Source organism: Juglans regia, chromosome 10 (genome assembly GCF_001411555.2).
Source record: "Juglans regia cultivar Chandler chromosome 10, Walnut 2.0, whole genome shotgun sequence".
Lineage (NCBI taxonomy): Eukaryota > Viridiplantae > Streptophyta > Magnoliopsida > Fagales > Juglandaceae > Juglans > Juglans regia.
In genome coordinates, this window is record NC_049910.1 from 31,691,772 (window position 1) to 31,763,860 (window position 72,089).

Below are 72,089 nucleotides of genomic sequence, written 5' to 3' on the forward strand. Positions count from 1 at the left end.
AGTCAAGTTCTCATGGGTAGGACTCGGGTCATGTCCACTTATGAGAAATAATTTTTTGCATTGGTTTCAGCAGTGCAAAATTGGAGGCCCTACTTGCTAGGACAGTGTTTTGTGATTAAGACTGAGCAGCATAGATTGGAATACTTGTTGGATCAGAAGGTGGCAACCCTCTCCAGCAAAAATGGCTCACTAAGTTGTTGGGGTACAATTTTGTGGTTGGGTACAAGAAGGGTGAATAAGAGTGTTCTCTAACTCTAATATCATTTCCCTTCATAGACTGGTTTGAGGAATTGAAGACAATCTAGGATGGTGATGACAAAGTACATGCATTAGCATCCCAATTTAAGGGTCAGCAATTAGGCTCTGACTTTTCTATGAATGGAGACTTTTTGTTTTACGAAAACAGACTTTACATCCCAAACCAATAAAATTTTAAAAATAAGTTGTTGGGATTCATGCATAGCAGCCCATGGGGAGGTCACGCGAGGTTTGATAAAACCATTCACAAGGTCAAGAGGGAGTTTTATTGGCTCGGTTTGAAAAAAAAGATGTCAAACAGTTCATTAGGAACTGTGATGTATGCCAAAGGGTAAAAATAGACAACACCCTCCCTAGTGGACTTTTACAACCTCTTTTTAAACCAAACCAGCCCTGGACTTATATCACAATGGATTTCATGGAGAGTCTTCCTAATTCCAATGGGTTCAACAACTTATGGGTCGTGGTTGATATATTGACTAAATACAATCACCTTATGCCCCTCAAACACCCATATCCAACTAAAATAGCGGCTGAATCATTTCTAAGTCCCATCTTCAAGCACCATGGCCTACCCCTATCTATTGTTTCAGATTGTGACACTGACAGCACCTTCCCCAGTAAATTCTGGCCGGAACTGTTCATTCTACAAGGAGTCCAGATAAGCATGAGCATGACTTACCACCCCCAAACGGATATGCAAACCGAGTTAGTCAACAAGACCATAGAGAACTACTTGAGATGCTTCACCAATGACCGCCCTAAGAACTGGTCCCAGTGGATTCCTCTTGTTGAGTGGTGGTACAATTCCACTCAACACCTATCCACTAAACTAACCCCATTTGAAGCTTTGTACAGGTACCCACCACCCTGTATCCTAAATTATGTGCCTGGCACAGCTCACTTGGAGGCAGTGGAGGCCTCCTTGAAGACCAGGGACCATATTTCTATGTTACTAAAATACAACCTATAGCATGCCCAAGAGAGAATGAATAAGTATTTTGATCTAAGGAGAAAAGAATAGAACTTCGAGATTGGAGACTGTGTTTACTTGAGGCTCCAGCCATATTGGCAGATCTCAATCGAGCACCTCTGCAACCTTAAGTTCACTCTAAGGTATTTCAGTCCCTACCAGATCTTACAAAGGGTTGGTTTCGTAGCCTATAGGTTAGATCTATTCCCTACCTCATGGATCCATCCTACTTTTCACGTGTCACAACTGAAAAAGAAACTGGAATCTAAAGTTATTGTGGTTCCATCGCTGTCGCCTGTCGACCAACCAGGAATTTCGAAGCTAATTTTGAACCACAGTCAATTGAAGCTCAGTAATCGCCCAAATGTTGAGGTATTGGTTCGGTGGCAAGGTCAAAGTGATGAGGAAGCCACTTGGGAGGAATTTTTGAAGCTGAAGAAAGCCTATCCTCACCTTGAAGGGGTGGGACTGTAACATGCTGGTCGTAGAAGGTAAAGAGAGATCTGAGGAAGTGTTCGTGCGACAGAAAGAATACGAGTTTTTGAGTTGAGATGTACTTCTGTCGGGATTGGTGCTTGTTGTTGGGGAAGGAAGAGTTACAAAGGAGATTCAGGCTTGGCATGGGCTAATTAGCCAACGGGCCTCTATGGGCCTCATCCCTCTTTTAACGAACCTTGGGCCTTGGCCCATAACTTTGAGTACTAGCATACCAATTTCTCTTTAAGTCGGGCCCAGTTTGGGCCACCAGTATGTAAGAGTGACTTTTGCTCAATATCATCTATCGAAAAGATTAGAAATTTCCTATTTTCCCTCTCAAGTATCTTCTAGAGGTACTCACCCTCGAAGTGAGATTTGCAAAATACACTAGTTTACTTTACATATCTGTTACATAAGATCAATTTATGGCTCGAGCTCATTTTCCCCTTGCATCAACCATCTAAGCCCCACTTGAGTAGCTCCTGATGGATAAGGATACTATTGTTGTCATTCTAAGTAAAAAGTACTAACCTATGGGTCTCCAACCCATTTTGCATAGGATTGTTTTTCTAATTTTCTCAATTTTTAATTGACAGCACTTTTAGGTCCTATAATTATGTTCCAAATTTGAAGCAAACCAAGCCTTGTCTCTCTGGCAAGAGCTGGTTGTGACATCCCAAGGAAAGCTCAACTCTAGTAGGAAAAACATCCCTTAAAGTTCTTATCCGAGCTTGAGTGAGGGAGATAGATATATAAAGTAGAGCCTACAATATTTATTGTTGATTTGATACTTTGAGCAAATATTTATACAAGCATCAATAAATACTATAAAACCCACTTTATGTGTATTTTACTGTCACTTGAGGAAACATTGATCCACTATTATATATGGTGACCCTTGAGTGGTTACGGGAGCATTTATGCCCATGGGAATCTTCTTTTTCTGGATGGGTAGCTGCGAGCAGCTTGCTTTACTTCATAAGGTTGATGGACAATTCAACAGGCAAACTCAAATAAAACTAGAGATCAAACATTTTACAGGCAAAGAATTTCATTGGTAGACATGCTAAGATAAATATAAATGATTAAATCTACATTTTCTTATAAGGTTAAGCTTTTAGGATAAATAATGATTTCATATGGTATTAAAGCAGAGGTCCTGAGTTCGAACCCTAACTTTATACTCTATCTTATTTAATTAAATATTTCACGTGTTGGGTTTATTCACTGAGGAGGAGTCTAGCCCACAAGTGAGGGGAGTGTTAAAATCTACATATTCCTATTAATTTAAGCTTTTGAAACAAGTGTTGATTTCACAAACTCAACAAAGACTCATCTAGGGGTGGGCAGAGGGGCCCCGCACCCCGCTGACCCACCTCGTTCACCCCGCACCCACCCATGCGGGGCGGGGGTTTTGTCCCGCTCTCTCAGTCTCTCTCGCTTGATCTATTCTCTCTCTCTGTCTCGCACGACTGCACGAGCAGCACCATCGGGACTCCAGTTACTCCACCGTCGTTGACTCGAATTTATATTGAAACTTCGCATCCGCTGCCACTCAAAGGTAAGAAATCTAAAACCCTAGATTTTATTTTTTTTAGTTTTGGATTGGGGATTGGAGGAAGGATGGGTTGAATCGGAGATGGAGGATGGGAATAATTGTGAATTTGTGTGCTGTGGAGAAATTTGTGCATGTGTTTGATTAGCTGTGTGTTTGTTTGTTTTTTATTTTTTGTTTTTTGTATTTCACTATTTCTGGCCTCTGGGTGTTCGGATTTGGAACCCTAAATCGATTTAGGATTACAATCTGAAATCCATTCTTGAAATTTAGGGCTAAAATTTCAATTTAGTGGTTTCAATTGAAACCCCTAAATTTTAGAGTTTTGGATTGAACCCCCTAAATCAATCGGATTGAACCCCTAAATTGGTTTAGGGGTTCAATCCGAAACCCTAAATTGAGTTAGGGGTTTCACTTAATTTTCAATTTAGGGGTTTCAATTGAAACCCCTAAATTTTAGGGTTTCAGATTGAACCCCTAAATTTAAAATTAAGGGGTTCAATCCAAAACCTATAAATTGTGTTGGTTTTGCACTTTGCCTTGTTTTTTCATGTGTGGTGTATTATTATGATTTCTTATGTCGTGTGTTGATTGATTTTATAATTTTTTATTGTGTTGTGGAATCAGGAATGTCTTCTCAAAGGGATTTCATTGATAGCTCTCCTACCCCTACCAGTACCCCTGCCCCAGAACATAACCCTACTCCAACCCCTGAGAGTGGGAATACACCTTGCCCCACCTCTAAGCTTACACAAAGCAATAAACCTGTTTCCGTAGTTTGGTCTCATTTTATCAAACTAGAGGGTAGTGACCCCAATAACCCCCAAGCTAAATGTAATTATTGTGGAAAAATATATGAATGTCACTATAGAAAATATGGTACATCCCAGTTAAAGGTCTATCTAGAGGAATAATGCAAGAAGAGTCCAATATTAAGATCCTTAGTGGAGATGAGTCAATATAGACTAGAAATTGGACTGAAAAAAAAATGGCGGATGAGAGTAGTGGGGGTCCAACGTTGAAAGGGTATACAAAGTATAATGCCGATGAGTGTAGAATGAAGTTAGCTCGTATGGTTATCATAAATGAGCTACATTTTCAGTTTGTGGATGAGAGAGGGTTTCAATATGTTTTGAGGGGCCAATTAGTGGGTTTAGTAGTTTGCCTCATTACCAATACTTGGACTTCTGTCAAAAATTTTAATTATGTCTTTGATTGTTCATTTCATTAATTCTGATTGGATTCTTTGTAAAAAGATTATTAAGTTTTGTCAAATAAATGATCACAAGGGTGAGTCGATTGGGAAGGCCTTAGAGGCCTCATTAAAGGAGTGGAGGTTGGCACGAGTTTTGACAGTTTCGGTTGACAATGCCTCGTCTAATGATGTCGCCTTGGGATATCTGAAGACCTATCCTAGAGAGGCAAATAAGACATTATTGGGTAGTGAATATTTGCATGTTAGATGTTCTGCACATATCTTGAATCTAATAGTGACTGAGGGGTTGAAAGATGTCGATGACGCAGTTGTACGAGTTAGACTGGCTGTGAAATTTGTGAGGTCTCCTCCTTCTAGATTGGAGAAATTCAAGATTGCTACGAATATTGTGGGCATAACATCAAAGAAGGGTCTTTGTACTGGTGTTCCTACCAGATGAAACTCAACATTCTTGATGTTAGAGGCGGCCCAAGAATATAAGGGAGCCTTTCAATTATTGGGTAATGAAGACATTCAATATGTCAAATACTTTGATGAGCATGAGCGTTTAGGAAGGCCTAATGATGATGATTGGGAGGTAGTTGCTACTTTTGTTAATTTTCTCGGACTTTTTTACGATGTTACGTTGAAGTTATCTGCTTATTTGCACCCTACATCACATGAATTTTGTCAACAAATATGTAGGGTGAAAGAAGAATTAGACGACATGTGTAGGGGTTCCAATCTAAGGATGAAGGGATGGCATTGACCATGAGGGTCAAATATGACAAGTATCGGAGAGATTTGACTAGACTAAATATTTTGTCATATGTGACTGTTATTCTTGATTCTCGTCTAAAAATTTTAGGCATGTTATATGGTTCGGGAGTTGTGCATGATAAGGCATGGACTGATCTTATTGGTGAGATGGCCCGTGATACCCTTTATAAATTTTATGATGAGTTTAATGTAATTAAGGGTGGTGCTGCATCTACTACACCTACACCTACACCTACCCCAACACCTCCTCTAGACACAGGAGCAAAAAAGAAGCGTAGATTGGCATGGACTAAGATCCTCGTACATAATCTCACACTAGTCCATCAATCTACAGAGGTGGTTTCAGAGTTAGACAATTATTTGTCAGGAGATCTTATTCAAGATGATGATTTTGACATATTAGGATGGTGGAAGACAGCATCAAAGATTATTGTAGCAACACATGAGACGACTCAGACGATGTATACCTCCACTGCAATATCAATATGTGCTCAAGATTCAAAAGACTACCCATCCGGCCGCCCCAAATGTCACAGTCAAAGACCCAAACAACTTTCCTCTTTTTTTAAATTATTAATTTATTATAATATTGAAATTTGAATCAGATGTACGTATTATGTATTTGATTTGTAATTTTGTAATGTTGATACAATGTCCCTTGGACACTTTTTTCTTTGTAATTTTGTAATTGTTTAGACTTTCCATTTTATTTTTGTAATAGCTTAGTTATTATAATTATTTATTAGTTTATTAAGTAGTAGACTTGTAGTCTATACTAGTACTTCGTTAGAGTCTTAATTATATAAAATTGTATATGTATATATTATTTTTATTCATGTAACTTTTTTCTCTTTTAAACTTTTTTTTTTTTAAAAAAAAAAATTCTATTTTTATGGGCTCAAAATGGCCCAGAAGCTGGCCCATTTCAGCAGTTTTTGGGCCAAAAATGGCCTAGAAACCTCTTTTGGGCCTTTGGCCTAGTAGGGTGCAGGGGGCGGACGAAGGACCCCCTCCACCCGCACCCCGTTATCCGGGATCAGGTCCCCCATCCTGCATTTCGGGGGCAGGGGGTAGGGTCGAAAATCGCCACCCCGCCTCGTAGGGGGGCAGGTAGCACCTCAGCAGTTTCTGGGCCAAAAATGGCCTAGAAACCTCTTTTGGGCCTTTGGCCTAGTAGGGTGCAGGGGGGCGGACGAAGGACCCCCTCCACCCGCACCCCGTTTTCCGGGACCAGGTCCCCCATCCTGCATTCTGGGGGCGGGGGATAGGGTTGAAAATCGCCACCCCGTCTCGTAGGGGGCAGGTAGCACCCCTAAACTCATCTGAAGTCCCTAATTTCAACAATGATGTCATTGGCAGTAGATGCTAAAATGATTTCTTTAATAGGTCATGATGCTTTGGTTTAAGATCCTCTACAATTCTTTTATCTGAACACTTTCTATACTTCAGAAAAAGAGAGAGAGAGTGGTTGTGGATCCCACGACATGAAATGCGGCCTATAATTAGTGTGTAAATACAAGATTTTGGCTAGGACTAGGTGACTAGATGGATAAAGATTATTTGATGTTTTTGTAAGTTGGATGAATCTAAAACACTTTGATTTTATCTATAAACATTTGAAGTGTATCTAGAAGTTATTAGATAATATTTTAGATAAGTCAAGAGTGTAGGTATCTGAATTTCAAGGAGTCTGAAATTATCCTGAGAAGAGTTTGAATGGAAACTACATCTGCTAAGAAGACTTAGCGACAGGTGTCAACAACTGCTTCAGCAAAGGTTTTTACAAAAGAGTCCTTTTGTCAACAAAATCCTTCTATGACTCAAACTCTTAATAGACTCATTCCATCAGCAGAGTTCTGCTATAGTTAAAACTCTGACCAGATTATTTATGATGAGGATTTCAACTGGATGAATACTTAGTGTTGGACTTGGAGACATTGGATGGAGGTTTGAGTAATTGAGAATTTTCTAGTGTTTTCTCTCTTTCTCTCTCTCTCTTTGAGTGCATCCATACTCCATGTTTGAGATTGATTGAGTGATTTAGCTACTTGAGTTCCAATAGAGAAGTCAACATTTGAAGATCATCAGAGGTTCTGGCTATTACTATGGTAGAGGCAAACGAGACGTTTGTCGAGTAAAATAAGAGAGTAAATTAGCAAAGATTTTATAATTAAGACTTACTTCTACATAATTTTCAAATGAATAAAATTGGTTTTTCTGGATATAATTGCCTTGTAGGGTTTTACTTTTAAAGCGTTCTTTAAAAGGTTTCCCTTCATAATCAAATTTGGTGTATTGCACTTTATTACTTTATGTATTTAATTGATTATCAAATTATTTCATTATTGATCATTAACAAATTTGTTGATTGAATTAGTAGAACGTGATAATACAATACAGGAGTACTTGGGTAATTTCAGTGTGGACCACAACATTAATTGCAATAGAGTTCCACATGTTGTGTCTATCTTTCTCCTAATTATAGAAAGAGCATGGGAGGAAAATCAGAGTCGTTTTGCTTGCCAGGAGATCATTTAAGTTAGATGCAATAACAGAAACACATCAAAGAAAGAATGGCTTTGAAAGTGACTGTCAAAGCATTGTATGAATGTACAAAGATGCTGAAAGGGAACACAATGAGGTTGTAGAAACATTGCATGCTACACTGGAATGCTTCATTAATGACTTAAGAAGCGTTCATCTCTGTCTACACCACTCAACCTTTACTGGACTCTTGTACATGGGTGGTTAAAGGAAGTGTCTGAAAGGATGCAGGGTACAACTGAACTTCCTAATTGTTAAGGAAGTGTCTGAAGGATGCAGGTAATAAAAACCACTAACCGGCTGGAAGTGTTGTGTACTTACTTTCTGATCTATGAGATGCAGTTGACATCCTTCAAGAAGAGCATTGGCCTGTTCTACAAATATTCCTGATTCTTTCACGTTGTGCTGCCACTGGTAGAAAGGATTATGAAGGCACAAACTACAGAGATTGAGAAAACTGACACCCAAGTGTTTTCTGTGTACATTTCCATTGCATCGGTAAAAGAAAATCGAGTGCGGTTTTCAGCCCAATTTCGGAGGCGATCTGCCTCTGCTGCATATAATGCCCTTCCCTGCAATATGGTCAAAATCAGCTTTTACTAGATCGCAGACATAATTAGCTTAAAGAAATAAGTAGTTTTCACAATTGCCCAAACTAAAAACTGTACTGATAAATATTCAGCTAAAAGTCCAAAAAGTTCAATAGGATATTACCCTCTTTAATATAAGAATGCAAAGCTAACATATCTCTATGCACTATTTATGTGTCATGTCATATGACACATCATTTCTATTTAAAAAGTCACATCAACACGTCGTGGTGGATTATATGGCAACTCACAAATTGCAGATGGTCCCTATCTGCCTAGTGTGGTGTGTTTGGAGAAAACAAATGATAGAATTCTTTAGGAACACATGAGAAGATCCTCTGGATGTTAGACTAAACCCATAGTGGAGCACTTGAGCTGCAGCAGTGTAATGCATTCACGAAGTAATGAAGATTACCTGAGCATCAAACCAGCGACCCTGTCGAAGCCATGCGGTGACTAAAGCAAGCAAGATCCTAGGAGGAGTCAAGTAATTTATTGCCTTCCCTGTTCCCTTTACGACCCTCATCCTCGGAACTAAAGTTCTAGCAACTGTTTCGGGAAGCTCACAGATTATGTTAAACATCTGCTTATTCTGCACACTCGAGCCACTGCAAACCATAGAAAGCCATAGACGGTATATAAGGTAAGCGCAATATCTACAGATGGAAGAGCAGAAGCAACCTTTGAATCTAAAATTAAGTATACAAATTTAATTAGAAAATAGACGTGGATACAAGAAAACGTTGAGGCCTGTTAGGATGACATCAGAGAGGAAACTGAAAGGAATTATAAGCATTGCAAAAGGTAGGGATGCTTCTTGTGCACCTCAGGAGCAGATCTGTAAGAACCATGCCTGGAGATGCTGTGTGCACCCCAACTTTGGATCGCTTGCACTCTTTCAAAAGGGATGCTTGAAGCTGCCGAAGACCACACTTTGTTGACCCATAACTGCAAGTCAAAGGACATAAACTAATGAATATCAACACCAACCATGAAAACTTGAAATAGTTTAACTTCCACAAGCTCACTACAGAATAAGCTCAGTTCTGAGTGTAATAAAATACGAAAGAACTTACACAGCTGTAAGAGGGGTACTAGATCCCCCAGAGCCTGCACCATCCATGTTGAAAATGTGGCCCCCCTTATCCTGGTTCTTCATCACTTGTGTGGCTTCTCGAGTGCACAGAAGAGAGCCAACCAGATTTGTTGAGACAATCTAGCATCAGTTGGAGAGAGACAAGGAAAATCAATTAAAGCTCTAAGGTAAAACACCTCTTACCAGAATGGGTAAACTATTGTGACTGTTGGTAGGAAAACTAGGCAAACTATACAAGATATCTCAATAAGAAGTTTGAACCATAACATAAGAGGCAAGCAAATGATCCGTGTCTTCTTCCACTCACACACAAGCATCCGTGTGCACCCTTGGGAGTTGGGGGTTAAAGATAATTCTCAACATTAATTCATGTATAGCAGTTTAAAGCTTGGCTAACAACTAGTCATTCAAACAACGAAAACTAGCAATGTTTAAAATCAAGTCCTCTATCATTAAAGAGGCGATTCAATACCATAGCTCCTATTACTTTCAAAGAGCTAGCTAGGTTACTGAAAGGAGATCCTGTTCACTTAAATACAGCTACATAATACAGGAGAAAGTGAAACTTCTCAAATACCAGAACTTTTGTTTTTTTATAGGTAATACCAGAACCTATTAAAAAAATTCCTAACCAATTCATATATGAATACCTGTTTAATATCTTCATCAGAAAACTGCAGCAATGGTCTAAAACCTTTATTTGTGCCAGCATTGTTTATCTGCCGAATAGTACAAGTACAAATTGGAATATATAAGTAATTGATGGAACGGTACACAGTACAAGAAATGCCACATTACATAAAAGAATCTACTTAACAAGGAATATACAGGAATTGTGCTGGCATATGATAAAGACAAGGACATATGATAGGCAGTATTGTCAGAGGCAATAATGAAAGATAGGCAGTATTATCAAATCATCATCACCAATTCCACAAAATGCAGGAACCTTATCATAATAAGATGTCCATATCCAATTAATTGGCTTCTCATAACTGTAGTTTGTAGTTCAATGAAAAACAAAGTATCATTTCATATCACTTTTCATCTCATTCAAGTCTGGCATCATGACTACACAGGAGATGGTTCCAAAAGCATAAGAGTTTTGAGACAGAATAAAGATAACCATCTGACAATTGAGAGCCAAAACTCTAATGCCATGAGAAGTTTCAGTGTTTTAAGGTTTGAACCAACAATCTTTTGCAAAACCAACAATAAAATGGAAGTATAACTAGTGACGTGAAATGAAAATGCATAATATTAATAAAATGCTACTGTTACATCTGTCTTCTGCAACAATAGCTGCTAGTGACTGGTTAGCAACAAGAATCAATTGAAAAAGGTAACTTACTCACCCAAATGTTGATTGAACCCAGTTCATGGAGTGCAAATTTTGCCAATTTCTGAACATCATCGGGTTCACAAACATTACATGCAATGCCTACCACTTTTGCATGTTGCAGCCTTCTCCTGGACGAGTCACTTGCTGTGGCCATGCATTCCTTAAGGTTCTCCTCAAGCTCTTTGATAGTCATATCGACAGACTCAGGGCTGCCATCACAAGATCCATGAATGGAAGTGGCCTTTGTTAGTGATAACAGTGTTGGAATTAAAGGTGCATTATATAATAAAACCAATATCCTAGTTCTGAATACCACCTGCGAGAAGCAACAACCACGCGATCTCCTGAAAGAAGAAATTCACGAGCAAGAGCTTTTCCCAGTCCCCTTGTGCTGTACCAGACATTTAAAACATACAAAATTATAGACTTGTTACTTTTTCATCAGTGATAAGCAACTGGTAGCCCATCTGGCCAAATTGTAATCACACCACCCTATTATATTGTCCCAAGCCACAGGATCAGGTGATTTAAAAGTTGGGAGAAGGAAACGTCTACTCATACATTTTGAAGCATTAACACCAGATCAAATATAACATAGGTTTCAATCTCTAACTTCTTGACAAAGGAATACAATGACAAAAGTTCATGATAACGCGTCATTGTTGAGCCATACCCCTCCACACCAACATCAAGTGCACAAATGAATGGCATATAAGGACAAGCTTTGGGAAGTGACCGGGTAAGGCATTAAGCATTTATTATAGGATACTCCATTTAATCAAGCCCAGGGAGGGGGAGAGAGAGAGAGAGAGAGAGAGATTACCTTCCAGTTATGACAACATTACGTGGACCAGCACGACAATGTTCCTCTAGAACCATATTAGCTCCTATCATGGTTCCAGTAACAATTCCCCCAAGCCAGCTATACCAAATCAAAGTGTCCATCTGACTGTCTCCACCTTCACAAAATTACACAAAACTCAATTCTTATATATGGAGCATCTACAGATGTTCACCTTATATTAACGCATGCATTCATGTTCGCTAACCTGACAACTGAAATCCAATTGCAAGTATTGCTCCCGTGCTCATCATGGTTACCATATACCTTCCAATTTGGATAGCAACCTACGAGAGAGGGGGGTGGTGGTGGGAGGGTTAGTATTAGAGTTGAACATATAATCCCCATCGGCCACCAAGGAAAGGGCATATAACTAATTCATCAGCAAATAAAATCACTGATTGACCAAAAGCTTAATAAATAAATAAAGCAGTAAGTTTTACTTTAATTTTTTGGCAGCCGATATTATTTCTTCACCTCATCTACGGCTTGATTTTTTTTCTATTTTTTTTTTTTTCCCAAGCACGTGTACGCTTTGATGCTATGCAAAACCAGTTAACAACAAAAAATAACATTCTGATTCTTAAGGTTTTTGTTCCCAATAATGTAAAGTTTACCTTCAGTAAGTCCAGTCTCTTTTTAATTATTACCGCCAGAACTGAGAAAAGTTTCTCAAAACTCACGAATTCTATTTAATTATTAGTAAAACAGAAACGATCTTTCGAGTCATGTGCGTTTTGTTGTTCAAAAGGCTGAATAGCGGAGCAAAGAAAAACATTAACGTTAGGCGCCATTAAGTGGGAAAGTTTCGTTTTCCAAGTCGCAAGTAATGAAGTTTCAGGACTTGAAGTTTGCTATTCTTAACATTTTCATAGCAACCAACAGACTGGAAACTCAATCTAAAATAAAAACTCGGAAAATTGCCAAATAAGAGAAGAATTTTAAAAAACAAAGATACCATAAAGCGTATATAACTTACCAAGGAGAGCACCTTCTCCACCTTGGCCACAGCCGTGTTATACTCATCACCATCACGAGCCAAACCAAAACCACCCAAAATAGTAGTCTTGAAAGATTTCCAAAACCCAGTTCCGGTTTCGAGCTTACCCTCACTTTCCTTCAAACTCCGACACTTTCTAGCGCTTTTCACCACCCCCTCTTTCTCCTTATCAACTTCTCCCTCCTCCCTCCTAAAAGATCGGCACTGTTTCGAACACATCCCATTACCCGGACCGGATTGTCGCAACCCGTACAGGCATAAACCCGGTCGGAGCACGACGGGTTGACAACTCCTGTGGTGGTGCTTGAAGCAGTGCTCGAAGCTTTGTGGGAAAACGTGAAGCCTAGTTACTGTGGCCATGGCTACTGTAAACTGAAAATAATCGATCGATATTTCATATAAGAGCAAGCGTTCCGATATTTTCTGGGGTGTCTTTGATATTTATTATGTATTGTACAAAAGGCTTTCCTTTTTCTTGCGATAAAATTAGAAAAAAAAAAAACAACAATAATGATAAAATATCTGTGAGAGAGAGAGAGATTCGGAGGAGATCTGGAGGAAGGAGACGACGAGAGGACTGTGATGACCACACGTTAAAGCAACCTCATCACTATGTGGAATGACTGACACGTAGCATTCTGGTACGGTCGGGTGATCGGGAAGTGACGTTTCCTCTGGTTTAGAATTTTTTTGGAGAGAAAATTATTGCAGGAGTTGGCTTGATACTTTCGAAACTTGTTACAGTCAAATGCTGTCGTGAAAAAGAATTTGACAGCGATTAGTAGTAATTTTATAAAATTAAATTGATGTTTAATAAAATGAAATGTTCACATGGTTTAATTATAAAATGAATTATGAAAAAGTTGTAATTGTATTATATAGTAATATGCTTTTTCTTTCATCCCAATCTAATTAACTAATTAATAAAATTAATTAATAGGATATTTACTTATCGGGTTCCTAATGAATAAAACTTAAAAATGATTTAACCACATAAATTTTATAACAATATGAATTTATAAATTTATGTAATTTAATATTATAAGTTAAATTTTAAAATTATTTTTATTATAAAATAAATATAATTTATCGTATAAAATTATATTAATTTATTTTTATAAAATTTTTTAGTTGCGTTGATTACTGAGCCTGATGTGATTTTAATATGGTGTATTAGTTTTCTTGTTAAAAGAATCAATCTCATACATTACTCACGACAGAGGAGATTGTTAGCCTCGGTATTAAACTTTAAATTAAGACACTCTTTTAATATTGAAATTAAGGAAAGATAAATGATTTAGTCGTAAATAAATTATATAAAAATAAATTCATAAATTAATATAATTTAATGTAATAGGTTAGATTGTAAAATTATTTTTATATAATTAAATTGTAAAAACAAATTTTATTGTATAAACTCATAAAATAGATCTAACATGAGACATAAAATCATGTTAATTTGTGAGTTTATTTTTATGTAGTCTTTTTATGAGTATAGTACTTCTAATTCATCAATTTTTTTATGGTAACTTTGAAATACGATGTGTTATCCACGTGTAATAAAAAAATTAGGGTCTGGCTTGCCTTTGTTTAAAAAATGACAGGATATCTCGTGTTATAAAATCCAATGGCTATTGTTGCTTGTTGGCAAGCAAAACCTCTTAATTTTTTTATCTTTTATTTAATTTTCCTCCACTGTGGCTACCCATGTTGAGAATAAACTACCACCTTAATTTTAAGAGCCACCTGTTGATTTTTTTTTTTTTTTTTGATTAATTTTTTTCAAATTTTTACTACAAATAAATTTTAAAGAGACCAACAACAATGTCTTGTTTTTATTATATTATTTACGTGTTGATATATAAATATATTATTTATTATAAATATTAATATATATACATAAATGTCCTCCGCGTTGGCACTAGCTTGTAAAAATATAAATATTAAAAACAAAAAATATTATTGATTATAAATATTAAAAAAGAAAGAATTTTTCTAATAAATATTAAAAACAAAAATTTTTGTCCTCCACGCGGGCACTTACAATAACTTTACTCTCGTATATGTCTAAAATTCTCATCTCATCTCATCATTACATTTTTTTTAAATCTCCATATAAAATATAATAAACAATTCAATTTTTTCAAATTCCAATACACATTTTTCAAATCTCAAAACAATAATAATATTATAACATAATATTTTAAACTTCAAAACAAAACACAAAATTCTCATCTCACCCTCCAAACCTGCCTTTAGTACAATATTTCATCAACTATAATTTTCTCAACATGAAATAAAAAAATAAAATTGTTTATATTTATCCATTAAACACGTTAGTAATTAAAAAAAAAAACTGTCTATTTATCCATTAAACATAATAACTAGTATCAAAGATATTTATATTTTTTGTATTTAATATTTATAATAAATCATATATTTATATACAAACACATAAATATTATAAAAATTTCAAAAACATTTTCATTGGTATCTTTAAATGTTGGACTTTTAGACAGAATTGTGGTTTGATTTGACCAAAATGGGTGCCACGCGGGCTTCCCACAGTGGAGGAAAATTAAAGAGAAAAAATTAAGGGATTTGGCTTTCAAACAAGCAACGATAGCCATTGGATTTTATAACAGGAGATGTATGTTGTTATTGCAACAAGAGATAAGTCAAACACAAAAAACTAAAACAATAAGGGTAAAAAAAATTCAAACGCTATGAAAAAAACTTAAGAAAAAATTAAGTAATACTTTTTTTCAAGCAATTTTGTATCAAATTTTTAATGTTTAAAAAATCTAATCTTAAATTAATAAAAATTAAAAACTAGAGATGGTAGATAATGCAAAATGAATGTAATCATAATTTCCCAAACACACAACTTGAGTTCCGATCTTCAATAATATTGGCATATAATATATACTATATATCTTTCTTAAAATGGTCATAACACTACAAGAAAAAAGAGTTTTTTAAGTGCTGAAAATCGACGCAAACACATTCCAAAATCGCTAGTTGAAACTTATAATCATATATCTAATGTTTTCTTGGAAACTTTGTTTTTTTTTTTGTTGGGATTACGTACCTCAATCCTAATCAAATACATTTGAGACCCAAAAGCTTGAAATACTATATATCTCATTTATCTTAAAAGAGGCTATGTTGATATGAATAGTGAGATCAATAGTAATGAATAATGTTATTTTTTTATGCTTTTTAATTCCTTCTTCGTTTATTTTTGGTTTGAAGAGAGAGTGAGAGAGAGAGATAGTTGCCGTGAGAAATGAGTTATCCCAGGAGAGAGAGCTGCGGCGCGTGGAGGAGATTGGTGGTGGCTGGGTTGATCGCTGGCATGAGGGGGACTCGCCGGTGGTGGCGGTGAAGCTGGGTGGCCGCGTACTGTGGCGCAGTTAGAGAGAAATGGAAAAAACTCATTTCGATTGGGTTACCGTAGGGGAGAGATCGGTGGTGGTGGTTGCTGGGTTGGTCGTCGGCGTGAGGGGGACTCACTGGTGGTGGAAGTGAGTCTGGGTGGCGCGTACGGCGGCGCAACTAGAGAGAAATGGGAAAAACTCATTTCGGTTGAGTTACTGCAAGGGAGAGAGAGGGTTGCGCATGGGGGGGATCGGAGGTGGCTGGGTTGGTCGTCGGCGTGAGGGGGACTCGCCTGTAGTGGCGGTGAGGCTTACCGGCGCACGGCGGCGCTGGGCTGGGCTAAAGGAGGATGGGGCGTAGAGGAAGAATCGGGCCATAGGAGAGAGAAAGAAAGTGAGAAAAAAAATCACTATAATATTTATCACTATTATATATAAAAATTAAATAAAATCATTAAAATATTTATCACTATTATGTAAAAAATAGATTCTTTAAAGTGGATCTCAAATATACCAAAATTTTTTAAAGATATTATGCATATTTTACACACTTTAAAATTATATAAATAATTTCTCTTGTTAAAATTTAGAGATATAATTATAAGACTATAATATTTATCACTATAATAAATATTTTCTTTTGTTAAAATTTATATATAAATAATTTCTTTTATTAAAACACTGATTTAAACTAATTTAAAATTTAAATAATTAACATATAAATAACATATCATACATAAACTATCAAATTTAATTTATAAAATACTAATCTTCCATCATTAAATAAATGATGAAATTTTACTAAATATTTTTAAGAAATTAAAAACATATAAATAATTAGAGTTTTAACATAATTTAAATATGATAATATTTTTAATTAACTAAATTAGGAAAACGTGCGTGGGGAATAAGAGAGATGGAGAAATGAAAAGTGGGAGAAAATGTTAGTTTTTGGGTTTTAAATCTCAACCCTTCATTTTAAATTTGTAAATTTAATCAAATGGTAAAAGTTTACATATTGATTTAAACTAACATAAAATAGATAATTGAAATATAAATATTATAGCATACACTTAAAATCAACTTTAATTTATAAAATATTAATTTTTCATCATTAAATAAATGATAAAAGTTTACTGAACATTTTTAAGAAAAAAAAACTATCTAATTAATTTGAATTTTTAATATAATTTAAATTTCATAATAAATGATGAATATGAATAAATAGTAATTTCACTCTTATGTATTAGATTATTTTAATATTTGAAGTCACTTTATTTTTTTCTTCAATGTGGCAAACGTGTACCACTGCTATATATATATATATATATATATATATATATATATATATATATATATATTAATTGTTTTCAAAAGACAATATTGGAGGCCGTGTGGATACAGAAGAAGTTCATTCCCTTGTAGTCATGCATGCATGAGTACTGAAGTTTGATTACTAATCATAGCAAGCAACCTTTGCGTCCACGCACTGCAACGTACGTATATAAGTCTTTGAGAGATTATGTTACGTGTCAAAAATGAAACTTGATGAAGTTACATTGATTGTTGGCCGAAGATGATCACGTAAAGAAGAGGACTAGTGCATGGAGTTGCATGTTCGGAGGATTGTGGCGTTGTTGCGTGTACGTACAATTATCCTACTGCAAGCATACGTACGCTTTTGAGTTCTACACCCTGATCTTACTCTCACAATGATCACTAAGCACCGCGCGCACAATTACCACACGCACTCTCTCATCTCATCCCTTTGTGCACCGCCGCACAACCCACCAAGCACGGCACAATCTTGCCATCCTTTGTGCCGTTGCAGCCTAACCATGCTGCCCGGCCACCACCCATATCCTCCCTCCTATTCACTTTCAATCTCAAACCAAATGTAAATCTTGAATTTAATTTCTCTTAAGAGTTTCAAATATGATTAGTTTGTGATATGTATCATGGGTTATTCATGAATTTGGAGTTTTCTGTTTTCTTATTTGGATTGGGTTTTATTTTTGGAATGGGTGGCTCTTCTCCCCCTACTAAGGGCTCCTGCTAGTTGATTTTGGTTTTTTTTTTACTTGTATTTTTTTAACACTTTTAAATATATATTTTTTAAATTCACAATATTATTAAAAAATATTTACTTAATCATTAAGTTAAAAAAAAAAAAAAAACCAACCTTGCAGTAGCCCCAGCGGGAGCTACCAGCTACGAGAAGAGTAGCTTTTTCCTTTTGAAATTTCTATGCATGGGTGAAAGAATTGGAATTTCACTGGCGAAACACTTTTGTTAGAAGACACTGGACAAACGACTTGCAGTTTAAATATTTACTTAATCATTAAGTTAAAAAAAAAACCAACCCTGCAGTAGCCCCAGCTGGAGCTACCAGCTACGAGAAAAGTAGTTTTTTCCTTTTGAAATTTCTATGCATGGGTGAAAGAATTGGAATTTCACTGGCGAAACACTTTTGTTAGAAGACACTGGACAAACGACTTGCAGTTTAGACACTATGTAAATCTGCTACCGCATGTATTTAATTTCATTTCATGTGCATTTCCTTTGTATTTATATTTTACACATGTCATAAGGTTATTAGAACAAGTTGTTAGGCTGTTATATTCTTTGCTGTATATAATTTGTCCTCTACTTTAATGAACAGTACATAATTTGGGGGAAACCGATTGATCTTTCTTCTCCATCGATCTCTACTCCTCTGTTTTTTATTCTTGCCCAGAGCTCCATTTTTATGATTTGTTACATGGTATCAGCAGCTCTTGAGAAGCAATTCTAATGGAAAACGTAACTCCCCAAACCCCAACCCCTGAACCCCCACCGACATTTTCGAACCCTCATTTTCATCTACACTCGAATATCCTTCCCTCATATCTCAATCTCACTGATCCCTCAAACCCTTTCCGTCTTGATCATGGTGATAATTCGGCCATTACCCTCGTTCCTGAGCTTTTAACCACCGAAAATTATGCCACATGGTCTAGAGCCATGCGACGTGCTCTTTGAGCCAAAAATAAGCTTGGCTTCATTTCGGGTACCCTGTTAAAACCAACCTCCCCTACAAATCCATTACTTGATCGATGAGAAAGGTGCAACGATATGATTGTTTCTTGGATCCAAAACTCCATTAGTCCTTCTCTTAAATCATCTGTGGTCTTTGTTGATGATGCTAAGGAGATTTGGCAAGACTTGTCCGATCGTTTTTCCCAGCAAAACGGTCCACGAATTTTTCAGTTGAAGAAGGATTTAGCCAGTCTTCTTCAGGAACATGATTCTGTAAGTATCTATTATGGTAAGTTGAAATCACTCTGGGATGAGCTTTCCATTTACGATCCTTTTCCTATATGCACTTGTGGTATTTTGAAAACTCTTATGGATCGTCATCAGAGGGACTGTGTTCTTCAGTTTATGATGGGACTTAATGAGTCATATGCTCCCATCAGAGACCAAATTATGTTAATGGTTCCTCTTCCACATGTTACTAAGGTGTTTTCCCTCATACAACAGCAAGAACGACATTCTCAATTGACCTCTAATGTTTCTTCTACTCAGACCATGGCCCTTGCAGTTACGAAACCTTACCCTTCATCCAAATACCCTCCCAAACAAAACCCCAACTCCAAGAAGGATCGGCCATATTGCAATCACTGTAAGATTTCTAGCCACTCGATGGAAACCTGTTTTAAACTTGGCAATGTTGTTGCTCCAGTTTGCTCCACTGTAATCTTACTGGCCATTTTGTTGAGAAATGTTACAAATTAAATGGTTATCCACTCGACCATAAGTTACACGCCAAGCAGCATCCCCCTTCTATTATACTTGCCAATCAAACTTCATACTCTAATGTTCCTGGTGTGGACAATTCTACTGATGACCGGATTGGTTTGACCAAGCATCAATACCAGCAGTTGATGTCCTTGCTACAACCAAAGGATTCTTCAATAGCAGCCTCTATTCTCCACTCGGCATCACCATCCCATCCTCATTCCTCTTCTGTTCTTGCTTCACAAATGTCTGATATATATTCTTGTCTTTCCACACACACAGAGAGCACCTCAATTCATTGTTCCTCAAGTTGGATATTAGACACAAGTGCTTCAAACCATATGGTCTGCAGCAACACATTTTTTATAACCATTTCTTCCGCTGTTGCTTACTCTGTTAAGCTTCCAAATGGAAGTTTAGCTCCTGTAACACATATTGGTAATATTCAATTAACCAATACCATCATTTTAAGGGATGTTATTTGCGTCCCATCTTTCTCCTTTAATTTAATTTCTACAACTAAGTTGACGCATATCTTAACCTGTTGCTTGCTGTTTTTCTTTAAATACTGCTTTATACAGGACCTGCCTTCCTAGAAAACGATTGGGAAGGGTGAGCTCAAGCATGGTTTATACCATTTCATCTGTTCAAACATTTCTCCTTCAGCCCTTTCTTAATCTCTTTCAATCCACACACATTTTACTGCACACACCTCTATGATCAATAATGTTTAACCAATCTGACTTATGTCATTTTCGCTTAGGTCATTTATCAATTTCTAGGTTAAGAATGATTTCTGATCCAATTGTAAGCAAACATTTCACTGATGTTAATGAAAGTCCTTGTGTTATTTGTCCCCTTGCCAAGTTTCACAGATTATCTTTTCCAAATAGTGAGCATACTTCATCTAGGATTTTTGAATTAATCCATTGGGACTTATGGGGCCCAAATTCCACTATTGCATATGATGGCTCACGCTATTTCTTAACCATTGTGGATGATTTTTCTCGATCTACTTGGGTTTACTTACTTAATTCGAAACCAAAACTTACATTACTTCCTTTTATAATTTGGTGGAAACACAATTTGGACTCAAAATTAAAATATTAAGTGATAATGACGCTGAGTTTTGTATGACCAATTTTTTCAATGAAAAAAGGCATAATTCATCATAAGAGTTGTGTGCAAACTCCTCAACAAAATGACATTGTTGAAAGGAAGCATCAATACTTGCTAAATGTGGCTAGAGCTTTGCGGTTCCAATCTAATTTGCCTCTTACATACTGGAGTGACTGTATTTTAACAGCCACCTACATTATAAATCGGCTTCCCACTCCCATTTTACAAAATAAGACTCCATTTGATATTCTTTTTCATAAGAAACCCCAATATGCCCATATGAAGGTTTTTGGCTCTTTATACTTTGCAGCCACCCTCTTACATGCTAGAAAAAAATTTGATCCTAGAGGTCGTAGGTGTGTTTTTCTAGGCTACCCTTTTGGCACCAAAGGATACAAATTATTGGATCTATCCTCACACCCCATTTTCATTTCAAGAGATGTACATTTTCATGAGTCCATTTTCCCTTTCCACCAAACATCACAACTTTCATCCACTTCTCATTCACAGTCATCTTTATCTGTTTTTCACCCCCACTCTTATACACCCATTTCTGACCCGCCTCCCACAGCCACTCTTTTCACATCTTCTCCTCTACATCCCGCACATTCTACATCATCTCATACTCTAATCCCATCCCCACCACTGCCTACTAAATCCTCAAATTCACCCACCCCTCCTAATCATTCCCTACATGCACCTAGGAGGTCTACCAGAATTTGAACATCTCCACAGTATCTCAAGGACTATCATTGTTCTCAAATCATGCTTAATCTCCCTGCACAATCAGTTTCCATGGATGCACCTGCTATTAGTGGTAAGTTTTTTCCCTTAAATAATTGCTTATCTTATCATAAATTCAGTCCCCATTTTCTAGCTTTTACTACTTCTATTTCTGTCCAAACTGAGCCCCACTCTTACAAACAAGTTTTGAAGGATCCTGGTTGATGTAAGGCTATGGAAGCTGAGATTGAAGCACTGGAAAATAACCAGACCTGGACACTCACTGAATTACCCCATGGAAAAGAAGCCATTAATTGTAAGTATATTTACAAAATTAAATTTAAGTTTGATGGAACTATTGAAAGACTTAAGGCTAGATTAGTAGCCAAATGATACACACAAATAGAGGGTATAGACTTCCATGAGACCTTATCCCCTATTGCTAAGCTCGTTACTGTGAGAGGTTTCCTTGCCATTGCTGCCATCAAAGGATGGCATTTGCATCATTTCAATGTGAACAATGCATTTCTTAATGGTGATTTGCATGAAGAAATTTACATGAAGAAACCACCCGAGTATACTAAGAGGCAGCCACACCATGTTTGTAAATTGCTTAAGAGCCTTTATAGCCTCAAACAAGCATCGAGACAATGGAATTTCAAGCTTACCTCATCTCTTCTTGAATATGGTTTTACCCAATCAAAAGCTGATTATAGCTTATTCACAAAGCAAGATTGTTCTTCTTTCATTGTCTTATTAGTGTATGTGGATGATATATTACTTGCTAGTGATTCTCAAGCTTCTATTGATTCCATTAGAACTTTCCTTCATCATAAGTTCAAAATTAAAGATCTTGGCTGCCTTTGATACTTTCTTGGCTTAGAGATTGCTAGATCATCCAAAGGCATTCACATTTCTCAAAGGAAGTATGCTTTAGATATTTTGGTAGATTCAGGAATGCTTGGTTGTACCCCACTTAAACTCCCTCTTCATCAAAACTTGAAACTCAGCAAAACAGAGGGAGTTCCACTCAAAGAACCATGCACTTATAGAAGATTGATTGGCCGGCTCTTATACTTGACTATCTCTCGGCCAAACTTATCTTTTGCTATGCAATTGTTAAGTCAATTCATGGATAAACCCTCCTCCAGTCATTTGGCAGCAGCTTACAAGGTTCTACGATACATTAAAGCAGCTCCTGGACAAGGGATTTTACTTTCTTCATGATCCACTTTTAAGCTTCGTGCATATTGTGACTCAGATTAGGCTTCTTGCTCGGATTCTCGTAGATCAACCACATGATATTATATCTTTCTTGGTAACTCCTTGGTTTCTTGGAAATCCAAGAAAGAAAATGTAGTTTCTAGATCTTCAGCTGAAGCTGAATATAGGTCTATGGACACTACTTGTTCTTTACTTTGGCTTCGGTATTTGCTTCAAGATCTTGGTATTTCACATACTCAAGCTGCTCTCCTACACTGTGACAATCAAGTTGCGCTTCACATTGCTGCCAACCCGGTATTCCATAAAAGGATCAAGCATATTGAGCTTGATTGCCACCTCATTCGAGATCAAATTCAAGCTGGGATTATCTTTACTACTCATGTGTCTTCTAATACGGCTGGCATTTTTACTAAAGCTTTACATTCTTATTTGCTGTACTCACATCTCTCCAAGATGGGAGTAGTCAATCTCTACTCTCCATCTTCCCCGGGGGGGGAGGGGGGGGGGGGGTTAGAAGACACTGGACAAACGACTTGCAGTTTAGACACTATGTAAATCTGCTACCGCATGTATTTAATTTCATTTCATGTGCATTTCCTTTGTATTTACATTTTACACATGTCATAAGGTTATTAGAACAAGTTGTTAGGTTGTTATATTCTATGTTGTATATAATTCATCCTCTACTATAATGAACAATACATAATTTTGGGGGAAACCGATTGATCCTTCTTCTCCATCGGTCTCTGCTCCTCTGTTTTTTATTCTTGCCCAGAGCTCCATTTTTCTAATCTGTTACAACTTTTGTATATTGATTTTAGATATAGGCTCTTGAAAGAGATTTTCTGCAAGTGCACATGATCAAATACTTCAAGGAAAAATTTCTTTAATCAGATAGCTCCACATTTGATTTATAGGATTTCATTCCATGACCATGGCCTAGAACTACCGTAAAGGAAAGTTAACATCATAGTTGGTGTTAGTGTATATATATGTATCTTAGATATTTATACCTAATATTCTTAAAATATTATGATAATATTTTTAGTTTCTAGTAATTATGTTAGGTTATAATCTTTCATTCGTCATTGTATTTCCTTATTTACTTTGGCCATATTCAACTATATATATGCCTACTTTGTATAGTTTTATACACACAAAAATGATACACATATGATTCACCAAAACTCTCTCTATTTCAACATGGCATCAGAGCCACCATCAACCTAGTGTCTATGATTTCTTTGTCCGTGCAAGTCGTCCTTTTTGGTGTTTCTTTCTTCCATACCAACACTTGGCTTCCTCTACACTTGACAGTGGTTTATCACTTGTTTACATTCGTTTCTAGCTTAGATTCTCATCAAATCAGATCATAAAGGGAGTCCTGAGAGTGGCATCTATGTATCAAGCAATTCTTGTTTTGCTGCCTTACGTGCCTCTACTTCAGTCAGCGCGTTTGACCACGCGCCACATGCACACGCCTCACCCAATCAAGCCTAGTCCAACCCAATTCAAGCCTAGTTTCGCCCAACCCAAGTAAGATTCTTCCATATTTTTTTTTATTTGGCCCACTTTGGTTCAAGCCCAGTGCAACTCAGCCCACTTGTTCCAGCCCCTTTGACAAGTTGATTGTTGACCTGTTTACCAACGATCATTGATTGTTTACCGTTGACTATTGACCATTTGAAAAAAAAAAAAAAAAAACTACAACATTATGCCTCACACCTCTCCCAACCTTGAGAGCATTGTTCGTTCTATTGATAATATTTTAGATGACTCTAATTATAATATGTGGACCTAAAATATGGAAGTAATTCTTAGATGATGAAAATTGTGGTTCTGTGTATCTAGTGATATTATTCCACCCAAGCAACAAGAAGGTGAGAGTCTTGATGTTGTTGCATGCCACCTTGAAGATTGGCATAGTGTTCACTACAAAATCTTGTCTTGGTTTATCAACACTTCTTTTCCATCCATCCATAGCTTGCTCCCCAAGCTTGGTAATGCTAAAACTTTTTGAGATTTTCTTGCTAAAAGATACAATTACACTCATGATGTTTCATTGCAGTTTCAGCTTGAGACTATAAGCTTTATCAGATGCATAAGGAATCAGGTAATCTATTGTTGATTTCTATTCTCAAATTAATTTTGGGAACAGTTGTCTGCTGCAGATCCTCAACTCAAATGTTCTGAGGATATGAGTTGTTTGCAACATATCATGATCGTCGTAAATTTATGCATTTTATGATGGCATTTCGTGAGGATTTTGAATCTACTCGAGCATCTCTCTTACATCGCACACTCATTCCCTCTCTTGAGGTTGTAGTTGTTGAACTCATCTTAGAAGAAAATCGTCGTTCAACCATAAAGATGCAAACTCTAGATTCAATTGTTGCTGCCATCCCTAAGACTACATTTGGGTCTTCCACAGCCTTAACAGTTGGATTTAAAAGAGTTAACACCATAGTTGGATTTTTTGAAATTACACTTTGTTTCGCATAGTCATTTTAAAAGAAAAAAAAAAGTAAGATATATTTGAAACTTATATAAAAAAAACTTTATTTTTCACGTTGAGCTTTACTTTTTTTAGAAAGTACAAAAAATATTTTGCGAGATTTAGGCTACGTTTAGATGTTGAAATGAGTTGAGTGAGTTGTAAATATTAATATTTTGTAGATCCTATTGAGATGAGTTGAACTTTTTTAGGTTGATTTGTGTTTAACTTTTTATATTGAAATATATGAAATAGGTTGAAATGAGTTTAAGTTTTTTATGAAAAATTAAAAAAATAGTAGATTCTATCAATAATTGATTTTAAATGAGTTGAGTTTAGTTTGATTCAACAACCAAACACAACCCACATCCTCATACCACATGTAAGATTACTCCTTTAAAAAATAGGTCAATCCAACAGCTATGGGATGGGGTTAGTGTTCTAAGTGCCAAATGAAGTACATTTCATTGCTTGGCAAAATCGCAAAAATTAATTTTCTAATGCTATGTCGGTGCTTCTAAAACTATAATCAAAGGAATAGCTAAAACTATAATCAATCAAAGGGCGAGAGTTGCACGATAAAACCAGGGGGACAGTCCCAGTTGTGGCAGTTTCGGACGTGAGAGTCGGACGCTGGGTGAGTTTCGGCTTCATTTCCGCATTGACCGCCAGTGACCGGAAACGACAATCCTCGAGAGAAAGGTAGAACAAAGAACATAAAGAAGAAGAAAACAAAGGAAAAGGGCGCAGCCTCTGCAATCTCTCTCCCCCGTTTTCTTCTTTCGCCTACTGGAGAGACATTAAGACCCAATTCATAGGGATGCAGAGGCCACAGGATCAACGGTCGAGATCTGCCAAGCCGACCACCATTCATGGCTGCGCCCAGTCCGGGGACCTTATTGGGGTTCAAAGGCTACTCCGAGACCGCCCTTCTCTTCTGAATGAAAGAAATCCCGTCGTAAAGATTTCGTTCTCTCTATTTATGTTAATTAAGTTTTTTTGGTTTTGCCCAAGATTTCAATTCTTTTTTTCACTTCCGTTTCCACAGTTGTTATTTCAAGGGTGTGAACTGTTTGTGTAAATTGAACGAACCGAACCCATTTGACCATATGATTGACTACCCTATAATTTTTATCCCCGCCACCCGGGGGGGGGGCTGAAGTCTCGCAATAAGCCAGAAAACTTAAAAAGCATTGTTTCGGTGGTACGTGCGTTTGGCGGGGTCTATATAGATATAATGTGGTTGAGTTTGTTGAGGAAACAAGCACCAAGTTGGTGGTTTAATGAGATCAAGGACTGAGATGGAGATGGATCTATTAGCTTGTACACAGTTGGGCTACATATGAATAATTTTCCTATGAGTGTGCATGGAGCCTTCATCTTTTTTATCTAATACAAAGTAATTCTTATTGAATTGTGCATTAGATAGGTAGTTTCAAGAAAAGGTTCCATAACGCGATGACGCAGACTTGGTTTAATTTGACCAGAGAAACTGTCAATGATATAGAGGTGGAAGAATGAGCATGCTCTAGAACAGTAGGATGAGCATAGAAAACATGCATAGTAAGTTCAGCAAATGATGGAGTGCAAACAACGGAAGTGGGAAGGAACCTGTTAGTAAAATGATAAAATGAGCTAGCATTTATTTTGTAATTAGATTTTTCTGTACTTGTATGTGTATCTGCTTCTAGTTTTAGAATTAAAATAAGTGAGATCTACGTTTTATTATATACATTAATGGATTCCTAAATCTACATGTTATATGGAGTTGTTTATTTATTATCTATGCACCTGTTTTGCTTGCCTGATTGCAGATGGCACAGACACCGCTTCATGTTTCTGCTGGTTATAACAGGGTTGAGATAGTCAAGTTTCTTCTTGATTGGGAAGGGACAGATAAGGTTGAGTTGGAAGCCAAGAACATGGTACGTATTTTTCCTTTGGCTAAAATGTGAATATAGATGTGGATATTCTTACAGTTATGACGCTTGGGGATTTGTTTAAGCTTGTGTTCGTGACTTATTGTGGTTTGCAGTATGGAGAAACTCCGCTGCACATGGCAACAAAGAATGGGTGCAATGATGCTGCACGCCTGCTTCTTGGTCGACGTGCTTTTATTGAAGCAAAAGCAAATGTGCTTTTCTTTGCCTTATTATCCGTTTTTTGAAGAGTTCAAATTAAAACTGGGATTTGAATTTTGATGATATGTTATGTTGTTGTGCTGTCTTATTAATGCAGAATGGAATGACACCTTTACATCTTGCTGTTTGGTACTCACTTCGAGCTGAAGACTGCTTGACTGTCAAAACATTGCTTGAATACAATGCTGATTGTAGTGCCAAGGATAATGTATGTGGACTGCAATTGATTGGCATAATCTCAGCTTAGTAAACGATTCTCCCTAGGTAAAGAATCATATTTGGTGTAACATTTGTATTGCAGGAGGGCATGACTCCTCTAAATCATCTCTCACAAGGCCCTGGAAGTGAAAAGTTGCGGGAACTCTTGCATTGGCATCTTGAAGAGCAGCAAAAGAGAAGAGCAATTGAAGCATGCAGTGAAACAAAATCTAAGATGGATGAACTTGAAAATGAAATGTCAAAGGTAGTAGGGTTGCATGAGCTTAAGATACAGCTCCGGAAATGGGCAAGGGGTATGCTTTTGGATGAGAGACGTAGGGCCCTTGGGCTGAAAGTTGGCTCAAGAAGACCCCCACATATGGCTTTCCTTGGCAATCCTGGAACAGGTAGTTGCTGGCAAGATTATTTCTGTCTCGTCACGATGGTTCTATATTTTCCTTCAACATTGGAAATCCGTTTGATCTTTTCTTGGTACTTGCTTTTTGCGTTTGGGGCACAATCTTTTTGTAAGTCACTAACATTGTTAAAAAATAAGGTGCTCTTTAGGCCTCATAATTTTATTATCTATAATCACTAGGTTGTCTATATATCTAACACCTCCTTGTAGGGTTAAGAATGCTACATTATAACATTAGGTAGCAATAGGTAAAAAGCGATCCATAAACATTAAAACCTCAAAACCAGTAACTTAACTATTCTCAAACTATAAGGCAGGATGTAACAAAGTTCAATAAACTGAAATTAAACAATATCCTTGATGTAAATATATCTTCTTGACCCAAAAACACTTTTGAGGAACACTTTCTAGAACTTGATTAAGCCATGGTCCCTCCCTACTGGTCTTGGCCTGCTAGCTCATCCCCATCTTCTTCACCTGGGACATTTTAAAACATAAAAAGTAACTGAGTTGAATACTTAATAAAAAAGGTTTTGAATTAGGATTTACGTTTGAAAAACATTATTAAATACAATTAAACATTTGCGCACATATAATAAAACATTTACATTTAAATAGTTACCTACATAATGACCAACACATTAACCCTTGGGTGCAAGATCATGCACCAGTTCCACAGCCCATTCACATAAGGGGTACCACATTCATGTTGGATGTGAACACCTCGGGCAGGCCACATCTCAACATCTTCAGTGTGGCTTGCACATCCGTCCATAGCATAGCTTTGGCACCAAGCATTATCATATGGCCAAAATAAACATTCAATAATGCATTCATTCACCATTTCTTTTCACATAACTTTCATGATATGAGCTTTTAAATAACACTCATCACATGAGAACAATCATGAATTTTCTATAAAAAAATATTGGCATAGCCTTCATAACATAAATATATTCATGACATAATAGATAGCACATGCATCAGGTTAAAGCATTTACAAAACCTCACTTTCATAACATATCATATGTACGGGTAAAGGTAGTATCATCATAGCATATAGCTTGAAACTCATTTGTGGGGTTTGACCTCTTACAACTCCAAAGTTTTCCCTCAATACTTAGGAGGTTTGAGTCACTGCAAGGGTGACTCATTGGGGTTAGAACTAAATTTAGTCCAAACAACAACCACCTTTTATGGTTATGGTGCTGCAGTTTCTCTGCAGTAGCCAACTCTCACCCTTAACTACATGTTTGACAATTATACAACCAATGAAATGCATCACTCATGGATTCTATGATCTATGTATGATGTGTTCATACCGACATATAAATCTTGTAAAACTTAAAGAAACCAGTTTATTTCATCCTAGGACAGCATGTATAAATTCTAACAGTCAATAAAAGCCTTAGGCCATTCTTGGTTTGAAATATTTTGAGAAAATTTGAGAATTTTTTTGAGAATGGGTTTTGGGAAAGGAGAGGGAAAATTTTGATTTTTTTAATTGGTAAATAAAATTTTATTGATCATAAGAATAGGCAAAGCCCAACTACACGGGTCATATACAAGAGCAACACCTAGGAGTGATGTTCTAGTGATAAAAGAAATTCATTAAAATCAATTACAATCAACCATTGGAACAAGGTGTTAAAAAATAAAGTTCTAAGTTCATCCAATGACCGGTCGCGATCTTCGAAGTTTCGCTTGTTCCTCTCCCTCCAAAGACACCACCATAAACATATCATAACCATCTTCCAAATTGCAGCAATCTGAGAAGTGCCTTGAAGACCTCTCCATGAAGCTAAGAGGTCAATTTGATTTTTGAAAAAAGTATGTGTTGTGTTGAAGTTTGTGAAAGTGAATAGGTACAGTTGTTTTAAGATTCTTTTTCTTTTGGAGTTTGTAAAAGTTGTATTTTTTTTTTTTTTTTGTGTGTTTAGATAATGATGGGATGAAAGGTTGAAATAGAAAAGTTGATTCAAAGATGTTTGACTTGGTTTTAAAAAAATATTGAATTTTTTTGTTAAACCGAACATGGCCTTACTTTTGCACTCAATCCATCATACATCTATCATGTGATCAGTTTTATAAAATAACCTCGCCTTAATATCCATGAAGTAGTAAGAAAATCAAGTGGCGAATCTGTCCGCTTGGGTTTCTTTGACTGTTTCAGTTTCTGCTTACTTTACCCTTAAATTTCTGTATATTGTCATAAGGGAATTGGAGATTATTTCGTTTAAAAGTGAAGGAAAAACTTTGTAGTGGCAGCAGCAAGGGAAGGACGGTTGCAGTCTAGGGTTTCAAATCTGAAGTTTCTGATCTGGACAAACACATGAAGGTCCCATTCAGCAGCTATTCCTTGATCAACTCATGAACAAGTGTTGAATTTTCTCACCTATGGGCGCAGCAGACTTAGACCTTGAGTTGTTGATGGAAAATTAGGGGAGTGGCTGCAAAAGGGATGGCAGACTTGAGAGTTGAGAGAAGAAAATGGGAACTTTCTAGCAGCCTAGCAGTGTTAATAAAGAAGCGACGCTGACCCTAGTTATTCCTAAGAGGGGTGGCAGACCTTGGGTTTCTAGAAGTCCTATTTTGCCTTAAGTGCAGTTAATGAAAACTTACAGCCTATAGGCACTCGACAGAAATTGTTTTTAGGGCTTCTAGGAAGTCTGAAATTAGGTAAGTTTTCCTATTTTACTCAGGACCTTGTAGTCTTAAATTGGAAAGTTTCCTGATTGCCTATCATAACTTTTCAACATTTAATGAAGTCAATCGGCACCTAAAGCAATTCATTTAAAACCTTAAAACAGTTAAACAACATCTGGAATTTGGGAAGTTAAGGCATAATTTGAAAATATCCGAAACAAAATTAGAAACCCTAGTTTCAAAATGCAAATCATTGCTTTTTTATTATGCTCATTTATTTCTTATATCCCAATAATATCTCTCAAGGGGTTTTAACTGCTGCATTGAGGAGTGAATGAAAATGAAAATTTGATATATACCATTGTCATTTTGCTATATGTGAATGCATCACATTGTTGTATCTTGTTGTATCAATTTGCAAAGCAAGGTTATTATTAATATCTTCTACAGGTAAGACTATGGTAGCTCGAATCCTTGGAAAACTACTCTATATGGTGGGAATTTTACCGACTGACAGAGTAACAGAGGTACAGCGGACCGACTTGGTTGGAGAATTCGTTGGTCATACTGGGCCAAAAACTAGGAGGAAGGTATATACTGGGCTTTCATCATCTTTGCTGTTAGGTTCTGCATCTCCCTCTCGCAGAGACAGGGCTTGTGTGCTTTACTGTATGTAACAAACTAACCATAGAATACTGTGCACAGATTAAAGAAGCAGAAGGAGGAATTCTTTTTGTTGATGAAGCATATCGACTGATACCTATGCAGAAGGCAGATGATAAGGACTATGGATTGGAAGCTTTAGAAGAGATTATGTCCGTCATGGACAGCGGAAAGGTGGTTGTCATATTTGCTGGGTATAGTGAACCAATGAAGCGTGTGATTGCTTCTAATGAAGGCTTCTGCAGACGGGTGACCAAGTTTTTCTCTTTTAATGACTTCAGTTCAGAAGAACTAGCCAAGATTCTCCATATCAAGATGAATAATCAAGCGGAAGATAGTTTGTTGTATGGATTTAAGTTACACCCTTCTTGCACTGAAGAAGCTGTGGCAGCACTGATACAGAGTGAAACAACGGAAAAGCAGCGCAAGGAGATGAATGGTGGTTTAGTGGATCCAACTCTAGTCAATGCTAGAGAGTATTTGGACCTTAGGCTAAGTTTTGACTGTATAGACACAGATGAACTTTGTACCATTACTTTAGAGGATTTAAAAGCTGGTCTACGGCTGATATCACTGTGAGACATGAGAATGGATATAGATTTAGTTAGGAAAAACTTGGCGACCATTCTTTTGCCAGCCTTTCTCATTTTATATCCTCTCTAATTGAAGTTGAAGAATTCCAATAACTGAGACAGGAATGGATAATTCAACTTGAAGAAATCCATTACCAGTCATTCTATCCATATGCCTTTCATCCTTTGAGGGAGGATGAGTTCCAACAATCTTTGATTTTTTTAGTTGGAAACTTCACTGTATCCGTCAATGGCGCTTGAGATGTTTTCTGGGCGGGGTTTTGTAGTAATTCATTGTATTGATATATTGATTTGGAGTGAGCAATAAATGTCGCATTCAGTATGTGATTATCTTTCTGTTATTTGATGGATGGCTAATTCTCCAACTTTGGATGCGCATTGTTCTGTTTTCACCCTTTCTCTTTTGGGTAAGTACTATTCTGTTATCTGAAGATTCTGGACAACAAGATATTGCATGCGTTCATTTACTTTTTTTTTTTTTTTTTTTTCATCAAACTTGCATTGAATTAAAAAGGAGAATACAGAAGGAGGTGGGGACCCTCACAAAAATCCCTTCGCAGAAATTGCAGTGCATACAATAGAAAATAAAATAAAAACGAGCGGTGAGATTAATAAATTGGACCCAAGCCTAGGAGACTGCAGCAATAATGGTTTTAAAATCTAATTATTAGATTTGTCGAGTTCAGTTGTGATCCGCATCCATGAAAGCAACATTGCAACTATCTGATCCGAAGTTGTTGACGAAGGTCTTTACATTATTTTTTTCTAGATTTTTTATTAGGGGAAGCTGTAACATAGTATGATAGTTAGAATCGGACAATCCGAGTCGTTAGTGGTCTTACAGAGGTACGTGTGGCAGAGCCGACATCTATGCTACACGCATCGATGCGGACGGAGCCTGGAAACTGGGGTCCGAAGGATCTAGAGATGGGAAAGAGGTGGGAAGAGTCCAGCTGTGCCACATGTGTGGTGGTAGGAGGTCGGAAAATGCGTTGGCACGTAGGAAAGCCACACGGTTTTGGTGGCGCATGCAAATCACGCGACCATCCTTTGGTGGCTCCTCCACCGGAGTTGTGAAGATCAGTGGCGTTCATTTACTTGTCTTCAACTAATTCATGTTCCACTTACATAGTCATATGTTCAGAAGAAAAAAGGGGAAATTAAAAATAGTCTTGGGCTTAATTCTTTGGGTCAGATAATTTATTTGAATTAAAGCATATGCCACAGCCATATTTTATTTTTCTGAAAAAAGAGGGTCAATTTATTTGAGTGATTAGTTCAGATGATTCTTTCTCCTGTACTATCATAATCCTGAGAGCCCTGATCTTTATCTTTTTCATTGCATTGCCCGTTTAACTATCATTTTGATAATAATCAAATGGAATTTAACAATTAAAATATAAAAAATAGAAATAAAAATAAAAATATTCATCCTCCAAAAGCAATTCTTCAAAGTAACGCGACTTTTGGCGTGCAAGCAAGATCCAACTAATTTTAACATTAATCTATTAAAAGTTGGTATTGAGAGTTGAATTGAAACAAATCAGTCCAAATTGAAGAAGAAGATATACAAAAAGAAAAGAATTTTGAAATTTCCGATTTTTTGTCTTAGTTTAGGGCATAAGAAAAGGAAAAATAGACTCATCGTGCATAAATTATGTTTTTTGTTTTAAGTTTTTTCATATTTAGTGATTTGATACGTGTTAAATGGACACTCGTTTAAGCCATAAATATATCAAATCAATTAAAATAATAAAACTTAAGATAAAGTATAATAATATTTTCAAAAAGTGAGTGGTATAATATTTGTTATTATTTATAAAATTAAATTTTAATATATATATTTATAAGATTTTGAATACAAATCTTATGGAATTTAGTTAACAGAGACATTTAAAAAGACATGAAATGTATACATATAAAGTTTTAAAGTGTTCAAATTTTATATATATATTTTTTTAAAAAAATAAAATTTATTATTAAAAAATTATTATTTTTTATATAAATCTTAAATTTATCTATTTTTTTTTAAATTATATCATACTCGTACTTTTTATAACTACAAATATCATCGTCGTTGGTAATAATTTTCTTTCGTAGAAAATGAAAATGTATATCTATAAGTAATGATATTCATCATCTTATAACGTAATATTAGTTAATTAGAAATTATTTATTATAATTTATTTATAAATTTATTATTTAATATTTTATTATAAAAAAATAAGGAGACGATGAAAAATAATAATAATAATGAACAGATTTTTTCTGTATCTATTATCTACCTACTTTCAACCCACAAGGCATAACTAATGGTTCGTACAAGAATGACGTAGGATGGGGGAAACAGAAAACATATAGATTTGTGGTAGGAAAACTAGATTAACTGCAAAACCAGAAGCAGGGCCTAGCTGGAAAATCTCCCGTTTTCTGGTTATCCAGATACGCACAACTTTCTCTCTCTCTCTCTCTCTCTTGAGAGAAGAATGGTCGCAAGCTCTTTGTCAATCCTCTCTTCCACATCTTCATTTCCATCTAATTCCAGCTCGCATCCATCTTCCGCTTCCACTTCCACTAGACCCAGACCCTTCTACACCTCCAAACGCAGCCTTAATTTGTCCAAACCCCTTAACTTCGCAATCCCCAGGGCCTCTTTGAAACAATCAATCGAAGATGGTTCGACGGAGCAGTTTTTGCAGAACAATTCGATTGCTGACTTCATGAGGTTCAAGAGGGGTGTTGATGGAGGCTGCGCGGAGTTGCAGACTGCTGTGGTCAGGTACAGGAAGAGGTTTCCCTGGTCTCTTTTGCGGCCTTTTCTTCAGGTACAAGCTCGGTTTCTTATTCACTTCAAGTGGGTATGCATGTTTCTTATTTGCGGTTGTTTCATTGTCGATTCTTGTTCTTTTGGCGGTGTAGGTCGATTTGGTTTCGACGATTCACATTGCAGATAAAGAGTATGTCTACTCTATAGAGTTTCAATTACTTTTTTTATTACATTTATTTTTTCTTATCTTGATTGAATCACTGATAAGCCATGCATTTTCTTTCTTTGTTTTAATGTATGCCACTGGTTCTAGGTGTTATGAATTGGGCTTTGGAAGTTTGTATAGAAAAGCGTCTAAAAAATAGGATGGTAGCGGCATAGTGATGAATTCTTATAATGAAAGATTGGTTGATCGTGAACATGGAGTATAAATGAGGGAGAAAGAATAGGTATTGTGGAACTTGAATTATCTACAAGTAGTGGAGACAAAGTTTTCTTTTAGAAGCCGAGGGAGCAACCGATACACGTGATTGTCAAAATAGTCAGTAGCATAGCGACCCTTGTCTAGAAAACTTCTACCCTGAACATATGGAATGGAATTGTAAGCAGAAAATTGAAATCCAATCCCAAGGCCTTTACCATGTCAGATGTCTGTTGATCGAGATCAATGGTCTATTTCCAGATGCGTTGATACTCTCCCCCTCCCCCCTTTTTCTTATTAAATTCTAGTTGCAGTTACTGAGATGGGGAATTGTAGAGATATAAATTATAATTTAATACCTGTGACGTTTTCCTCCCTTCTTTTGTTTCTAATCATCAGGCACTTTGGTTGGGAGAAATTGAGAAAATGACATAAAAAGAGGCTGACACTCATCTGGATTAGTAAAGGTGAAATCTTGATAGTACTCGGCCAAAGTATAAGAAGGGGTGTTACAGAGTTTTCTGCAGTTAACCAAATTATTCAGTACTAATTTAAATATGTGGAAGATGATTTCTAATGTAGAATTTTGGTTTTATTTCTTTTATTCTTTAAAAAACCGACATTTGAGAACAAAGGGAAAAAAAAGCTGAAAGAAGATATTAAATCTGGATTGTTTCTCCTTAACATTATGTTTATCAAAAGGTGGAGCAAATAGCCTGAATAATCTGTTCAATGCTACAATCCTTTGTGCCTATATCCTTGTAAAAGTTGGCTTATGATTATCTCTCATCAGAAGAGAGGTGAAATTTGGGGGGGGTGTTGGGGACAAGGTGGGCTATACAAAAAGGGACATTAGATTCTTCCCATGAACTTAAGTTATAGTGGAGTTTCATTAGTTTGGGTAATCTGTTTTTGCCATTGCTTGAGAGTTGGGTGATATCCTTACTTGCCTTTTATAATTTTGATTCTACTGATTATTTGGCCTATTTTTCTTTACTTGTGACCTGATGTTCTGCAGTTATAGCTTTATGATTAAAATCTTGAGCTTAATTTGTGTTAAGTTCATAGGAAAGGTTTATAGATGTTTGAGGAAAGATGATATATTCTTGGCATGTTTGAGGCTTTGAGCCCTTTCTGCATTCTTTGTATTGCAACTCTCAAGAATTGTTTTACTTAATAAAGTATATTTTCCCAAATAATACCGCTTTTGATGATTTCGAGCCATATGTGCAGGTACTTTGCAACCCTACAGAAAGAACTTGAATCTTATGATTGTGTTCTCTATGAAATGGTGGCTAGCAGAGAAATTTTAGAGAATAGAAGGAACCCTACTCCTGAAAAAAGAGACAAAGGATCACGCTCGCGAGGTTTTAACATCTTGGGATGCATCCAGCGACAGATGGCTCGAGTTCTAATGCTTGATTTTCAATTGGACTGCCTTGATTACCAATCTGAGAATTGGTACCATGCAGATCTTGACTATGAAACCTTTAAATTACTTCAGGTCTGTTCTCTTTCCCGCTCAGCTTAAATTGTTCTGATATACAAGTGGTATTATTATGGAAGTCGACGAAGTGATTGACATTTTCTTGGTGTTAATGCTTTCCATTCTTCGGAAATTTTATCAGTGAGATAGGTAATCTAGAGATGCTTTGCTACTAGGTGGGGGTGGTATGCTTTTAAAGTATGGAAAGGGACTTGTCTCCTACTTGTATGTCATACAAAGCATTCTGCTGTTTGAAAGTTCAGCATGGTGGTTGTGTGGATGTGTCGTTTCTGTTGTGCTTGGTCAATAAACTTGCAGTGATGGCATTTTATATATTTGTAATATAGTTACAGTGTTTCTTCCCTAATGTGGTTTATAATTCAAGGTTCACTGCTACAATTGGAATGGTATTAATTCCTATTTATTATTTATCCATGTTGTGCCATCTGTTCTATGCATACAAGTTTTTTAATGCTTCAAACTCTTTTTTCTTTTTCTTTTTTTATTCTGGACTGAGACTTATTTATTTCAATCTCTATCCTTTTACCTGTAATAGGTATTGGTATTTATACTGATTTCATTTTCTCACTATCCGTTAAAAAATACCAATATCATACTGGTTGGTGCATGTTTTCAGTATCTCCGTAATATTATTTTTGAAATTTCAATTTACCATGAATCTTTTCCATTCTTTGGTTATGTATGGAAAGATAGAAATAAAATGACTACAATTTTGGGTATTCACTTAATTTTGTTAGTTAGGCATAGATTCACTGCTGTATTTATCAATTACCTGCAACTTCTAGATCTGACACTATCCACTCATTACTTTCCAGCTTGAAAAAGGTGAAAGCTTTTTCACTTTTGCAAGAGACATGACCCTTAGATCAACAAAAGCTTTGGTGCAGCCTGCTTCAATTCCAGGAGACCTTGATCCTTGGCGATCCAAGCTTCTATGGGCTTCACGTGTGCTTCCTATGCCACTTGTGGGCCTTCTCATCATTGGAAGTGTTTGTGATGTGGGGAACCAGGCATCAGAATTTCCTGAACTGGAAGCCTTGTCTAGGCTTGACTTTGGGGCTGCAATGAAGGTCTTCTTGGCAAAGAGACTGACGTCTGAGTAAGTATCTGCACCCACCCTTCTATCATTTCTCTGTTTTAGATGTTTGATGTAATGCCCAACTGGTATGTAACTTTTAGATGTTATATTATTATTATTATCATCAAGTGCTTTCTCACGTATTACACAAAACTATTTGTTAATTAGCAAGTCCAATGGAGAAAGTATAATGCATCGATCTACAATCTTTGCATTTGAACCACTAATTATACCTGCTGTCACCTGCTCCAAATGACTTGGCAAACTCCCCTAGATTGTTTTTCTCCTTTCCATTGTACCTTTTTTTTCCAGAAAAAAGAAAAAAAAGTGTTGCATTGGCACAGTTGCAAAGAAAAGGGAACCACATATGGGCCCTCTAGCATAGGATGGGGTGGTTGGTGCAGTCGCATTATATTTGGGAAAAATCCTGTTAATATGGGGCTCATAAATTTTTTTTTCCCCTTCATTTTTTTAAGGTTTACACAGGTGACGACAGATGTAGAAGAGAGTTCTGTCATCATTGGTGAAAGGAATAGAGCTGCGGTGGAGGCTCTTGGAAGAGCCATTGATGAGGGCCATAATAGAATTGCTATACTATATGGGGGTGGCCACATGCCTGACTTGGGGAGAAGGTTGAGAGAAGAGTTTGATATATTCCCTTCACGTGTGCAGTGGATAACAGCATGGTCTATAAGCAAGCAGAGTCTACATGTTGATTCGCTTCCATTTCTAAAGGCACTCGCCAAAGTCTCGGGTTGGCCATTGAACCGTTACCAGACTTTGGCGCTGCTCATCTTTTCCTCAGTGCTGGCATTGGATCTTTGGTTTTGGGAGCTCTTTTTCGGAACTACAGTGAGCTGGATATCAGAAGTTGTTTCTGAGGCTTTGCAGTATGTTGATAATGCGCAGGTGATGTGATAATCATAATGCATATGGTTCGTTAACAAGGTAACATTCCGTATACGCCTGTGTAAAAAAATTTAAACTACAGTGATTAGAAGATAGTAAAAATTACTTGGCCAATTCAAGATTGAAGAGTAATTCTTGATTGACATGATTTTATTGGAGATCAATGTGTTAGAATATTATTCTTACGGTTAATTAATTCTATTTATATGGTTAGTCTTCATATTGGTTGCTTTACTTCTGCTACGGACATGTCATGAAAACAAGATAATGGTTGCTCTTATGTGTCCCTTAGCCGAGTTGCTGCTAATGTAAAGTGCCAAGATATTCTTGTGGTACATCCAGGATCCACAGGTGGAACAGATGCTGTTCTATGAGACCCAAAAACCTTGCCATCAGTCGATAAATCCACTCTATATTTTCAGTGCCTATTGTCAGAAGGTGTAATAATAATATACCCAGAACATTGCTATCAACCGTAGTCCCTTGGCCGAGTCATTCACCTATTTTGCCTCCCCACACATTTAGTGATAAACGCGCGCTATTCGGCAAAAACCAAAAACATTCCCGCCTCATCCCTCCCTCTCTATTTCTCGGATTGATGATGGAGAATAGGGGTGGGCAGCGGGGCCCTGGCCCCGATCGCCCTGCCCCCGCATGGGCGGGCGGGCTACCCCGCACCACCCATGCGGGGGCGGGGGGCAGATTGACCCATGTGCCACCCCCCTCTCAACACTCTTCCTATTTTTAGTGTAAAATAGAAACCATACCCCAGCCCGCCCCTGCATGGGCGGGTAGCATCCCTAATTCCATTTTGATCCTAGCATTTTTATATGGAATATTATATATGGCACACGACTTATAAAATATGAAAGGCACGACACCTATAAAACACATGAAATGTCCAATTTATCCTTCTAAAAAACAGAACCTCATGTATTTTCAGATCATCCTCATTCCTCACCCACGAACATCAATTTCATTTTTCACACCCACACTTGCATCAGACCCTTCAAGTACTTCAATATTTCCCTTCTTTTACCCTCTTATGCTTTTTTGTGGTATAGAACGACAATCCTGTACCATTAAAAGTTGAAGTTTTAGAGATTCTAAGGGAAAAAAAAATTAGCTCTCTCCCTCCCCCCGGTTTCCGTGCTCTCCTTAACTAAGATAAGACTCAAATGGTTCATTTGTTGAAACCATTCATTAGGTCCTGGGATGTGTCTGCAGGCTCCTTCTCTCTATTTGACGAGTTCACCAACTTCTGCTATCAGCGAGACCTCCCAAGAGCCATGAAGGCCATAGATGCCATTCAAAGACACGGCATCTGGGCCGATTCTATCATCTATTCTGAGCTAATCAAGTGCTGCTTGGCTCGTTGGGCCCTCAAAACCCTTGTATTTTTCAACCAATCAAGTGCTGCATGCAGGCTCTGATCGGCCTAACACATTTCTCACCAACATTCTCCTCAATATGTACGTCAAATTTTCCCTCTTGAACGAAGCACAGGCCTTGTTTGACCAAATGCCTGAAAGGAATGTTGTTTTGTGGACGACCATGGTATCGGCTTACAGTAATGCTAAGTTGGGTGGGAGGATGAAAGAGCGATACATAGGAGAGAGAAAGTAAAAAGTATAAAAAAACCTGACTTTTGATTATTTTGTTTTATTTTTTATTTTGTTTTATTTTTTATTTTGCTTTTCCCTTACTTATCCACCTTGGCAAATTCGTGTGTTTCGTGCAGTGCAACGGGCTTCCCTGTAGCAGCTCTCTTTTTGTATTCATATCTTCCCTTTGGCTGCCAAGTCTCTTCCATGGGCAAGATTGCAGATATCCATCCACTTTGTAATTTTCATTCTGACTGCGCTTCCTTCTCAAAATATGACAAGTAAATGGAATGGGAATCAATACAGAGACATACAAGCCAGCCGTGCCTGCCTTGATAAAATAAGAGCAGCTGGCTGCAATTTCTTTTAGTAAAATTTAACAATTCACTCGGTTGGTGGATATCAATGATGTATGTCCAAAACAATCATGTAGTTCTGGCTTTCTTTCTTTCTTTCTTTTTTAAATGTCTTGAAAATTTTTGGAAGGGTGTATCTCTGTCACTGTCACTGGCAGCTAATTAAGGAAGGGCTCTCTATCTCTCTCATCTTTCATAAAATGATAAAAATTTATTTATCTTTTTACATATTATACATTTTTTTTTATAAAATATATAATATATAAATGATAAATAAAATAAAATAAAATATAAAAATATGTATAATGTGTAATGTGTAGGAATAATAAACAGTAAAGCTATAAAATGCTTTTTGTTTGTCCGTTGTGCTGATCATTTCCAACGGATGAATTGGAAAAAAAAATAATAATAATAATGTGATTTGGAAGAGCCTTGGTATGAGATGATGAGATCGGTGATAGTGCGTGCACATGTGGAACTGTGTATTCTGACTTCTGAGAGGGGTTGTTCTCAGCGAGAGTGGTTGTCGCTTTGTATGACGCTGGAGGTATTGCCGATCAATTTGCAAACATGGTGCCAAAAGCCAAAAACCTTAGAACTAAAAAAAAAAAAAGTGTCATATCAGAGAGCAGCTGTGGAGGGTCCAACCACAGCCATGATGAGAGTCCTCGTGCTGTTTCCATGATGACAGAATATTCCTTTGATATCTGTGTTCACACCGATGGTAAAGATTTTGATTGAATTACCTAAAATTAAATTTATTAAAAATTTACCTATTAAACTATAAAATATGATCATATTAAAATAGCTATAATTAAAATTTAATTACAGTTATTTTTAATTAAATTTTAAAAAATTATTCATTCATTAAATATATTTTATATTAATTATTTCTCTTTTTTTTATATAAATTATTTTTCTTCTTTTTAAATGATTATTGAAAAAATATAATTAGAATATGATTATTAATTAATATATAATATTATAAATAGGAAAATATGATAAAATAAAATAAATTCATAATAAAAAAAATAAAATATTTTTAAAATTATTAATTACTCATTACTCTATATTGAATAATTGAATAATCTAAAATTTGATGTGAATAGTCAAAATTAAATTTATTTTATATTATTTTATTGTCATATAATAAAAAAATAACTATTATGATGTAAAAATTTATGTGAATAAAATAACAAAACATTAAATTTATCTTATATTTATAAAAAAATATACTTTAACTTTAACTAATCTAACCAGAGTCTTAAGATTCTTAGATTACGTTTGGATGTTAAATTGAATTAAGTTAAGTTGAATTGAAATGATAAAATATTATTAAAATATTATTTTTTAATATTATTATTATTTTAAAATTAAAAAAAATTAAATTATTTATTATATTTAATGTTAAAATTTAAAAAAATTATAATGATGAATTGAAATAAAATTAATAAACAAACGTACCATGAAGTCACTTGTGAGTTTTGACAAGTGACGGTCGCACTTCAAATTTGGCACTTTTTTTCTCGGACCGGGAAGTGGGAACTGAGAATATGCCCTCCCAATACTTCCAACTTTAGAGATTGTTTGGAATTTAAAATCATCTCAATTTATTATTATGTTTTTTTAAATTTTAATGTAAAATATAATAAATAATTTAATTTTTTTAAATTTTAAAATAATAATAATAATAAATAATAATATTCTAATAATATTTTATCATCACAATTCAACTCAATTCAATTTAATTCAATTTAACATCTAAACGTAATTATTGATAAAAATTTCTTGCCTCCCAATTTGACCATTTAAGTTGACGGCTTGATAAATTTATTTTATTTTATTTTATTTATTTAATAATTAAGAAAAATATTTTAAATATATTGATGTATTTTTTTATTTTTAAAAAATAATTTAAATATATTAAAAAATATAAATTAAAAATTAAAAAAAATAACAAAAATAACTAGTAGTCAAAGTAAGGGGACTACTCTAGACAATATAGTAGCCCTACTCTAAGTCATTTGTCATTCGAGGGCAAGTATTTATTGTGTTTTAGTATAATTTATAAAAATTTTTGAAATAATATAAATATGTCTATATATCAATTACTATTTATTTTTATATCTTATATTTATAATCTTTTTATAATGTGTGTGTATTTTTTTATAAAATGTGAGATAAGTGAATACTGATCGATAAGAATGATTTTTCTATAAATATATATATATTCTACTTTATGTACTCTAAATTTTAAAAACTTAAATGGGATTTGAATCCGAAAGTCGGTACATCCAAATGTGACATTTAGTTAAGACAATAATGGATGAGAATAAGTAATCTGCAAATTAGTAGTTATGAGTTGCTGATGCAGTGTTTAAGACCTTTCTTTCCATGAAAGGGTCTCAGTAATTAACCTTGTGTCAGCTTGTCTTGCAACAACAAAAACGCTGCTATAATATGTACGTTATGTAATGATGTTACTAAATTAATACCCATTGGTGTGTATTATCTATGAAAAATAGGACATGAAATAGAGGTATCCTAACCTTGGATATTCGTCGAGTTCTTCTTTTGAAAGAGGCGTGTGCTGGCAGCGTGGCCTGCCAGCCTACTTTTCAAAAAAGCGGCTTTTTAGAAAGATAGGCAGCCATTTTCTAGTTCCTATCCTTTCAGGGCGAAGGAGAGTGATGATTTCTCTTGTTCCCCTTTTTTTTTTTTTGATTTATCCGGCACAATTAGTTGTCAAAGGCTTAATTTGGGTCAAACCTGGACATTGAATTCTCAAAAGAAAATAAAAAGTAAAAATGCTGGAAGGTATAAGCAAACATGGATAGATGATTGATTGTCTTTAATTACTAGAAGGTATTTTGTGTCTGTCTCTAGAATCTCGCAGAAGCCAGCATTCACATACCTTCTTTAGCAAAGATGCAAGTCATCGGTTCTGCTATGGAACCAGAGAAGCACCATGACTACCACCTTCTTCCTGATTCAGAATCGGCTTTGCCTGTCGGAAATTATCTGAAGAATGGAAGAAGAAGAAGAGAAGGAGCCACTGAAAGTGAATCCCATAAATCCAAGCTCCCGGAGGGTACTCCTGTTCATAGGAAGGCTTATCTGAACAAATTTGCTCTTTCTGGTGCCATTTTGGCTTCTACAAACTCTATTCTATTGGGCTATGGTAATATTTCTGCTTTTACATCAGTTATTTTGAATTTCCCCGGATCTTTTCTGAGTTTTCCTCAAAACAAACCATTCATAATACCCACAAATCCGAAAAAGATTAGATCTTTAGAGTTTCAGTTTTTGTTTTGGAACTGGGAATCGCTTTCCATTTGCAGATATTGGGGTGATGAGTGGCGCAGTGCTCTTCATCCGGGAGAATCTCAATATTTCGTCAACCCAAATAGAGATCTTGGTGGGTTCTCTGAATGTGTGTTCCTTGATCGGATCGCTAGCCTCAGGTAAGACCTCAGATTGTATTGGCAGGCGCTACACCATTGTCCTAGCCGCGGCCACGTTCCTTATAGGAGCAATCCTGATGGGCCTCGCACCATCATTCCCATTCCTCATGGCCGGGCGGGTAGTTGCCGGCATCGGAGTCGGCTACTCGCTCATGATTGCTCCCCTGTACGTGGCTGAGCTCTCCCCAGCACTCACACGAGGCTTTCTCACCTCCCTCCCTGAAGTCTTCATCAATGTCGGAATCCTTCTCGGTTACATTTCCAACTACACCTTATCGAGCCTCCCACAGTACATGAACTGGAGACTTATGCTCGGGCTTGCAGCTTTTCCGGCCATTGCCGTTGCAGTGGGTGTGCTGGCAATGCCAGAGTCACCAAGGTGGCTGGTCATGAAAGGCCGTTTAGGAGAAGCAAAGCAGGTTTTGATTAAAATATCGGAAACTAAAGAGGAAGCTGAACTCAGACTTGCAGACATGGTGAAAGCCGCTTCTTTCTCCGGCCATGTTTCTGCTTCTTCGTCTTCAAGCAACTGGCATGGGCAAGGTGTTTGGAAAGAACTTCTGTTGACTCCATCTCGGCCCATCCGCCGGATTCTCATAGCTGCCATTGGTGTCAACTTCTTCATGCAAGCCTCCGGCAATGATGCAGTTATCTATTACAGCCCAGAAGTGTTCAGGGACGCTGGAATTCACGACAAGAAACACCTTGTGGGTGTTACAGTCATCATGGGAATTGCCAAAACATTCTTTGTTTTGTTGTCGGCCCTCTTCCTGGACCGGTTCGGTAGGCGGCCACTCTTGCTGTTGGGCTCAGCCGGTATGGCAATATCACTAGCTGGGCTCGGCCTAGGCTCCAAATTTCTCGAGTATTCCAACAGCAACCCTGACTGGGCCATTGCATTGTGTGTAGTTGCCGTGTGTGCAGCTGTTTCCTTCTTTTCAATTGGGCTCGGCCCCATTACATGGGTCTACTCGTCGGAGATATTCCCGATGAGGTTACGTGCACAGGGCTCGAGCCTGGCCATCTCTGTGAACAGGTTGGTGAGTGGAGTGGTGGCCATGACATTCTTAAGCATTTCCAGGGAGATAACATTTGGAGCCATGTTTTTTGCTCTTGCCGGAATAATGGCCGTGGGTACGGTTTTCTTTTACTACTACTTGCCGGAAACGAAAGGCAAGAGCTTAGAAGAGATTGGGGCACTTTTCGAGGATGAAGTTGATGAGAATCCCAAGGCGCTCCTTTCTTAGCACAACGTTTTGCCAATGATTTCCTAAGTTAATTATGTTTTGTTTGTCACTTTGAGGTGTCTTAAATACTTCAAAACGAATTAAGCATTTTCTCACTGGCAATCAGTTTTCAAACGTATCGAATAATAGAATGGAGGAAACAGAATTCGAGTTTCTATAAGTAATGCGTTACCACAAGAAGACGGTTGGTTTCTTCTCTCTCACGCCCGACTATCTATATATCAAATCCACAATTTCATCACCTTTTTATTTATTTTTTCTTTTTTATTTTTTAATTCCATCATTAGCGGAGATGTAATACTCCAAGACCACCTTGATGTTGATGGATTGAAGCTATGCCAATAGAATCAAAAGCTGTCGATGGATAATAATAATAGTTTTTTCCTCTCTAGGTTTCTGTGGATTATCTACGTAGAGGTCATTACCACTGCCGTCCATGCAGTTTTTGTTCCTTGGTTTGGATTAATTGGTGTTTATTGAGGAGTCTCTCAACGATCTCTACCAATGCCTCTCATTGACTGAGAAGGAAAATGCGGAGTGGTGGTGGAACAAGAGAAATTGGCGGATGTTCTTCTAAGTGGAGGTAAGTGCTTGATTATGAAGGTGTTCATTGAGAGACACTATAATAAAGATTTTTTTAATAGTACGATGAGGAAAACATGTCATCTAGAGTTGGGGGTGAAGTTTAGAGACCTGAATTCCACTCTCATGCTTGTTGAATTCGAAGATATAAGGGATAAGAAAAAGGTCCTCCGTGAGGGCCCTTGGTCCTCTAATAAACACCTGGTCTTAATGTCTGAAGTTGACGGTCGGAGACAAGTCCAATAGATCCAGTTAACATCGACTACATTTTGGATAAGGCTTCGTGACTTACCTTTAATGGCTCGTACTGAATATGTGGGTTGCTTACTGGGTTGAAAAATTGGAGTTGTTGAGGAGGTGGATGTTGAGGAAGAGGAGATGGAGTGGGGGGAATATTTGCGAGTTCGGGTTACTTTGCCAGTAGATAAACCGTTGCTTAGAGGCTCAAAATTCATGATTGAAGGTGGAGAACCAGTGTGGGTTTGATTCTCCTATGAGAGACTCCCAAACTTCTGCTATTGGTGTGGATGTTTGGGACATGGCGAGAAGGATTGTGCAATTGCTATTCGAGGATCTTCGATGCCTGTAGTGAAGGACTTTCCATATGGAATGTGACTTCGTGCAGGTAGTGGTTTTGGTAATCATCCATTTGCAGGGAAAAAAAACATAGATAATGGTCTGCCAATATCTTCTCCTGCTTCTGTTTCTAGTGCTCAACATTTACCTAGGCAGAAGGATTTCAAGGGCAAGGCAGTGGAAGAGAATGGAATTGACACGGTAGTGGAATGTGGTGCATTTCTTCAGTCAAAAATTCAAACTGCTTTGATGGCAGTTACGGCAAGTATGGGTGCTGATTTTCAAGAACATGAAAGTCGGAAGTTTGAGGTGGGCGAGAGGTTAGGGGCGGTCATTAACGGGATGTATTCTTTGAAAGAAACAGGTATATCATCGAGTAAGGCTTGTAAGCCTCATGTCCATGGGCCTGATAGGCCTCAACGGGAGACAATCAACAATAAGGTGGAAGGTTTTGAGAAGGTTGGTGTGCATAAGCCCGATGAGCTTAGTAGCAATAAGTGGAAACACATGTCTACGATTCATGAAATGACATCACTTCCTTCTCTGGAATTGATACTTGGGCGAGATCCGTTGCAAGGGGGTTCCAAAAGAGAAAGGGGGTTTCAGAGGAGGGGATTTCGAAAAGAATGCCAGTTAAGCGTATTCAAGAGGTACAATTTCGGGATGGTGCGACTTGTGATACAAACTCTGCGAGATCGGCGGTGGTTGTGGAACAGCATCGCCGGGAGATATGAAACTCCTCAATTGGGATGCTCGTGGGCTTGGGAACCCACGTGGCATTCGTATCCTCTATGACTTAATCAAGAGGGAAGGGCTCGAGATAGTGTTCTTGCAGGAGACTAGACTATCCACTCATGAATTTGAATCTTGTAAGTACAAATTAGGTTTTCAAAATTGGTTAGCTGTTAGTTCATTTGGTAGAAAAGGTGGAATTGCGTTGTTCTGGAGAGCTGATGTTGATTTGTCTGTCATTAATTACTTTGCTAATCATATTGATGTTGCTGCTAAAGATTCTAATTTGAGTATGGGGTACTGGTTCTTAACTATTATAAATGGATTTCCTGAATCACACTTGAGGCATAATACATGGTCTCTGATTAGATCTTTATGTAGAGTTTAATGGCAAACTTTGATTAGTGATGGGTGATTTTAATGAATTGGTGTACAATCATGAGAAGAGAGGAGCTCAACCTAGGTCTGAAAGACAACTTTATACTTTTAGAGAGGTTATTGATGAGTGTAATTTGAGGGATTTGGGTTTTTCAGGCCCAAAGTTTACATGGTCTAATAGGAAAGCTGGGGATCAATGTATCAGTGAAAGAAATGATCGATTTTTTGCCAATTCTATTTGGTGGGACAGTTTTCCTAGTCCACGAATAAGTCACAGTGTGGTAGTTTATTCTGATCATTTACCTATTTGGGTAAATTTGGAGGGTGTAGCAGATTCCCATTATATTAAAAAGTCTTTTAAGTTTGAGGCCATGTGGGTTGGTGAGAAAGAATGTGAAGATATTATTAAAGGTGTTTGGGGGAGGTGTGCTGGGCCTACTAATATGGAAGATGTTTCTGATTTGCTAAATAAGAATGTTCATACTTAGCTCAGTAAAGCACAGAGAGATTTGCACAGTTTACATGAAAGGCGGCCAGAATTAGTTTCTATAGAAGATTTGAATGTAGCAAGGGATGAAGTGCAGATTTGGTTGGAAAGAAATGAGATCATGTGGAGATAACGTTCAAAGGCTTTGTGGCTTAAAGAGGGTGATAATAATACTAAATATTTTCACATGAAGGCATCCCAGTAAAAAAGAAAGAATAAAATTTTAAAAATCCAAGATGAAAATGGACATTGGCAAGAAGGGGTTCAAAGAGATGGGGTTATACTTGGCTGGGAAAGTTTATGATAAGATGAATCTGGATTTGATGAAGGTGTTCAATGCTAATGAAGTGAAGGAAGCTTTAAATCAAATGGATCCTACGAAGGCCCCTGGACCTGATGGCATGTTTCCAATATTTTTCCAAAAATATTGGCATGTTGTTGGTGACAATATTACACATGCCAATATTACATCAGCAGTGCTTCAAGCACTCAATTCAGGTTTTTCTCCCTCTACGTTGAACCAAACTCATATTGCTCTTATTCCCAAGAAGAAGTGTGATATTAACATGGGAGATTATAGGCCTATTAGTTTGTATAATGTGGTCTATAAACTTATTACAAAGGTCATTTCTAATAGGCTCAAGTCTGTTTTACCTAGTATCATAAGTGAGAGTTAAAGTGAATTTGTCCAAGGGTGACTCATTTATGATAATGTATTGATTGCTTATGAGTTGGTTAATTTTCTTAAACACAAAAAGAAAGGAAAAATGGCTTTATGTCCTTGAAATTGGATATGAGTAAGGTTTACGATCGTGTCAAGTGGGGATTTATAAATGTTGTTATGGAAGTAATGGGGTTTCATTCGAGGTTTATTGAACTGATCATGTATTGCATTGGGTTTGTTTCTTTTTCTGTATTGATTAATGACGAGCCAAGGGGTCCCATTGTGCCAACTAGAGGATTAAGGTAAGGGGACCCATTGTCCCCTTACTTATTTCTTATTGTCACTGAAGAGCTGATTTCCCTGTTTAGAAATGTTGGGTTGAGAAAAGATATTTTTGGCATTAAAATTTGTAGAGGGGCACCAAATATAAATCATTTGCTTTTTGCAGATGATAGTAGGCCAGTTCAACCGACCCGACCCGAAAAATACTATTCCAATCCGATCCGAACCTGATTAACCAAACTGGCTATATTACCCGATTAACTGACCCAGAAAATTTTGGAAATTACCCGATTACCCGATTAACCGATTTTTATTTTTTATTTTTTAAAATGTTGATATTGATATTGTTGAGGATTGCCCACATAGTGTAAGCTAATTTCACAAGTTAAATGAGTAAATATAATATTGTTGAGGATTGTCCACATGGTGTAATTAATTATTTATAGCTCATGGTGGGCTCCTCAATTGATTTCATGTGTTGATCTATGATAGTTGCAGTGTCGCTCGCTTCCAAATTAATCATGATAACATATGAATATGAATAGTTTTGGTTAATCTTTTGATGAAATACCTTCATGCTTTTGGTTCTACAAGTTAAATGAGTAAATATAACAACACTGTCAACACACTCAAAATGCTTTTGGTTCTACAAGTTAAATGAGTAATTATCACAGCTGAATACTTGAGATGAATAAAAAGCTGCCGCCCAACAAATACTCATCAATAATATGTGTATCATACAGAACCAATATGGTATAAAATGATCATAATTGTATTCATCCTGAGTATCATTTCTAAACTTATGTACTTGGTCCTATACGGGCATAATCCCAGTTTACAAGATCAAAAAAATAAAAATTCTCATGTTACCTATGTGGACAAGTCAGAAAAGCATAAAAAAAATTTAAGTAATCTTCAATCAGCCTCATTCAAAATATTCATCATTATCTCTACATGAAAAAAAAAATTATGTTAAAAATATAATTAATTGAAAGGACTATATAAAAATATTCTTCAAATATGAAACTTACCAGTATCTATCTTGTAGCTTTCCACATCTTCCATTACATCTTGGGAGTCATAATTAACGGAGGGTGCCATCAACCAATTTTGTGTACAAATAAGAGCTTCAACTGTTGTAGGGGCCAATGAGCTATAGAATAAATCTAAGACACGACCTCCAACGCTAAATGCAGACTCGAAAGTAACAATAGATATGAGAATAGCTAACACATCTCGAGCTATATTGGCAAGCATCGAAAAATTGATTGAATTCATCTTCCACCACATTAAAATATCAAAGTTGGGTGTTAGTCCTTCAAGGCTCCCCATAAAATATCGATCCAACTCCGATTTGGACTCTACAACACCCCTTGATGCTTGATATTGCCGATACCTACTATAAATATCCTCCGCATTATAAGACGTTGTGTTGGTTTGACTCTCATCAACATTTGAACCTACATTGGATTTTGAATGTTTTTTATACATCCGCTTAATCATCCTCCTTAATCTTGTAACAAGTTCGGATGCTCGCTCATGGCCAAGAAAATTTGTAAACCAAAACTCCAAAACTTCCAACTTGGCGCGCGGATTAAGCACAGTCGCAATAAATAAGTTTTTGTTTACTTTCTCAAAATCCCCCCAATACTTATCATATTTCAACAGCATCATCTTCGACATAATTTTCAACATATCATCATCACCTATAGAAAATTTGATCAAATGGTTATAGATTAAAGTTATTTCTCTAATAAATAAATGTGAAGTTGCATAAGTTGAGCCTAAAATCTGCAAGGTGATATCATAAAAAATTTGCAAAAACTGTACAAAAATCTTGACGATTTTCCAATCATCTAAAGTTGGTAGTCCTTCTCCAACCTCACGTAAATGTGGACCAAACTGATTGTCTTCATCTTGCATCACCCCAAAAGCCGCATAATAATTGAGAGTCGTACTCAACATCAGATATGTTGAGTTCCACCTGGTTGGAACATCAAGAGAAAGAAGTGCACCACCCAAGATATTTTGTCTCTCCGCTTATGACTTGAAATTTTCAAGTCTTGCAGGGGAAGACTTCACATATTTCACCGCATTTCGAATTTTCACAATTGATCTATCAATTTCTTTCAAGTTATCATGGACAATAAGATTCAAAATATGTACACAACATCTTATGTGCATAAGGTCATTGTCGAGTTCCAAACAATCTCTAATTTTGGTAATCTTCCTCAAATAATCAATGACAATAGTATTAAAGGATGCATTGTCTACTGTGATTGTAAATATCTTCTTTATATCCCATCTAAGTATGAATGACTCGATCTATCTTCCTATTATTGTCCCTTTATGATTAGGAACTTTCATAAAACCTATAATTCTTTTATGCAAAACCCAATCATCATCAATAAAATGGGATGTTATGCACATATAGTTAAGATTTTGCACTGATGTCCACAGGTCAGTAGTGATGCAAATATTATAATTGGATGCCATGAATATGTCCTTTAACTTGTCTTTTTCTGACAAGTACATTTTCATACAATCTCGCATAATAGTAATACGAGAGGAGATTGAAAATCTAGGCTCAACTGTAGCCATAAAGTCTTTAAATCCTTGTTTTTCTACAAATCTAAATGGTAGTTCATCCACAATTATCATTTTAGCTACCGCCAACCTTATTTTTTACTCATTATATTTGGCAAGTCCAAAACTAGGACTGCTAGTTGTACCATCCACCCCATCTCTCCTAGGTCCGGTCGTTTTTGATTGGGGGTTATCACTTCCAATCCTAGTCTCAATAAAGGCCTTACATGTCTCAATATGGTATCTCAAGGATGAAGTACCTTATTTTTTAGAATGACACAATAAAGTCTTACCACAGTAATTGCATGCAGCTCTCTGGTCATTGGGATCTTCATTCTCAATCTTAGAAAAATGAAACCATACATCCGATCTACCCAAAGATCTTTTGATAGGAGGAAGAACATGAGAAGGAGTAGTTGTAGGAAGAGAGCTATCTAAATGAATTACATCAGGGATTGTTTTAGACCCTGACGAAGGCATAGCAGAACTAGGCTCCATAATTGCAATTTGAGATAAAGAAATCATCATTAAATTATTAATCCCATGAACGACAATATGAAATTGAAACAGTTGCAATAATGAAAATGAGAAAACCATATGTACAGAACATGTACAGAGCATGCTATTTTATAAAGGAAGAAAATCATTTTGCTACTCTTATCTATTAGGAAAAAAAAACATGTACAGAATCATATTTCTTTTGCTATTTGACTTCGCCACCACATGCTATTAATGCTTGTGCATCTCATGACATTAATTTGCCTAGTCCCAACTATTAATGGTTGTGAATTATAGGTCCAGCATAATTGAATAAAAAAAATGGGTATGTGGAAATGGCCTGGAATTTACTCAGAGGAGATTACCCATAACTTAATTCAGGAAAACATAGAAAAGGAGCACTGTAAATGGTACGGTAAATAGGTAATAACAGAGCACTAAAAGGAAATGTATGATGTCAAGGTTTTGGTGGAGTCAAAAAGGAAATGAGAGGAAAATTCATTGGTTGAGTTTGAGCAAATTGTGTCAGAAGAAAACCCATGGAGAGATGGGTTTTAAAGATTTAAGAAGTTTCAATCTTTCTTTACTAGCAAAATAGGGATGGATATTATCTCAAGATGACAACTCTTTACTACACATACTTAAAGAGGCGAAATATTTTCCACACACCAATTTCATGAATGCAAGGTTGGGTAAATGCCCATCTTATACTTGGAGGGGCATTTGGGAGGCACAAAAATGGCTTGTGGTAGGCTCTAGGTGGAGAATAGGGAATGAGAGATCTATTAATATCTGACAAGACCTGTGGATTCCAGGGCATAATTCTTTGATATAGGAAGGGCTAGTGGAAAGGGATGGTACTAGATATGGTTTTGTTGATTCTTTATTTTTTGACAATGAAAGCATGTGGGATGTTCAAAAGCTAAGATCTCTCTTCAATCCAAACGTAGTCTCTAAGATATTCTTAAATTTCCATTATGTTCTGATAATGTAGAAGATAGAAGGGTTTGGGCACATGAAAGAAATGGAATTTTTAGTGTGCAAAGCTGTTACAAATTCATTTATGCTCAGCTTGGTCACCGATGTGCTGAATCATCAAATATGCAAGCTCAACAAGTATTTTAGAAGCATTTGTGGAAAATGAAAGTGTCAAACAAGATTAAAATTGTTGCATGGCGTGCATGCAAAGATGGATTACCTACTGCTGTAAATTTGGTGAAGAAACATGTGCTTACTGATGATACTTGTAGATTCTATTTAGCAACAAAGGAAGATATCACTCATGGAACTGTTCAAGGTATGTGGCGGGGTTATCTACCTAAATTAATGCTTGATAATAATGTGTCCTTGTTTGAGATGGCAATTCAAATCTGTGAAAGGAAGATGTATGAATTTAGCCGTTTTATTTATTTTGGCCTGGGGTTTTTGGTTTCGAATGAACAAGTATGTGCATAATCAAGAGTTGTTAAGTCCTAAAATGGCAGTCGAGAATGCTATAGTAATGCTGCAGAGTTATGACCAAGTTAGGCAGAAGACAAGAACTCAGCTTATGAGACACTATAAGTGGCAACCTCTTCAATTTGAGTGGCTCAAACTGAATGTTGATGCTGTAGTTTTTCATGAATGGGATAAGGCAGGTGTTGGGGCAGTTTTGAGGGATGCTACAGGTAGAGTCCATATGGCACTTAGTAAGGCTGAGGTCCCAATGGAAGAAATAGAAGGTTCTGAGTTGCTGGCCATTTTCAGAGGTTTGCAACAAGTGCTACTATGGGTGTTTCAAATAGTATGGTGGAAAGTGACAGTTTGCTAAGTATTGAAGCTCTCAAAGATGATAGCATGACTAACTCTTTGTTAGGGGTGTTATATTATGAGATAAAGAAGCTTGCAACATGTTTTGATAATTTTTTGTTTTCACATGTATATAAGGAAGTGAATATGGTAGCTCGTAAGTTGGCTAGAAATGCTTTCAAGGTTGAAAGTATTGATGTTTGGTGGGATTGTATTCCAGATTGTATTTCTCAAGTCCTATGGTTTGATAATTGTCTGTAATCATTTTTTGTTGATTAATGATATTATCATTTTTCTAAAAAATAGTAATAAAAAAAGGTTGTTGATCTTCAAAGTCAAAACAATGGCTATTGATTTGTCAATGGATCGGTGCGTGAGCTTTACATGCCATTTGGGCTATGCGTGCATCTCACGTATCGATGCGCATCTAGCCTTCCAATAGCGCACTTCCTTACTTAGCAGCTTATGTTCTCATATTCTCATGCTCCTGAGGCGGTGTCCTTTGTTGAATCAATCATTCCTGCTATCTCCTTACATTGTTACTTTCCCCCAAGACATAGTGAGCATACTCTCGAGAATTTGAGTGTTAAAAGATAAAATAAAAAAAGAAATCTACAATTTTGTATTCAATTTAAACTTTAAGGTAAGTAATAATTTAAGATAAGTAATAATTTCATGTGGTATAATAGTAGAGATATTGAATTCGAACTTGATCTGTATGAGGATTTCCCCCACTTCACAAGCCCACTGGGCCAAAGCCCGATACTTGACCCTAGGGTCCAAGCTTACCCATGAAGAAAGGCACATATAGGGAGAAGAAAACAGGTGATTGATGGGACATACAGCCTTGACATATCTCGACTACACTCCAATTGTGGGGACTTGTACAAGGCGGAGAGGGAAAGACAAGGAATCATTGATCCTCTGACACGCGAACATCGACGAATCATCAAAGATACAATGAAATCAAGATATCATGCCTCATTAATGGCATCACTACCTGAGAAGCACCTCGCGAGGTCCACACAAGTGCAAATGATATATCTCGGCTGTTAGTTTCATACATGACAGACAACACCTCTTGGTGGGCAATGAAAGCAATTCCATTATTGCCAAACTAGAACAACGCCTTGGGCAAATGACAAGAGCAACGTCTTTCGGCAAGAAAAAATTTGGCAGTCTCAATCGTGCAAGATTATTACAAAAGCACAAAACGACGGACAACTTCCCAAAGCAAAAATCATTTGTCAACGAACAATTCCAACTCCCCCACATTACTCATTGAGAAGCCCAGTAGCTACATGCTCTGGGACTATACTTCACTGGAAGTCACCTACGTGGTGCGAAACACAAACTACGACGCCCATCTCGAGCACCACTCGTACATCTCAATTTGTCTTCAACAAAATAGGTCATTCGGTATCGCAGGCATCCCGAACCTTCTAGCTGATATCGCGGGCCTTTCGGCCAGTATCACAGGCATCTTGGGCTTTCCTCAATGCCAGGGCATGGTTGTGCACATACATCACTCATGTGTTACTAGCCTTCACCACACTCAAACTAGATGACTTAGGTTTGCAAATCTCGAACTTGTGATTTGGATTATTTAATCTAACTTGTTTGGTTTTTATGTTGGTACAAGTTGAGCTTTAGCTCCCGCCACAAGATGCGGTCACATTTTGTCTCCCACTACGGCGAAGCATTTAAGCTCAAACTTTATCATCAATACAGTCGAGGGCGTCTCCCGTTACACCTATTAGTCAAGGCTACATGGGGAGAGGGTCCCCCATTGCGTCCATTGCTAAGAGTTATGCGGCCGAGGGCATCTCTCGCTACACTCCACTCTCCAAGGTTATGCGGTCGAGCAACTCTCCCGCCACACATTCTCGCCAAGGCTATACGGTAGAGCAACTCTCCCGCTACATTTGCATCACCATAGTTATGCGGTCGAGGCACTTTCCCGCTACACTCACATCTGAGTGTCTCCACTCACTACAACCGCCGCCAGCGGGTTACTTCGGGAACAAGTCTCCACGTTCTATAACTGTCTCGCGCGGGTGTCCTTCGGGAACGAGTCGACGAGTTCAGTAAAAGCTTAAGATGGATCTAGGGGGTACCCTGACTACTTAAGTGCGGGTTACTACAAACAAACTCTTACATCCACATCAAAACCAAAAACACTAACAAAAAATCACAGCATGACGCAAAATCCATTGAGGCCACCGAAAACCCAAAAACAATCACCGAGCACCGAAATATATGCACTTTACTAACAATAAACATTTACATACAATTACTATGCAAATATTCTTACAAACAAACTTCACAAAGACCCATTCTCGAATGTCCTTACTACAAATTTTACAATTTCTTCTTGAGGACCACTCATGGAGATCTCCATTGCATAACCGTGAAAAACTACGAACCAGCTACCAGAATTTCTTTTTATGCCGGTTACCTCCACTACAGTTGACTTGAAGATTCTCAAGATCTTCTTGATAAACAAGTTGACCTTAAGAATCGAAGGCATCTGTTAGGGACTAAATTGGCTGGGTCAAACCCTTTGGAAGCCTATCGCTAAGGGAAGAGATAAAGTTAAGAAATAAGGCAAGAAATAGATAAGACAGAAAAGTTGACTCAAACTCCTAAAAGTTAACCTCTATATAAGAAGCATTTGCCCCACAAATTGAAGGGGCTATCTCCATACACTCTCCACCAATTCTCTAGACACAATCTCTCACCACAACTTCACTATGCTTAGACTAAATTCCTTCATTGTATTAAGCGATATGTGAGGTCATGAGACATTGCAAACCATCACCTGTTATAGAGGATTTTGCTCCCAACAACCCGTGAACGTAGGCTTTTATGCCGAATCACGTAAATTCATGTGTCTTCCTTTATTTATTTCTATTTGATTATTTATTATTATTTTATGGATGAGTACGCAGAACATCATATCAAAATCTGAATCACTAACGTGGATTGGGAATTAAACATTATTTCTTTCCGGTTTGTTATGTAATTTTTGGCATTAACAATATATATTATTAGACTGGATGGATATAATAATATGATATGATTGGTCTGTATATTAATTTATATGTCCATCTATATATATTTTATACATATATAAAATTAACATATATAATTTCATTCCACAAGGCGAACGTTCCTTGTACGTCGCCCCACTACTAGTAATATAATAAGTTGCTGTGAAGTTTGCTTTGGCTTGCCGTGTTTGCATGGTAATTGACACGTGGAAAAGAATATTGAAAGACGAATAAACTATATTTGAGTAAAAATTCCGATAGGATAAGACTGTTGCATTGCATACGTTGGACTTGCGAAGTGGGAGGAGGAGGAGTACTACTGCTGAACAGACACGCAAGATTATCAAAAAAAAAAAAAAAAAAAACAGACAGGCAAGAAAAACCTATTAAATTTGGTGCATAAATGATAAAACTTAACAATTAATGCTAGAAAAAATACTATGCAAAACTTGAACAATTAATGATAAAACAGACAGTATCTCGTTTGGTAGCACAGTTTAAATGAAATGATATATTTTATTAAAAATTAAATAAAATATTATTATTTTAAAATTTAAAAAAATTTAATTATTTATTATATTTTATATTAAAATTTAAAAAAATTATAATGATTATATAAAATGAGATAATGTAGTTTAGTTTTGTGTAACTGAACCAGCCTAGCACTCATCATAATGATCACACTAATTTCTTTAGTTAATATTTTCTTCACTTTAAACATGATATTAAAGATTTTAAATAAAATTACTCTCACGATATAATTAGGAAGCCCTCAAGAATAGCACTCCCTAGAAATATAACTTAACATACCATTTTATGATAATTTCCAACAGAGAAATTGATATATGTAAATATATATATATATATATATATATATATTTATAGGCCGGCAATCCAAATTAATGGTGACTATAGAATAACTGAACATACAATTTTATGGAGAATTTGACATATAGGGCAATCCAAGTTAATTAATTAATTGTGAAATACATTGCAAAATATTAACCGTGGCATCCCTCAAAATGTTCATTAAATCTAGTTTAAGCTGCGTTTGGATGTTAAATTGAGTTGAGTTGAGATAATAAAATATTATTAGAATATTATTTTTTAATATTATTATTATTTTAAAATTTGAAAAAATTGAATTGTTTATTATATTTTGTGTTGGAATTTAAAAAAATTGTAATATCTAATTTTGAATTTGGAATTTTGAAACTGTTTTTTAGAATTATAATGCATTTTAGCAATTAGAAAACATCTAGTTTTCAATCTAATTGTGTTTATGTAACAAACGTATACAATACTTAATTTCTCAAAAGAGAGAAAATAACAAATAAAACCGTCTGATCATTAGCTCCTTGCGACGATGTTTACGTTTGAACCGCGCCTTATAAATACCATCGTGTCGTTGACGTCATATACAATATAAGGATATCTGTGCTGTGAAATGAAATAAGATAATCTACAAATTAAATAATAATAAAATAATTTAAATTAATATATTTTATAGTATTTTAAAAAATGAGAGAGAAAAATGTGAATAAAAATATTATTATAATATAAATTTTGATTTGATATTTGAAAAAGTTAAATTATTTTTTATGTTTTGTTTAAAAGTTTAGGAAAATTATAATTATTAAATAATTATTAGATGAAAAAGATGAAAATTTGAAATTAAAAAATATTTTTATTTGGAGTTTGGATTATGGGTGTGCATTCAAACAGGATTTTTTTTTTCGGTTCGATTCGGAACCCATAAATCCGAATCAATTCTGGCAGTTATCCTCCAAATCCCATTATTTAATTAGTTATTCGTAATCGGGTGTTTTTTTATAAACCAAAATTTTTGTTTCAAAACGACATTATTTATATATATATAAAACGATGTCGTTTTGCGGTACAAAAACTATAGTTAAAAAAAAATTAGAGTTAAAAAAAAAACTAGAGTTAAAATTGGATATTGGTTATAATACGGGTATTCGGTTTTGGAACAGGATACCCTCTCAGTTTGTAACCGGATCAGGATATTTCTAGAATCCGGATGTACACCCTTAATTTAAATATTAAAATGAGATGAGATAAGATATAATGAATTAAAAAGATTTTACTATCCAAATCCGACCTTAGTTGTAAGGGAATTATTCTCAAATAATATGATAGATTGTAAATTCGAGTTTCCATTAGATATCAAAGAATACGTACGAGACTCGTATCCATTATGTCTAACCTCTATTACTCTAACCTTCTTTCTGTTTTGGTATTTTTTTTTTTCCTTATCAGAAATTTGGAAAGAAAAGTAGGAAGGGATCACGATTGAGGGCTAAAATTTAGGAGGAACAAGATTAAGCATAATATCTACAAATAGTAATGAATTAATTTAAGTTTAAATGTTTTTATTATTATTTGAGAAAAGAGAGAAAGAAAAAATAAATAAATTTAAAAATGCCTAAAAATATTTAAGAACAGTGAATCCCCAAACGAGCCTTAAAGGGCCACCTTATCAATAACAGTGTGTAATGTTCCTCATGCGAGTCCTCAAAACATTTCATGCTATTTGCCTCTATCCATTAACCGACAAAGCAAAACCCATTACTCCCACCTAACCAAATCCCTAATAATATTACTCCTCCCCTCAGCCTCTTTCTTCGCTCTCGAAAAACAACCTGATCTGAGTATTCAGAGCAGAGAGAGAGAAAGAGAAAGGGTGAGGCGGAGGCTCTCACATGGAGACAACTCATGAAGTCGGTTCCGAGTATAACCATGGACAAAGGCTTGATGTTTTCGATGATTCCGAGGCTCGCCTCAACAAATACACATTCATTTGTGCTCTTTTGGCATCCTCAACTTCCATTCTTCTGGGTTATGGTGAGTCAAATCGGTTCACAGTACTGCTTGCTTGCTAGCTCTGTTTTCTCACCTGAATTAATGCACAAAATTCAAACTCCTAGGCAATGCTATTTCTGATCTGCTCATAACCAAAACCCACAAAAGCAAGATTATATATATATATATATGTAACAATATTTGGGCTGAAAATCCGCATGTACATGCAGATATTGGGGTGATGAGTGGTGCAGCGCTGTATATAAAAGAAAACCTCAAAATCACATCGATCCAAGAGGAGGTTTTGGTGGGTACCCTAAACGTGTTTTCTTTAGTGGGATCACTTCTTTCCGGTAGGACTTCTGATTACATAGGTAGGCGTTACACCATAGTCTTGGCCGCAGCAACATTTCTAATCGGTGCACTTCTGATGGGCCTTGCACCGTCGTTCCGTTTCCTCATGGCGGGCCGCATTATCGCCGGCATCGGCGTTGGATACTCTCTCATGATCGCTCCCCTCTACACCGCCGAACTCTCCCCCTCCATGAGCCGCGGTTTCCTCACTTCCCTCCCAGAAGTTTGCATCACTTTCGGCATCCTACTCGGTTATATTCTCAACTATGCCTTATCGAGTCTCCCACAGCACATCAATTGGAGACTAATGCTGGGTCTCGCAGCCATACCAGCTATAGCTATTGGCTTGGGCGTCATGGCAATGCCCGAGTCCCCTCGCTGGCTCGCCATGCAAGGCCGAGTGAACCAGGCAAAGGAGGTTTTGATTAAAACATCGAACACTTTGGAAGAAGCAGAGTCGAGACTGGAGAAAATAACCAAAGCTGCCTCAGTTTTAGTCACGAACCCAGCTGCAAGCCCAGACTCGGCCCACGAAAGCCATTGGAGTGGAAAAGGGGTTTGGAAGGAGCTTTTGTTAAGGCCCTCAAGGCCCATTAAACGCATGCTAATTGCAGCTATAGGAATTAACTTCTTCATGCAGGCTTCTGGGAACGATGCAGTTATATACTACAGCCCTGAAGTGTTCAAGGCTGCTGGGATACATAGTAAAAAACAGCTGTTTGGTATTAATGTGATAATGGGTCTTTCCAAGACTTCCTTTGTTTTGTTTTCGGCCTTTTACTTGGACCGGTTCGGGAGGCGGCCCCTTTTACTTGTGGGATCGGCTGGTATGGCCATCTCGTTAGCTGGGCTGGGCCTGGGCTCGAAGTTTCTTGATCAATCCGAAAGTAAGCCGGTGTGGGCCATCGTGTTGTGCATCCTGGCGGTATGTGCCGATGTTTCATTATTTTCAATTGGGCTTGGGCCAATCACATGGGTGTACTCGTCAGAGATATTTCCTATGAGGCTAAGGGCCCAGGGTTCGAGCCTAGCCATTTCAGTGAACCGGCTGGTGAGTGGGGTGGTGTCAATGACGTTTCTGACTATTTCCAAGAAGATAACATTTGGGGGAATGTTTTTTGTGCTGGCGGGAATAATGGTAATGGGCACCGTGTTCTTTTATGCTTTTTTGCCGGAGACAAAGGGCAAGAGCTTAGAAGAAATAGGAGCTCTATTTGAGAACAAAGCTAGAAAGATGGATAATAGGGGAGGGGAAATGGAAGTTGTGTAGCTAAAGTTAGGATTGTTTTGAGACATAAATTGCTGCTTATAAATATAAAACCTACACGTTGTTACTTACACTAAAAACTTACCCAAGTTTGGAGTATTTGTATCATCTTGTAGGCTAAGTTATTCTATTCTCGAGCCAGCATGAAGAACATACTGTTCACATCACTTAAATGATAAAATCTAATTTGTAAGATTTAAAATCTAAAATTTATATTTTAAATCAAATTAAGTCATATAAGTATTATTTTACTAGTTTGTGTTTCTTTGATTGGAATCTCATTCGGCTTTACCCTTTTCTGCTTTGAACTTATGGGCTTCAAATCCTACAAAGGTGAGACGGAGCTAAAGTTGGCCCATTAGCTGGAGTTAAAGTCAAACCATATAAAAAATAATAATTTTTATAGAATTTACTTTATAAAAACCCCTTAATATTTCATAAATACTTTTCATCCCGAATACCTCTTCCACCCAGAAACACCAAGGGCTGCAATGCGTCTAGCATTGAGTCAAGCTGCAGTGAACCCCTAGAAAACCTTTTTCAATGATCTATATGGAAAGATAAGGGACAAGATCAATTATTTTCTACTTGCATCATATATATACATATATATATATATATATTAATAATTGCAGAAGAACGTAAGAAAAGAAAGAACATGCACGTTATATGTAAAGAGCAGTGTTACTTTATCGCTTAGAAAAATTTGCTACGACTTACTGTTAGGTTAAAATCATCTTTTTATTTTTTTAAATTTTTTTTTCATTTTTTTTAATCATTTTAAAATTTTTAAAAAAAATATAAAAAAATTAATATATTAATAATTACTTTCTTAATTATTAAATAAAAAAAATAAAAAATAAAAAATAAAATGTCAAAATAAAATATCAAAATAACATTTTTGACATGAAAGGTAAGTGCAAGACAGTGTTGCAGTAGTTCACGGGTGCTGAACATGCTGGTGCTGGCATAGAACTACTGGACAATGGACATGCAGTGTAATGGTACGACGAGTAACCCAGCTAGCTATATTATATTATATATTCAGTACTTTTCCATGCACGATATGGCCGCCTACAACAAATTCAGCCAATTCTTCCTCTGAAAAGCATCAACATGTATGTACTCACGATATCAGTTATCATAAACCTGAACGTACGGTTTGCAGCTTGTGATTTGTGTATGTGACTGTACTATTAATCTTGCAATCTAGTATATCAGCACTACTGTTAATCCTATGTATCTATATCTTAGGCGTACTTAAAGGAATCTTCCAAAAAATAAATAAACATAAACATATAAAGTTTAATATAATGCATTAGATTAGATTATATTTTACCATTCATATTAAATTACCTCAATTTATAATATATATATATATATATTTATAAATCTAGACCTTTTATAAATTCATTCATTTATGATGAATATAGGATGTGAAATCCTGGATGTAGTTTGATTAAAGTACCATATAATCTATAGAGGTTTTTAAATTTTTAATTTGTGGAATTGATTATATATGGTAATCATGTAATTTACTACAAGAAAACTACTTATTTGTGGTCAGTTAATTTTAATAAAATGATTATTTATAACTAAAATAAATTTACTTTGATAATAAATAATCTTTTCATCACAATTAACTGGTCATAAAAATCTATTTTTTTTTGTAGTAAGAAGGTTGTAAGGTTTATGCAGAAAAAAAAAGAAGAAAAAACACGACAACCAACCCCACTTGAAAAGTGAAGTAGACAAACCAACCTTAACCAAAAGTCATGACTCAAATGTCAAAATAATTGCCTCTAAATTCCTTAATTGTTTAAGAAGCGGGCAGTTGGAATTGGTTTGAAATTTTCAGAGACTTTACGCGCATGATAACAATATATAATATCCATCAAATCAAGCTTTGTATATATCATGTATCCAGCTTTGTAGTTTGGTTTGTTTCGGTGTTGTTGAAAGCTTCTGTGACTTTGAGATGCTCGAGATCTCCTCAGAGAGAGAGAGAGAGAGAGAGAGAGAGGTTTTTGGGTTGGAGAACTTCCTCCAAAGGGTTAGATATTCTGGCGCGCGCTACACTTTGTCTTAAAATCAGTGGACGAGTTGTACCAGACATGAGCACACTGACAAAATCATGTGTATGTGAATTAAACACATGACATCCAAAGATGAAAACAAATTGACAAAATGGAACTTGCCCGTATCAAAACATAAACAAACCGACACTTTCACCTTTGTCCTGATCTACTATATATGAAATCGCATTTCAAACTGCTAATGATCTCTCTCCCTAAAAAAGAAAAGAAAAAAAAAAAACCATGCAACTCTCTTTCTCGATCGGTTATGTTTGATATATATATATATATATATATATATATATATAAATATTTTTTGGTGTACAAGAAACATGCACGTTGAAATTAGAAGCATGCATACGATGAGATCAGGACCCCTTTTGATAAACTGATAAATTCATGACGTGTACTAAGGAAAACCGAGAGAGAATTAAGAAGAACATCATGCAGACTGCCTTGTTTATTAAATACTTTTAACACAAAGGGTAAGAAAGAACATTAATAAATTAGTAAAATAAACTTTTTTTTTTTATAGAAAAATGATAATATCAGTAATCAAAAGGAAAAAAATAATTACAAACAATTATCAGGCCATAAGACTTGAGAAATACAATCTAGAATACAATTCCACCAAACAACCATACTATCAACCAGGAAAGCGTTCCTAACCAACTTATGAGCTACCATATTGCCCTCTCTACAGACATGGAAAAACATACAAGCAGCAAAACACTTTGCATGCTTCCTGATCTCATAATATAACACACCTAATACACAATTAGTCATGCTATCATCATTGAGGGCGTCAATACTTAACAAACTGTCACTTTCCACGAGAATGTGTGAGACACCCATAAAGGCACACAGTTGCAAACCTTTGAAGATGGCAAGGAGCTCTATCCCCTCTGACCCCTCCAGTGGAATTTCTACTCTACTCAGAGCCATAAGGATACTACCAGTTTCATCCCTCAACACTGCCTAACACCTACCTTATCCCATTCAGAAAATACAGCAGCATCAATATTCAATTTAAGCCAACTGGCAGGAGGGAATTTCCATTATAGTGTTTCATAACTTGTACTCTTGACTGGTGTCTGACTTGATCATGACTTCTCAGCAAAACAACAACATTTTCAGCAATAGTTGCAGGACCTAACAACTCTTGAGCATGCACAAACTTGTTCCTTCGAAACCAGAAACCCCATGCCAAAGCAAATAAAATAGGCAACTTCTCATACATATTTCTCTCACAAATTTGCAAAGCCATCTCAAATAATGACGGATGTCTATCGAGAATTAAGTCAGGAAGATAAAAGTGCCACGTACCTTTAATAGCCTCGCAATTTACTACTGCATGGGTGATATCTTCTTTATCTGATAAACAGAATCTACAAGTATCGTCTGTTAGGACACGTTTCTTCACCAAGTTCACAATAGTAGGTAGTCTATCTTTACATGCACGCCATGCAAAAATTTTAATCTTATTCGGCACTTTCATTTTCTACAAGTGTTTCTAGAATTTCTGGTGAGCTTGCATATTAGAAGATTCAGCACTCTGAAGACCAATATGAGCATAGATGAATCTATAACAGCTTCGCACACTGAACAGACCATTGCGTTCATGCGCCCAAACTCTCCTATCTTCTATATGATCAGAACATAAAGGAACTTTGAGAATTTCTGAGACTATTTGGATTGAAGAGACTCCTAAGCTTTTGAACATCTCACATGTTTTCACCGCAAACAAACAAAGAATCAACCAAATCAGAATTAGTACCCTTATTTCCAGCGACCCCTTCTGATATCAAAGGGAGATGCCCTGGAATCCATTGGTCATGCCATATATTAATAGACTTCTCATTCCCTATTCTCCACCGACAGCCTGCATCTAGACATTGTCGGGCCTCCCAAATACCCATCCAAGTATAAGAAGGATATTTACTGAGACCTGCTTTCATACAACTGGTGTGAGGGAAATATTTTGCCTTTAGTAATTTATGCAGTAAGGACCCTTCATCTTGAGATAATCTCCATCCTTGTTTGGCGAGTAAAGCAAGATTAAAACTTCTTAAATCTTTAAAACCCAATCCTCCATAGGTCATTCTCTGACACAATTTAGACCAACTCAACCAATGAATTTTCCTCTCATATCCTGTTTGACCCCACAGAAACCTTGACATCATACCTTCTAATTCAGTACAAAAACTAGAAGGTAAAAGGAAGCAACTCATTGTATAAGTTGGGATAGATAAGGCAACTGCTTTCAAAAGAATCTTCTTACCACCTTGTGACAACAACTTCTCCTTCCAAGCTTGAAGCTTTTGCCATACTCTTTGCTTTATGGACTGAAAAACACTATTTTTTGACCTCCCAATGACAGGTGGAAGTCCCAAATATTTTTCATATTGTTTTATTTCACAATTACTCCATAGATTCTTAATCTCATTCTGAGTATCCTCACGCACATTGCCACTAAAAACAATAGTTGCTTTCTCTTTATTAATTATTTGGCCTGAAACAACTTTGTATCTTTCCAACAACAATTGCACCCTTATGTTTTCTGCCACTTCCGCATGACAAAAGACAACACTATCATCCGCAAAAAGTAGATGATTTATGTGTGGTGCCCCTCTACAAATCTTTACTCCATAAATTTCATTTCTTAGCCCTGCATTTCTTAACAAAGAAATCAGCCATTCAGTACAAATGAAGAATAAATATGGGGATAATGGGTCACCTTGTCTTAATCCCCTAGTTGCCATTATGGTACCTCTTGGCTCACCATTGATCAAAACAGAAAAAGATACAGATTCAATGTAATACATAATTAGCTCAACAAATCTCAGATGAAACCCCATCACTTCCATAACAGACTTTATAAAGACCCACTCAACCCGATCGTATGCCTTGCTCATATCTAATTTCAAGGACATAAACCCTTTCTTGCCTTTCCTTTTATGGTTCAAGAAATTAACCAACTCATAAGCGATCAAAACATTATCAGAAATTAGACGCCCAGGGACAAAAGCACTTTGACTCTCATTAATAATACTCGGCAGTACAGATTTGAGCCTATTAGAAAGGACCTTTGCAATAAGTTTATAGACCACATTACACAAACTAATGGGTCTAAAGTCTCCCATTTTAACCGCACACTTCTTCCTAGGAATCAGAATAGTATGAGTATGGTTCAATGTAGTTGGGAAAAAACCTGAGTTGAGTGCTTGAAGAACTGCTGCAGTAATATTATCCCCAACAACATGCCAATATTTTTGGAAAAATATTGGAGACATTCCATCCGGACACGAGGCCTTAGTAGGATTCATTTGATTCAAAGCTTCCTTAACTTCATCAGTTGTGAACTCCTTCATCAAATCCGAATTCATTTGTTCAGAGACTTTCCCAGACAATGATTCTAAGAACGCCAAAGAATTAGCATCAACAGTCGGGGAAGAACTTGTGAAAAGGGTTTAAAAATAGTCAATAATAACCCTATCCATTTGAAAACCTTTTTGCCAAAAGCCATTATCATCTTGGATCTTTAAGAACTGATTTTTCCTCTTACGCTGAGATGCCTTCATATGAAAATACTTAGTATTACTATCACCCTCCTTGAGCCACAATGCCTTTGAACGTTGTCGCCATACGATCTCCTTTCTTTCCAACTAAAGTTGCACCTCACTCCTTGAAAAATTAATGTCTTCTATAGGAACCATTTCCGGATCCATCTCCTGTAAACCGTGTAGGGATCTCTGTGTTTTATTGAGCTGAGTTTGAACATTTCCAAGATACTGCTTATTCCACCTCTGTAACTGATCTCCACACTCCTTAATCAAACCCGAGACAACATTCATAGTAGCTGGACCAGCACACCTCCCCCAAACACCTTTGATTATATCTTCACAGTCTTTCTCGCCAACCCACATGGCCTCAAATTTGAAAGACTTTTTAATATAACGGGAAGAAGTTGCACCCTTTAAGTTTACCCATATAGGTAAATGGTCCGAATAAGCTACCACACCATGAAGTCACACGAGTACTAGGAAAACTGTCCCACCACATAGAATTGTCCAAGAAACGATCAATCCTTTCACTGATACATTGATCCCCAGCTCTTCTATTAGACCATGTAAACTTTGGCCCTGAGAAACCCAAATCCCTCAAACTACAAGCGTCAACAACCTCTCTGAAGGCACAAAGTTGTCTTTCAGGCCTAGGGTTACCCCCACTTTTCTCATGAGAATACAATAATTCATTAAGTCTCTCATAACCAACCAAGGTTCATCATTAGCTCAACATAAAGATTTAAGCAAACTCCAAGTCTTATGCCTGAGGTGAGTCTCAGGAAAACCATACATAGCAGTTAAATACCAGTGTCCCATCCGTAAGCTTGAATCTTTAATAACGGCATCAACATGATTAGAAGAATAGTTAATAACAGACAAATCAACTTCAGCATCCCATAACAACGCAATACCCCATTTCCTACCATGAGAACTAATAGCTAAACAATTTTGAAAACCTAACTTGAACTTATAGGATTCGACTTCACAGAGTGGAGAGTCTGATCTCCTGCAAGAACAATACTTTCGGGTCCTTCCCTCTGAATTAAATCACAGAGAGTGTGAATGCCACGTGGGTTCCCAAGCCCACGTGCATTCCAACTGCAGATTTTCATGGGTCTCGATGGTGCTAATCCACAGCCACCACCGATATCTTAGAGTGTGTAATGGGAAGCCCACCATCATCGAGAGCTTGAGCTACTAGGAGATGCTTTGTTGATCGCCAATGAGAACTACCCTCCTCCGTCGCCCCCCTTCTTTTTCTGGAAATCCCCTTCAATGAACCTCGCCCAAAAAGAACATTCAGAGAAACTGGAGAAGTCGTTTCATGTAGTACTGAAGTGCGCTTCCACTTCTTACTACTAAGCCCTTCGGGCTTTTGGATAGAACCCCCTTTCTGGCCTTCAACCTTGTTATTCAAACTCACCCGTTCTGGCCTACCAGGCCTAATAACAATATTGGGAGCCTTACTCGACTCTAAACCAGATGTCTGCAGAAGATCCATTTCATTAACAACCATCCTTAATTTCTCGCCCATCTAAGATTTCCCATAACCGCCATATTCCTTTGAATCCGCATCCGGACTGACCGCAACTACCTTCGGTACAGGTTGAATTTTGGATGGTGAAGATACGCCGCCTTCCACCACCGTATCAGACCCAATCTCGATCACATCCTTAAGCCCAGAAGCATGATGAACTCCGGGGGAAGAAACTGAATTGAGATTTAAGGGATTAGTACCTCTTGTTTTCCCTACCGATGGGCGAGCACCAAACCTGTTACCTGCATGAAGCCATATACCATAAGGAAAATCCTTCAATGTATGCAACTCAGATCCCCGTATAGCATTGGCACACTCCCGCTCACTATGCCCCAAACATCCACACCAATAGCAGAAAATTGGAAGTCTCTCATAAGAGAAGCGAACCCACACTATGTCTCCACCCCTAATCATGAACTTTGAGCCCCTCAATAGCGGCTTATCTACATCTACTGGCAAAGTAACTTGTACTCGCAAAAACTCACCCATTTCTTCTCCCTTGCCTCCACATCCACCTCCTCAACAGTTCCAATTTTCTTACCCAGTAATCGACCAACATATTCAGTACGAGCCATTAAAGGTAAATCATGAATCCTTACCCAAAAAGAAGCCATCGTCAACTGAATCTGATGAACCTGACTCTGACCATCCACTTTAGCCATTAAAATCAAATGGTTATCAAAAGACCAGGGACCCCCACGTAGAACCTTCTCTTTATCCTTAATAATTTCAAACTTGGTGAGAATGGGAGTGGAATCCAAATCTCTAAACTTCACCCCTAACACCAAGTGCCAAGCTTTCCTCATCATACTCTTGAAAAGCTCCCTATTATAGTGCCTCGCAGTGAATAATTTCAGAATCAGACACTGACCACCACTCAAGAGAGCCATCTGCCAACTTCTCAGGTCCCACCACCACTTCTGCATTTTCCTTCTCATTCAATGATAGACGGTGATAGAGATTATGGAGAGAGTCCTCCATTAACGGCAGGGCACTGCACTAGCAATTGTAGAAATGACCTCTATGTAGATAACCCTCGGAAACCTAGAGAGGATTTTTTTAATATCTCTAACAAAAAAATAGTAACCCACTTGTAAAAGAAATTAAGATAACATAATATATAACATATATATTCATACATATATTGATCTCAAAACTCTTGATCCTGATTAAAATTTCAAATAATTAAGAAATTTAATTAATTACTAGTTGTATTAAAAATAAACACATGTCAGCACACACACGTGTTAATACATGATAGGTTAGCAAGATTAGTTGATTAGTTATTGATTTTCTTTGTAAGTCTGGAACTCTATAAATAGTAGAGTTTTTCTTCTTCTCTGTAACAAGTTGTACATAATACGTTCATCAGAAATAAAGAGCTTTCCTTCTTCTCTAAATTGTAACATGGTATCAGATCATTAGGTTTACAAAATGGCCTTTTCTTCATCATCCTCCACGGTTAACGACTTAGCCAGTCTATTTTTCTTATAGAATGGAGATTCTCTTGGAACGATTCTTGTAACTCACATCTTCGCGGGAGACAACTATTACACATGGCGACGCTCGATGCAACTAACACTTGTTGCTAAAAACAAATAGGGGTTCGTGAATGACACAATTCTGGAACCAGGTGATGAATCACACTCTTCTTATGCTGCATGGTATCAATGCAATAACATGATTATTTCTTGGATAATCAATTCTATTTCGAAAGAAATTGCTCAAAGTATCATTGGTCTAAACACTGCAAGAGAAATATGGCAAGAATTGCAAGATTCTTTCACCCAGAGTAATGGTCCTAGAATTTTTCAATTGGAGAAGGATCTTTTGTCTTTTACTCAAGAAAATTCATCTATTAGTAATTACTACATTCGGTTCAAAGGTTTATGGAATGAGCTACATGCATACAGTCCACTTCCAAATTGCACTTGTAGTGCTTAACAAATTTCCTTAGAGCATTTCCATCAAAGGCATGTTATACGGTTCCTCATGGGACCTAATGAGAATTTTTCTCAAGTAAGGGGACATATTCTTTTAATGGATCCTCTACCCTCAATTGCAAAAATTTACTCTTTGGTTGTTTAAGATGAAAAACAAAGAGAAGTTGGTGCCTCAGTTGTAGTACCTAATGTTCAAACAACAGCTTTTCTCAATAAAAGAACAAATGTTCCAAGGGCAGATGCTCCAAGGTTTGTTAATTCCAAGCAACAACAATACAAAGAGGATCATCCAGTATGTTCCCATTGTGGACTCAATAATCACACAGTTGAGAAATGCTATAAATTGCATGGTTTTCCTCCGAGGTACAAATCCAAAGAGAAGCTTTCGGCTGCAAATCAAGTGTCTAGCCATCTTGCTAGTACACCTCTTGACAATAATCTGCCTATGACTTTTTCCTATGGACAATATCAGCAAATCTTGAACTTCATAAACTCACAAAATACAGATGAAGATAGTTTTGCAAATCACAAAGCAGCCACAGTCTTGCCTTATTCTGATAATGTGCCTTCTGCAAGGTTTTCCTCACTCAATTTTTTCTTGCAATAATCTTTCTATTCAAGATTTATCTCGCTCTTAGATCATTGATACAGGAGCTACTGATCATATAGTGCATTCTTTAGATCTCTTTACTACTATTACTTCTATCCTTCACACTTCAGTAAAACTTCTCAATGGCACAATTGTTGCTGTCACTCATCTTGGTAATATTAGATTATCAGATTCTTTGATATTGATAGATGTACTTTGTGTACCTTCTTTTTTTTGCAGTTTACTATTTGTCAACAAACTTACATCTAATCATAAATGTACATTTGTCTTTTTACCTGATTTATGTTTTATTCAGGACATTGTGGCATGGAAGATGATTGGGACGGGTAGAAGATGTGAATGATTATATATTTTGCAACAACCAATTGTTTGTGCACCATCAAAGCCATCCAAGAGTACTATCAATTTCATTTCTGCAATACTATAAAATTTTTCAAATTTGACCTTTGGCATTGTCACCTAGGTCATCCTTATTTACCAAGAATGTATCTTATTTCTGAAACATTTCTAGCAGTTTCCTTTTCAAATTCTCATATATTTTCTTGTACTATTTGTCCTATGACAAAATAAAAAGGACTATCCTTTCCTCATAGTTCTAGTGTTTCAAATTTACCTTTTCAATTAGTTCATTGTGATGTTTGGGGTTCTTTTAATATCTCAACTTTTAACGGTTTCAAATACTTTTTAACTCTTGTTGATAATCACTCAAGATGCACATGGGTTTATTTGATGAAATCAAAAGCTGATGTTAAGCATCTTTTTACATCATTTTACAACGTGATGAAACACAGTTTAAAACCAAAATTCAATATATTAGAAGTGACAATGGTTCAAAATTTTTTATGATTAATTTCCTCTCTTCAAAAGGTATTCTTCACTAAACTTCTTGTGTCAATACACCACAA

General features: G+C 36.6%; 6 protein-coding genes across 7 annotated transcripts; 5 read left to right on the forward strand and 1 right to left on the reverse strand.

Annotated features, from left to right (window-relative positions):
- Nucleotides 1–7,800: 7,800 nt before the first annotated feature.
- On the reverse strand, nt 7,801–13,217 carry LOC109018516 (probable chlorophyll(ide) b reductase NYC1, chloroplastic). Its single transcript, XM_019000677.2, has 10 exons — nt 12,631–13,217; nt 11,860–11,938; nt 11,634–11,769; nt 11,127–11,201; nt 10,824–11,019; nt 10,119–10,187; nt 9,449–9,588; nt 9,198–9,320; nt 8,788–8,980; nt 7,801–8,354 (listed from the first exon to the last, which is right to left on the reverse strand). Exons 1-10 carry the CDS (start codon nt 13,009–13,011, stop codon nt 8,178–8,180), a joined length of 1,569 nt encoding a protein of 522 aa, XP_018856222.1. The 5' UTR covers nt 13,012–13,217; the 3' UTR covers nt 7,801–8,177.
- Nucleotides 13,218–19,145: 5,928 nt separating this feature from the next.
- Nucleotides 19,146–19,808, forward strand: LOC109018339. The gene has a single exon (XM_019000492.2). It carries the CDS (start codon nt 19,146–19,148, stop codon nt 19,806–19,808), a length of 663 nt encoding a protein of 220 aa, XP_018856037.2.
- A 6,133-nt stretch (nt 19,809–25,941) lies between these two features.
- LOC109013867 (protein CbxX, chromosomal-like) lies at nt 25,942–32,362 on the forward strand. The gene is made up of 7 exons (XM_018996098.2): nt 25,942–26,329; nt 27,186–27,296; nt 27,407–27,505; nt 27,610–27,720; nt 27,814–28,117; nt 31,225–31,364; nt 31,480–32,362. The coding sequence occupies exons 1-7, from the start codon at nt 26,192–26,194 to the stop codon at nt 32,014–32,016; spliced, it is 1,440 nt and encodes a 479-aa protein (XP_018851643.2). The 5' UTR covers nt 25,942–26,191; the 3' UTR covers nt 32,017–32,362.
- A 2,020-nt stretch (nt 32,363–34,382) lies between these two features.
- LOC109013868 lies at nt 34,383–40,900 on the forward strand. 2 transcript variants are annotated; one of them, XM_035694378.1, is made up of 6 exons: nt 34,383–34,855; nt 34,950–34,987; nt 36,452–36,722; nt 37,541–37,824; nt 38,280–38,751; nt 40,454–40,900. In XM_035694378.1, exons 1-5 carry the CDS (start codon nt 34,517–34,519, stop codon nt 38,719–38,721), a joined length of 1,374 nt encoding a protein of 457 aa, XP_035550271.1. In that variant the 5' UTR covers nt 34,383–34,516; the 3' UTR covers nt 38,722–38,751; nt 40,454–40,900. The 2 variants fall into 2 exon arrangements, with proteins under 2 accessions (XP_035550271.1, XP_035550270.1); XM_035694377.1 differs by lacking the exon at nt 40,454–40,900 and having other exon boundaries at nt 38,280–38,946.
- Nucleotides 40,901–43,325: 2,425 nt separating this feature from the next.
- Nucleotides 43,326–45,736, forward strand: LOC109013869 (probable polyol transporter 6). Its single transcript, XM_018996101.2, has 2 exons — nt 43,326–43,853; nt 44,014–45,736. Exons 1-2 carry the CDS (start codon nt 43,601–43,603, stop codon nt 45,381–45,383), a joined length of 1,623 nt encoding a protein of 540 aa, XP_018851646.1. The 5' UTR covers nt 43,326–43,600; the 3' UTR covers nt 45,384–45,736.
- Nucleotides 45,737–59,568: 13,832 nt separating this feature from the next.
- On the forward strand, nt 59,569–61,587 carry LOC109021101 (polyol transporter 5-like). The gene is made up of 2 exons (XM_019003654.2): nt 59,569–59,874; nt 60,063–61,587. Exons 1-2 carry the CDS (start codon nt 59,733–59,735, stop codon nt 61,454–61,456), a joined length of 1,536 nt encoding a protein of 511 aa, XP_018859199.2. The 5' UTR covers nt 59,569–59,732; the 3' UTR covers nt 61,457–61,587.
- Nucleotides 61,588–72,089: the final 10,502 nt, after the last annotated feature.

Coding starts and splice junctions, on each gene's coding strand:
- LOC109018516 (XM_019000677.2), bottom strand. CDS start 13,011: ATGGCCACAGTAACTAGGCTTCACGTTTTCCCACAAAGCTTCGAGCAC. Junction 11,770..11,859: donor AATTGGATTTCAGTTGTCAG/GTTAGCGAACAT, acceptor AATTTTGTGAAG/GTGGAGACAGTCAGATGGAC. Junction 8,355..8,787: donor GTCGCTGGTTTGATGCTCAG/GTAATCTTCATT, acceptor ACCATATTGCAG/GGAAGGGCATTATATGCAGC.
- LOC109013869 (XM_018996101.2), top strand. CDS start 43,601: ATGCAAGTCATCGGTTCTGCTATGGAACCAGAGAAGCACCATGACTAC. Junction 43,854..44,013: donor CTCTATTCTATTGGGCTATG/GTAATATTTCTG, acceptor TTCCATTTGCAG/ATATTGGGGTGATGAGTGGC.
- LOC109018339 (XM_019000492.2), top strand. CDS start 19,146: ATGATTGTTTCTTGGATCCAAAACTCCATTAGTCCTTCTCTTAAATCA.
- LOC109013868 (XM_035694378.1), top strand. CDS start 34,517: ATGGTCGCAAGCTCTTTGTCAATCCTCTCTTCCACATCTTCATTTCCA. Junction 34,988..36,451: donor ATTCACATTGCAGATAAAGA/GTATGTCTACTC, acceptor CCATATGTGCAG/GTACTTTGCAACCCTACAGA. Junction 37,825..38,279: donor GCAAAGAGACTGACGTCTGA/GTAAGTATCTGC, acceptor CATTTTTTTAAG/GTTTACACAGGTGACGACAG.
- LOC109013867 (XM_018996098.2), top strand. CDS start 26,192: ATGCAGAGGCCACAGGATCAACGGTCGAGATCTGCCAAGCCGACCACC. Junction 26,330..27,185: donor TGAATGAAAGAAATCCCGTC/GTAAAGATTTCG, acceptor GCCTGATTGCAG/ATGGCACAGACACCGCTTCA. Junction 27,721..27,813: donor ATTGTAGTGCCAAGGATAAT/GTATGTGGACTG, acceptor TTTGTATTGCAG/GAGGGCATGACTCCTCTAAA.
- LOC109021101 (XM_019003654.2), top strand. CDS start 59,733: ATGGAGACAACTCATGAAGTCGGTTCCGAGTATAACCATGGACAAAGG. Junction 59,875..60,062: donor TTCCATTCTTCTGGGTTATG/GTGAGTCAAATC, acceptor ATGTACATGCAG/ATATTGGGGTGATGAGTGGT.